The sequence below is a fragment of the Grammomys surdaster genome, unplaced genomic scaffold (genome assembly GCF_004785775.1).
Source record: "Grammomys surdaster isolate TR1022 unplaced genomic scaffold, NIH_TR_1.0 126187, whole genome shotgun sequence".
In the NCBI taxonomy this organism is placed as follows: Eukaryota; Metazoa; Chordata; class Mammalia; order Rodentia; family Muridae; genus Grammomys; species Grammomys surdaster.
This window is the reverse complement of record NW_021620993.1, coordinates 4,756,716-4,825,157: the sequence shown is the minus strand read 5'-3', so window position 1 is coordinate 4,825,157 and position 68,442 is coordinate 4,756,716. Positions and strand designations below refer to the sequence as shown.

The window sequence follows — 68,442 nt, the reverse complement described above, 5'->3', positions numbered from 1 at the left end:
CATACCTGGCGGACTTGCAGAGTCATCTGTAGAGGGCTTCGGTAGAGCTGAGACACTCTGTCTGGTACAGGGCCTATAGATGCCTGAGAAGCTACCTGTTCAGAGTAGGTCACTGGATCCAGGAGCCTGAGTGTCAGTCTGACTTGGGATAAAACAGTGTCTAGGCCCTTTCATTGTATATAGGCCAGCCTAGATCATGGTTAGAACAAGTTAGTGACTTGGACTTTTGCCTCAGATGGGATTTGTGAGGAAGAAGATGGGAAATGGGTCACCAGTAAAATGAACAGCCAGCTAGTTACAGGGACAGGCTTCTTCAGACCCAAAACAGCACTTTGAGCTAGAAGTCATGGCTCAAATGAAGAGAAATCCACCCAGGGACATGAGCCTGGGCTGCACAGCACTGCCCCCTGCTCTAGTGCCTGGCAATGCCTCAGATCCTACAGAGACTCGACAATGGGGACCTCCTTGGTAGCTCTGCCCTTAACCTCTGCTGTGAGGGAGCTGTTTGACAAACCCCATTGGGGCAGGTGGTGCCTGGAAGGGCCTCATGGTTTGCTGTCTCTGTCCTTACTGTATTACGTCTTCCCATCTAAGGGGTGAGATAGGGGTTCTGTGAGTGAAAGCATGTGAAGTTGTGGCTTGTGATTCACCCCAGTCATTCCCTTCTTCCAAGATGCCCCTCATGCCAATGGAGGCCTCTGCCGTCGGGAGTCCCAAGGCTCTGTATCTTCTGCGGGGAGCCTAGACCTGGTGAGTGGCCTCCTCCCCTCCTTCCAAGGGTCACAGGCTGCACCTACCAACTGGTAGATGAAGCTTGGCTCATTAAAAACCCAGCATTTGTTTCATAAACAAGGTGCCAGGATTGGACACTAGCCCTGGGTCCCCAGTGCAGGATTCCTAGGGCAGCGAGAAAAACTGTTTAGTAGATGGGGAAGGGTTCTGCGTAAGGACTAAAATTAGCCTTGAGATTATTTCTAAAATGCCTTTGTTCTGATTTAGTTCATATTTTTGAACTCCCACTAAAAGTACACAGTATGCTTTGAAGTAGGGCTTTGTCTTCAGCTTGATGCTCAGACCTCCTGTTGACTCTGACATTCCAGTGTTTGTGTCTGCCTGTGGGCTCCTAGGAGCTGGCCTCCTACTACTTAAGAGCTAGGCGTCGTCCTGCAGTCTCTTCAAGGCACCCTGCCTGCCCTACTCTTTGCTAATCTGCTGTGAGGGGAACTGGGTAGAACTGAAGACCTGCTACTCTGTCAACCATTGCCTGATAAGAATTCTAGGAAACGTTGTTGGTTGTCAGCACTGTGACATCTGAAACTGTCAACAGTTAACATTAGTGTAGATGGTTATTTCTTCTGTTTTCACATACCCTGTCAGGGCCACCATTGGTCAGTTACCTATTGCTGCCCAGTACCCCAGCTTAGTGTTGGCAAACATGAAGTACCTGTACTTGTGTGTCAGCAGGGTGGTGGTCCTGTGTCTTGGGGTGGGGGTGGGGTGTCTCACCTGGGTCTCCAGTTCTCTGGTCTCACAGCTCACAGAGAACTGTGGGTATATGGCACTGGGGCCAGCAGGACCATGCTTTTGTCGCCATCCAGTGGCCAGCCCAGGTTTTTCTCCATGGTGACTAGGAGGCCAGGTTGAGAACTGGCTCTGCCACTTCTACAACCACTTCATGAGAGGAGCCACAGTGATTCAGGAGGAGTCCTTGGGTCATTTCTGCATCTAATCACCACCTCCCAGCCAGTTTTCTGAAGTAACAAACAAAGAGGTTTTTCAGACAGTGGGGGAAGCAATAGCAGTTCTGAGAAGGCTGTAAAGCAGGTCTCACAGGTCTGTGCCCTCAGGACAAGCATCTAATGCTGTAACCAGAGGGTCAGGACAGCTTGCAGGCTCATCAGCACAACCTCAGGTTCCAGAGGTGAGGTAGATCCCAGCACGGTAGTATGCAGGGCAATCTCAATTGGCAGGACAGCAGCCATGCTTCTGTTGTGAGCCATATAGTTACCTTAGTTGAGTGAGATCATTACCCTCCCTAGCCTTGGCCTCCAAACCCTACCATCCCATCAACTCTGGGGTCAGGGGATGCCCTGTGATGGATTCTGCTGTGTGTGTGGATCTGCATGGGGGACAGGCAGATTATTGAGCACATGGGATTAGGCTGTCTGAATCTTCCTCAGGAGACTCTCTTACCTGCAGACACTGACACTTGTCTCCCTACCCTACAGTCAGAGGCCTGTAGGACCTCAGCACTCGAGAAAGATAAGGCTGCCAAACATTGCTGTGTCCACCTCCCAGACGGGACATCCTGTGTGGTTGCTGTCAAGTCCGGGTTTTCCATCAAAGAGATCTTGTCTGGATTGTGTGAACGGCATGGCATCAATGGGGCTGCTGTGGACCTCTTCCTGGTGGGCGGAGACAAGGTACTGTGCCAGGCAGGAGTGGGTGAGCCATCAGTGTCCTAGCTCTTGTCTGCTTCCTTCCCCCCCACCCCGTCCTTGTTAGTGCTCCACTCCTGACACCAGCACTACCACCTCCTACCCAGGAAGCAGAGCAGCTGCAAGTGGAGGCTCCCAGGGGGTCGGTGGGTGCGTGGCAGCGCACCCCAGTGTCTAGAGGTTGTCGGGCTAATTTTGAACTACTCTTTTGTTCTTGCAGCTGTGTGCTGTTACATGTCAAGCCCACATGCTCCCACGTTAACTCTGGTGTCTTTGTTCCTCAGCCTCTGGTGCTGCATCAGGACAGCAGCATCCTGGCCACTAGGGACCTACGCTTGGAAAAGCGTACTTTGTTTCGGTAAGAAAACAGCATACAGGTTTCTGGAGATTTCCAAAGCCTCCACAGTTTGAGCCTCAGGACTTCTTTTCCCTGCTAATCTGTTTTTTACCCAATGAGCATGTGTCCCATGTCAGGCCATAAAAGAGTGTCAGACTCTTGGTAATGGGACAGACACTACATATGGGCTGTGTAGCCCTAACATCATAGTGGGGAAAGAGGCAGGAGTCTCTACCCAGAGGATTCTAGGCAGAGGCCTGACTGCTCAGTCCTCCATCATTGAAGGTTGAGGACCACAGGCAGCCCTTGGCCCAGTTGTAAATCACAGAAAGGTGTCAGAGACTTCCTTCCACATTCAGGGACTGCTCCTTCCAAGGTGGAGCTGCGTCACTGGGTCCTGTTCTATTGAGGAAACTCTTGAGACGTGGTGAAGCCAGAACTGGCTCTTTTGTGATTATTTCCCTGCCCTACCTCTAGGCTGGATCTCGTTCCAATTAACCGGTCAGTGGGACTCAAGGCCAAGCCCACCAAGCCAGTCACGGAAGTGTTGCGGCCCGTGGTGGCCAAGTATGGCCTGGACCTGGGTAGCCTGCTGGTGAGGCTGGTAAGTGTCATTTGGAGTCTGAGCACCACCACCAGGGTTATACCCCACCTTACCCTTTCATACCTCAGTACCACATCTCAGTTCATGTCACTGTCCTCCCTCGATTAGGGACAGCATCTGCCTCTAGCGACTGTTTTCTCTGTCTCATTTATTTGCACATTATTCATTATGGGAAAGGTTGATGCTTGCTTCAGGTGAATCAGACCGAAGCAGTAAGCACCCTGGAGCGTCTCCATGATTACAGGTGTGACGAGAAAACAGCACAGCCAGCACTTGGTGTGTAATTTGCCAGGGCACAGGCACACCATCACTGTCAGACTCACAGACCGGCAGTTTCATGTGCACTTGCACACTGGACTTGGGATGAGGTTGAGGAAGAGGACAGCAGGCCCTCTCTGTTCCTTCCTGTCTCCATGGACCAGTAGCTAGGATGGGGCTCTGGCCTTGAGGCAGTGTGGACTCAGAAAGCATCTCCCAGGGCTTCCTCATCAACTATATCCAAGTTGTTTTGGAATTTTATTTGTTTGTTTATTTTTGAGGCAAGGTTTTTCTGGGTAGAAACAGAGAAACTGTAGGCTGTCCTAGCACTTGCTCTGTAGATCAGGCTGGCCTTGAACTCAGAGACACTCTGCCTCTGGAGTACTGAGCTTAAAGGTGTGGGCTACTACTGCCTACCTTGTTTTGGTATTTTTGAGACAGGGTTTCGGGTAGCCTAGGCTACCCTTGGATTACAGACATACATCACTATACTGGGCTGTGATTTTTAGTATTCTTAAATTTTTAATTTTCCCTGAAGTTGTCCTCAGAATTGTTTAAGAGCTTTGAAGTAAACAAGAGGAACCTACTTAATTAGTCACAGGCTCTAGCTTCTGGTGTAACTTGATACCACTTCCCTATTGTGGGCTTCAGTTTGGAGCTCAGAAATCTGCCTACAGAGACCAACCCAGCCTGGCATCCAGGGTATATGCTCTACTCTCCTTCTCCTTAAAGCTGGGGTAGTCACACGGGCAGGGCAGAGCATCTGAGCACTCTAGAGCAAAGGCCACTCACATCTTAGTGCTAAGATTGCTTCCTGCACCCCAGCTTTAGGGTTTCCCTCAGAGAAGTTTCGGGATCAGCATGGTGGCTTTAGGTTGGCCATCATGGAGTCTATGAGCAGTGTTCAAGCAGAAGCCAGATGAAGAAGTTATTGAGTGTTGACACATGCATACCGACCTTTTCTCTGGGGCTCAGGAGTTCCCAGTTTGCTCTTGGATGTTCTGCCTCCCCCTTGAGTGACCTTTGAAAGACCTGCCCCACCAGCTTCTAAGGGTTCCCACAGGTTAGCCAGGCTGGGTGACCTGACCCCGGGGCCAGCTAGATTGAGTCTCCATTAAGCCTGGGTTAGTCTTACTGTCAATGGCTAGATTAAAAGCAACTATTCCAGAAAGTTCCAATCTGGGTAAATGATTAAGTGCATCATCTCTGCCTCTAGAGCGGAGAGAAGGAGCCCCTGGACCTTGGTGCCCCTATATCAAGTCTGGATGGACAGCGGGTCATCCTAGAAGAGAGGGATCCTTCTAGAGGGAAAGGTAAGGTTACACCTCCAGCTGCCAGCACCTCAGCCTGCCACTCAGTTGTCCAGTAGTTGTCTTATAACCGCAGCATGGACATGGAGCTGGCAGCTTTGTGGGGGCTGGTAACCCCTCAGATGGCAGTCTACTCCTTATTTGCTCAGCCCAGCCTCCTACAGGGGAAGGGGCAGAAGGATTGGGGCAGGAGAAAGCCCTGGCTCCTCTTAGCTGTAGAAAGAGTAGCAGTGCCTGTCTGCCACTCCAGGATGTTTATGTGGCAGAAAGTGCCAGAAGGTGCTCTTGTCAAAGACCTGTTCTGGGTCTCCTGTCTTTAATCCTGTGCCCTGTTCTGAGATTTGTCTCTCCAGATGAAACAGGAAGTGAAGACAATGGCATGCATGGTACTATCCAGCAGTTACTGGTGGTTCAGCATCAGGCCACTGTGTTAGTCCACATATGTGGTGCTGAGTGGACCACACAACTCTCTCCCACCCAATACCCCAACAGCCACAGTCCTGACCTGGGTCAGTCCTTGTCAAAGCTTCACCTACTTCCATATGGAGGCCTCCATACCTCCAAACCCTCAGTGGCCCAGACTATTCAGGGCACTAGCACAGGAAACCCACTAGAGAGACACTTCCGTCTTATAGCCCATAGTACTTGACCAGGTGGGGAGAGAAGTTTCTAGAAGCTGCTGAGGAGGGGTGCTCTGGGTGGAGGTTCTTGGTATAAAGTGACTCCAGGTAACTTTAGGTTTCCCCCAGGGCTTGTGCCCAAATGACTCCTGAGGACTTTATGTTCGTGGAACCACTGGGGCCTAGGATGGCACACACACAGGTCTCCATCCTACTGCAGCTTAGCAGTTGTGCGTCTGTGACCTAGGCTACAGATACTCCAGTCCCTGTCTGTTTCACCTCCTTACAGAAAAGCCTTTCCCTTCCTTGGTCATCTTCCACTCTAGAAAATGCTGCACCTTGGCCCTGGTACTGGGCAGGCTGAGCGCTGTCTGCACAGCTTCCACAGGGCAGGCACCCAGCCCTGCCCCATGGGTTCTCAGCAGCTTCCTCCAGGGCTGGCAAGTAGGACCTGTTTGCTTGTGAGCTCTCAGGGAGGCTGCAGACTTCCATGGTGCTGTGGACTAAGAGTCTAGTGAGCCAGACAGTGGTCTTCAGCCTCAGTGCTACACCCTGATGGGGACAAAGGCAGGACTTAATGTCAGGTTCTAAAGGGATATGTGTAGAACATGGTATATGGTATGAGTTTTTCAATATCAGCTTCCCAATGTTCCAGAAAATGTATAGGCCTCCTTTAATACCCCTGCTGCCCTCTCCCAGATGCATCAGGTAGGCAGCAGAAAGCTTAGGCTCTGGTCTGTGTGTGCATGTTAGATAAGGGATGGGAGAGAGGGCCTTTGCTCTCACAGAACACACCACATTGTGTTTATTGTCCAGAGGGCACTGTGAGCTTCTGGTCATAAGCTTGTCTCATGTGTTTAGTGTCCACAGACAAACAGAAAGGTGCTCCTGTCAAACAAAGCTCAGCTGTGAACTCCAGCCCCAGAAACCACTCGGCTATGGTAATTCCCCTTATGCCTGCCCCATGATGTCACTGCTCCATTCCCATGGTGTCCACCTCTTGGGGATCTTTGTGTCTGTTGTCGCCCCTTTGGCTGACCAAGGCTCTGCTCAGGCTTGCACACCTTCCCTGTTGGCATTTCTCCTCATGTCCCTTTGGAGCTCAGTCTCCACCGTGCTGTGAGCTGCCAGCCTTTGGCTTCCTTTTGTCCTGGGCGGGTGGATGAGCCATAAATGTTGTTATGCTAATCCATTATTGGATTGATTTTCGAAGTTCGTCTAGACTCACTGTTGTTGTCTGGGCCTCCAGGGCCTTCACCATACTGATGAGTGATATGTTACTGTGTGCTGACATGCAGTAGAACTTGACTTTCCTTCTGATGCAGGGAGAGGAGAGAACACTAGGCAAGTCTAACTCTATTAAAATAAGAGGAGAAAATGGAAAAGGTGCTAGGGATCCCCGGCTTTCAAAGAGAGAAGAATCTATTGCAAAGATTGGGAAAAAAAAATATCAGAAAATTAATTTGGACGAAGCAGAGGGTATGTGTACTTTTTAAAACTTCTGTGTTTTCCAGTAAATGCACAGTATGGTCCTTAAACCTGCTCTGTCATATCATAGCCTAGCCCTTGTTGCACCATTGCTGCTGGCATAACTTCACCAAAACCCCCATTATGAGCTGAGAGCCACAGGGCCCACCAGACACCAGCAGCCCTGGCTATGGTTTCAGCCAGCTCCCTTCTCCCATACCCCAGACCCTGACATGAGCTGGGGCCCAGCTTGGGTAGGGGCAGGAGCCAGGTGTGAGGGAGGAGGGCAAAGTCCTAGACCTGAAAAGGCTGTGGATTTGCTGACCTATGCTGACCATGGAGGCTAGAGGAAGGCCTGACCTGTCCTGACTCACGATTTCTATAGGAAGTCCTGGGACTTGGAGGCTGTGAGGGTGGGATGTATCACTTACTCTCGAACCTTTTCAGAGCAGAGCATATAAGGTCTCCCTTGGGCTTTCTGATCACTAAGCAGATGTAACACATTCGCTTTGAGTGTGTGCATCTCTGAGAACCACTAAGGTTTGAAGATGTTGGACTCCTTATGGATCAGAGACAGACATAGAAGAGTTGAGAAGTTTCAGATCCCTGAAGTGTGAGTGGTGAACTTGAGTCACATTAAACACAGCCTGGTGGTAAGAAAAGGCTCTGGAGCAGGCATTTGGAAGCCAGGCAGGTGCCAATCCCACAGTGCCCATTCTGGCTTACGGTCTCAGGTGGTTCAGGTAGGTCAGGGAGGCACTTCATGCCTCCTTCCCCTTAGCCCCAAAGCACCATTTTCTGTGTAGAGGCAATGAACCTGGGAGCCATGTGGATCTCAGGCCCCTCTGTTCTACCCAGCTAAGACTTTGTCTCAGCCTTCCACAGCTAGCCATTTTCTGGAGGGTCTAAAGTGCAGCTGGGCCCTAGCTCTGTCATCCCTAATGAACCATCACTTACACCTCAGATTTGTCTGTGCTCAGGTGCATAGAGCTCCATGTATGAACAAATACATGCCAGAGTTCTAGCAGCAGCATCCTGAGTGCTAGCAAGCTTATCACCTACTAAGTAGAAGGGTGTTGACTAAGTAGAGGGGCAGTTGACCTCATACCCTTGTTGGCTGCTGGTGGCAGCTCAAGGCAGCAGAAGCCCCTGGTAAGAGCGAGTGGTCAGCAGAGGCATGCATGCAGCTGCAAGTCTCTCAAGTATGGTCATTGTGGGTTTTCTTCCAATAGAGTTTTTTGAGCTCATTTCCAAAGCTCAGAGCAACAGAGCCGATGACCAGCGTGGGCTGCTAAGGAAGGAAGACCTGGTGCTGCCTGAGTTTCTTCGCTTACCTTCTGGTTCCTCAGAACTTGCCCTGTCCAGCCCACCCCCAGTCAAGGGCTTTAGCAAGAGAGCTGTTAAAGGTCATGGCCAGGAGGGAGCAGCTCAGACCGAGGAGAGCTACAGTGACAGCCCAGCTACCAGCCCTGCCTCAGCCCAGAGCCCCTGCTCAGCCTACAGTCCAGGCTCCACCCACAGCCCTGGCTCTGCCCACAGCACCCCTGGGCCTCCTGGGACCACCCAACCTGGAGAGAAGCCTACGAAGCCCTCCTGCATCTCCACAGTACAAGAGGGCACTACACAGGCCTGGAGGAGGCTATCACCAGAAATGGAGGCTGGGGCCATCCAAACTGTGGAGGATGAGCAGGTGGCTGACCTGACCCTGATGGGGGAGGGGGACATCAGCAGCCCCAACAGCACGCTGCTACCACCACCCCCCACACCCCAAGACACACCAGGACCTACAAGACCAGGTACCTCCAGGTTCTGACTCTACACCATTGATCTGTCCTGCTTACTGCCCATGGCCTGCCCTACTCCATGTCTGATAAAGGGAACACAATGAGGCAGGCAGCCCCTGCTTTTTCTTCTGTGCAGTGAACTGTCTGGAGGGATGGCCTCCTTTGCCTTTTCTGAAAGGAAAGCAGGTGGCAGCCAAAGCTCAGTCTCCCAGGGAGGGTCACTGAGGCTCAGACAGATACACCACGTTGAGCCAGTCCTCTGAAGGTGCCATGGGAATGGTGACCCACCTTCCAGTGACACCTTGTAAAGGCTCAGGTCCTTGAGTGTGAATCTTAACTTTAAAACCTGCTTGATGCCACTTTAGTGTTTTAGCCTCAAGATGGAAAAAAAATAGTATTTGTTTTGAGCAAATCAGCAAGGGTCCCATGCTGACAAGGATCAGGGTCCCAGTGTCAGCCTCTCTCTCTCCAACCAGGATTTGCTGACTGCTCTCCACAGCCAAGCCCATGTACTTGCACTAGGCGGTGTTCACTGGCTGGCCTCAAGTATGTCCAGGCATTTCTCTTAGTGGAAGCATGAAGTCCAGTGTGTGTGTGGATGGGAACAGTGTGACCGGGTATTGGGATGCTACTCTAGTCCCACTCAGAAGACTCCTGATCCCACACGGGTGACAGGGCTCCCCCTGAGCTCAGTGTCCTCACAGTGACAGAGATGGGCCTTTCAGTGCATGTGTCTCTTGTTCCTGTCTAACAGCTTGCCTGTGACCTGCAGCAGGCAGTGTGGGTGCCCATCTGGGTCCTGCTTCCTGGGCCTGGTCTTTTCAGGCCTTATGCATGTTTCATGTACTCTCACACACATGGGCACTTGGGAGGTCACACGCCATGGGCTGGACTCCTCAGCCCCACCCAGTGGAAACACACCTGATGAGGAAGCACATGGTGCCATGAAGTGGCCCTGCGTGCATGCTTGGGCACCTCTGTCAGGCCACACCCTTCTCTCTGCTCCTTTGTAGCTGGCTGTTTACAGTTCTACCTGTGTTCTGACTCTGTTCTTCCAAGAGAAATAAACTCTAGAGCTCATCACTGAACTGGCTGAAAACTCCTTTCTTCTTCATTTGAGGGTGGGTTTTCTCTTTAGGATTAAAGTACAGATGTATTTCTTTCCACATCTTAACCATTTCAAAGAAATTAAGTAGATTTACCTAAAACAACCTTTTTAAAAAATATTTAAAATTTGTGTATGTGTGTTTTGTGTACATATTTGTATGTGTTCTACATATGTGTCTGGTGCTCCCAGAGCCCAGAGGAGGTTGTCAGATCCCCTGGAGCTGGAATTAGAAAGCTGGGAATTGCCATATGGGTGGGTGCTGGAACCAAACCCAAGTCCCCTGAAAGAGCAGCAACTCTTTCAGGTGGGCCACCTCTCCAGCCCCAGATATTTTGGCTTTCAAGAGACCATTCACTTTAGAAAGTCCTCTCACATGCCTGCCTGCCACACACAGCTTTGTGACAGGAACAGCAAGGGAGCAGGTTTAAAAGTGGGACTAGAATTGTCCCTGACAACTCTGCCTTGTGGCAAGATCTTCCTCCCGTCAGGCCTGTTGTCTCCACAGCTGCCTCTTCCTACCCTTACCTGGGCACTTCTGCCACAGAAGAGGTGAGTAGAACAGAGGTCCTGGGGTTGGCTCCTTGAGCCCCGCTCCCCTCTCAGGGAGGGCCGTGGAGCCTCTTTCTCACTGGCTGGCAGCTCAGATGTTGGTGCCATATCTGGAGTGTTAGTCACTGCTGTGGAAACCCAGGCTATATAGTTTCACCCACTGGGCACATGGACAGTAGCACCCAGTATGGTACCTGGCCATGTGGTCTTTGCTGATAAGTGCTGGATGTGTTAATGGGAGAGCAGGGATGGTACTAGACTTCAAGAAAGTGAGTCTCTGGTGCCCAAGAAGACAGGGATACAAGGTCTATGGGCTTTGTCCTAGAAAGGATGACAGTAGGAGAGGGACTGGGCATGGGGGTGGGGGTGCTTTGGCTGTAGCACATAAGTTGTGGCTCTTAGAAGCCCACCCCTAGCCTCGCTAGAGGGCTATGGGTGTTAGTAACTTTTCCCGTTTTCTAGGGGCAATAGTCCCAGCTGGCTCCACTGTTCAGCTTGCTTTCTAAATACCTCAGTTTGTATCTCTGTACCAGCAATCGCAGGGCTTCTCTATGTGGGAAAGTGCCTTGTTGAATCAGGCTGCCTATAGGAGCACCCTCATGCACCCATGTGAGGGTCCTTTCTGGCTCTCTAAGCAGGGCTGGGGGCCAGCTGACTGCCACTTGTACCTGTCAGGATTTGAAGGCCCCACATCCTCCCAGCTACTGTCACTAATTCTGTGAGAGAGTTTTTAGGGATATGTTAGCCACCTCAGCACCATGATCCAGTGTGAAAGGCATTGAAATGTAGTTACTGGCATCCTAAACACTTTGATGGGTGTGTATGTTTGTGTGTGTGTATGATTGTATGTGGATAAGTGCCCCTGTACAATTATTTCATGTATATTTGTGTCTTGATATAGGAAATTCCAAAATATCCAAGTTCCTTCATGATAGGGGAAATCAGATGAGTGTCTCTAGCCTGGGATAACTTCCTTCCCGGTCCTCCTGGTGGGATGTTCTTTTTGATTTTACTAAGGCATGACAAGGGGTGCAGGGACCTGGAGGCCAAGCAGGAAGTTCCTGCAGACACATCTGGAAGTTGTCTCTCTCAGCTGTGAGTTGTTTGGACAGTCATTCCTGTCCACTGTTCTAGTATTGTCTAGTTGCTAGCCTGCAGACTTGTTGGGGACTTGAAGAGGGTCTCTGGATGGGGTGGCAGTATGGGTCAGCAGCTTGGGTCCTGTGCTGTTCATCTTTCCACATCCTGAGAGGGTGTGGAGTTCTGCCCTGAAGACACTTTGTTTCAAAGAGGAAAGAAGCTTTGAAGAAGTGAGCTTGTGGTGATGGGGTCTGGTGTAAACCACAGAACAGTCTCCTGCTCTGACCATGGCAAGAGCTCTACCCTCAACTCAGCACTCTGAGTTGCACATAGCCAGCAGTAGTGTGGAGCCTAGGAAGGGTGGTCTGGTTCTCCCCAGGGACTGAGGTCTACAGCTGTCCTCTCCACCATGGCTGGATTTGGTGCCACTGCCCCACCTGCTCTCCTATGGTTCCTACCTCTGCCTTGCCTCATCTTCACCCTCTGACCATTTGACAGCACAGCCACTGGAAGCCAGGCTCGGGGTTTGGCTAAGGACATATCAGTAAATAGTCCCAGCTCTGGAAGGCCTGGTCCCTGAAGGGAGCTCCTAAGAATTACCAGCTTCAGGGCGACTGAAGGGCTGAGCCATAATCCCTTATGGAAGGGGCCTTCACATAAGCCATCCAGGATCTTGTGTCATGATGGCTATCTAGGGGCTGCCAGCTCAGTTCTCCCCTGCAGCTCTTCACCTTCCTACCTACCCATCCAGAGGAGGCTGAGGCTTGGGACAGAGTCTTGTGACAATTCGTCGCCCTGGAGGTAAAGATATCGTGACTGCTGCCCTGTGGTCAGAGTCAGTCTGTGTCAGGCTTATCTGCCCACCCCAGCCTGGTGCTTGCTTCCCCAGCCCTGCATGATGTCACACTTTCTGAGCTTGGAGTGAGAGTGTACAGCCTTGCCAGACTCAGATTCTATTCAGACTGTTCATATTCGTAGGAGGCATTTCCAGCTTGGCAAGTTCCATCCAATTCTATCCCCAACGTCCCTGGAGCACCACTCATGTCCTCAAGGAACTTGTACCTTGGAAGCCCAGCCCTCATGAGGCGTAGACACCCCTGAGCCCGACACTCTCGAGTTTGCTAAGTTACCAAGGAAGCCATCTGCCAGGGGTCATTCTATAGTACATCTGGTTCCTGGCCTTGTCCAATGGTTAGTATCAAGTAGATCTCAGGTTCCTGTTCCTGCCCCAAAATCCTGTACCTGCTGTACTACTCCAGACTCGAGGTCTGAGTTACAGTGGCCTCACCTTCTGGCTGTGCTCACTTCTGCCCCCTATCCTGATCTGCCCCACACCCATTCCATCTAGCATGGGTTCTTCCTAACCTTGCTGGCTTCCTGGATGTTGCTACCCCAGCATGCCAGCCTTGTTAGGTGCTATCCTCTGGACTCCCCCACTTCCTGTCCACTATTCTACCTTGTACCAGTGTCCACCCTAGCCACCAGCGAGCATGAGCCCAAAGCCCAGGAAATGTTTGTAAAGAAAGGCACTATACTCTAGCCCAGCTAGACCATGAGCTGGGGTCTTTGTGAAGGCATGTGATGACCAGAGGTCATGAGCTTTCCTATGAGGAGCCAGGGATTAGCAGGCCCCTATGGGAAGGAACCTGTGGAATGCCTAGGATGGGGCCCTGGCCTCTGGTCCTCTTTGCTATCTCCTTCCAGATTTCCCTGTGTTCATGGTTCACCTGTGCCTGGGTCTTGTGTCTAGGAGCATCTGGGGGGGCTTGGGAGGAGGCATTAGGACCTGATGGTGCACACAGTCCTGAGAGTATAGGGACATAGCTCAGGGAAGTATCCCTGTCCTATGGAGATAGAAAGGGAAGAGGGACAGGTGATTAGGGCTGAATCCTGAGAGTGGCCTTACCTTAGGGGTTGAGCCCTCAACCTTACTTAGCTGTGTGCTTTGGACCCTTAAGGATGGGGGTGCCCAAAGCAACAGCTGGGCAGAGAATGTCCACAAGGAAACAAAGAGGCTTGGGAATAACAAATGCCACCAGTGCCGAATGGAAATCTTCAGACTCCCAGAGAGGAGCCTAGGTAGTTCCCAGTCTCTGGGGCTCTGGAAAAGACCTTGTCAGGGGACTGAGTGGCCCAACAGGACCAGTTAGCCAGGGGCCAATGTGAAGAAGTGGCCCAGAGGGCTGGAAATGAGATGCTGACATGGCCTTGCCTGGGTGTTTGAGAGTAATCAGAGCCTGAGGGAATTGGTACCCAGAAGGTGTGGTGTGGGCTTTGCTGACCCAGACTGGCCCTGCCCAGTAGCTCCTGAAAACCAGCGGGGTTATGCATTGCTTCCAGCCTCAGGGCCTCTGTGGAGCCTTGGAGGGTAGGCTGGTCCTGACTTGCTTGATGTCTGAGTCATTGGCTGGGACTTGCCACATTCTTACAGCAAGTTTAGGCTGGGCAGGCAGGAAGTATAAGGGTGCCCCTCTTTATAAGGTATATTCCCTTGATCCCCAGAAAATCTGTCCTGTCCCCTTCTGGGCACACAAGGTTGCTAGAGGTTGGAGTCTCTTCCTGAGTGTGCATCCAGGGCTGGAGGGGACTGCAGAGCTCCTGTACCTATGTGAAGTCACTGGTTCTTTGAGGACCTGATGGCATCCTACATAAATGTCCCAGTGGTGTCCAGTGTTGGAGACTGATCTCTGTCTCCTAATATATTAACCATCTTGCTGCCATGGCATTTGGAGCCATGGAGGTCTGATGACAAGCAGGATAGGTCATGGTAAGACTGGATCCCAGCAGGCCCTAGCCAAATGTTTGTTGAGTGACCATAGAGCAGACTGGGAGAGAGTTCCAGTCTTAACTACACTGAGCACCCTGTTACTGATAGCAGCTGAGGTGGATGAGCCTCTCTGTGTGCCCCAAGACTTGTCAACTGATGGGCTGGGGACTCTCGGCACAGACATTGTACCTCTGTGTTCAATCCTGAACTCGCTACATAAGGTAGAAGCCACTTCTGGAAGCTTGGGCAAAGGGTAAGGTAGGATACAAAGAGTAAGGAGTTTGGGGGTGCACAGAGAAGCTGGGCCGTCACAGACCCTAATCTTTGTATCTATTAGAGCACTTGGCACTACAAAGGGAACAAAATCTTCACCTTAAGTGGTAAGCCCTCTCTTGTTATAGTTGGAAAACCGAGTCCAGGATAGTTAGTAGAATATTACTCCCATGTTCTGAGTGTTTGAAATGGAATTTTGGAAAGAGACTGTCACTCCAGTCTATCCACTGTGGGCCTTGACAGGAGAGGCCCTGCTCTACCTGTGAGCTTTCAGGAGTAGAAGGGGATAGGGATTCATCTCTGCAGAACATGTATCTCATTCCCCTGATCTCAGTCTGTAGAAGGAAAGTGGGGTGTTCAGGGGCTCCCCCCAAGAGTCTTAACCCTAGTGACACTGCCCCTGGCTAGGTACGAAGGATAGTGTCATGCAGGAAACTGAGACCTGTCTCAAATGGAGCAACTCACAGACTATTACTGGGCTGTAGGGATACCCACACACAACCCGAAGTGAGTGGATAGATCTCCTTCAAGGCACAGGCACAGCCAGCCACATCCATCAAGGCAGTCCTGAAGTGAAGATTTCTAAATCCATGTTGAGATCTAGAAACTTCCAAGGCAGTTTTGGGCATCTGGGGCAATAGCGGAGATGTTCAGACCAGAGAGATGGAGAGGAGAGCACAGAAGGGCCCCAGCAAGGGAGAGATGATGATGCAGGAATAGACTGGTGACAGAGGAACAGGTGGCTATAAAGTTGGTGACATGGAGTCCAGGGGCACACAGATCCATAGGAGTTATGTGGCTGAAAGTTACTCTAACAATGGGGAAAGAAAGAGAGGGGATAGGGGAGCTGGGCTGGGAGGCCAGATATGGGAGGATCCTAGTGTCTCCAAGGCTTGAAGGGTGCAGACAGCACCCAGGAGAAACAGGGTGAATATTGCCTGGAGGTGAAGGTGGGTGATCAGGACTAGGTGACTGGGAGTCTAAGCAGGTGGCCTAGCTATCATCCAGGAAGATGAGGAAGGCTAGCCAAACAGGGCTGGGGGAGGATGCCCAACACAGAGGGAACAACATGGACCAGTAGTGTCCATGTGGTAGGTGGGCAGAGGAGGCTGCAAGTCCCAACATCTGGTGAGATGCCCCCTATTGTGTGAGACCCCTGGGCAGTCTGACAGATGTACAGGTACAGGTGCAGGGGAGTTAGTCCTGACTTCCCTACAGTATCCAAGGGCTGCCCAGGCCTCTCCAATCCTCAGAGCCCTGGGTTCCTTACTCATCATGAGCCTCCCAGCTGGAACTGTGGCACTGCCTGTTGTCAGTGCCACCCACCATGAGGTAGCCAGTTAGGAGCATTGTCTGTGGAGGCCCCTGCTAGGCATGATGACTGGCCTGAAGGTTGAGTGCCCTCTGACCTCCCCAGCCCTCTTACCCAGGCCCATGGCCTATGACTGGAGATCACCATGTCTGGATCTCAGTCTCCTGCATGACACTATCCTGAGTACCCAGCCAGGGGCAGTGTCACTAGGGTTAAGACTCTTGGGGGAGCCCTTGGTGTCTGTGCAGGGTTGCTGGGGTGGGTTTCGGAAACTCAGGGCTGAGCCAAGCAGATGACAGCTTCTCTTCTCCCCATGACAGGGGTCAGGGCCCGAGGCAGTGGAGGCCTCCCAGTCAACAGGATCATCGACGTGGACCTCGTTGCGGGTGTGTCTCCTGGGTGGGGAGGCAGCATTCTGGGGGTGCAGCTGGGTCCCAGGAAGGTGAAAGCCAATGGACCCTTTTCACCAAATGGTCCTGGCCTGAGCACCGCCCCAGGTGAGCCCACTAAGCCCAAGGGCAGCACACACCATGCCACCTTTGTTTGAAACTATCCTGATGCTGCAACTCCTACTGCTCCGTGTTCATACGGATGTCTGAGGAGCTCATAGCTCTGAGGCAGCAGGGGCCCATTTTTCAGCAATGAGTCCACAGGGGCCTGGGAAGAGCCAAGAGCCACCTCGCCCACAATACTCTCAGGAGCCAAACTAGGAATTGAGGGGACAATCTCATCACAGGCTGGATTTAGATACCTCCACAGCAGCCCACCTTGGTATTCAGACTTTGCCCAATAAAATGTTTCTGAAGACCTGCCATGTATTGTACTGAGTGCTGATGTCGCATGCTACCCCCTTGGAGCCTCAACCCTGGAGATAGCCCTATGAAGAAAGACTTCCAGGGAGGAAATGGTACCTGGTCATGACGTCAAGGATGGATGCAAGAAGATAGTTTGGTACTTAGTAGCTAAAGGTCAGAATGGCCTCCCATCCTCAGATGTATGGTCTTCCATGACCGTCTCTGGGATACTGAGGCCAGCCACACCCCCACATTGTCCATTCACATTGTCCCTTGCCGATGATCTGGGGTTCTTGGACATCTGTGTTCTTCTGTCTTGTCTGAGGTTGCCCATTGGTGAGGACAGAGCTTGGTTGACAGTTATGATGGGGTCACTGTGGTCTCATTCCTGCCCACCGTTCCCTCTGTGCACAGTGGAGCCTTCCTGCCACTGGCCCTGATCCCCTCCCTAGTCTCGTTCAGGTGATGCAGGGGGTTTCTAGAGAGGGGGCATCTGATCTAAAACCTGGCTGTAGATAAGATCTACAGATGGGCACGAGCCAAGTGTGTCTGCAGTGAGACCGGAGTGAATCTTGGTATAAAATGGGAAGTCCTGATGTGGCAGGACACCAGTGAGAAGCAGAAGGGGAAGGGGCTAAGGGTGGTGCTGGGCTGAGCCTGCCAGACACATTGTCATGAGCCCAGGATGCCTCAGTAGAGGCCCCAACAACTGCCGAGTGGCTAATCACTCCCTGGAATTGGAGTTGGACTGGCTGGAAGGGTTCTCAGTATCTGAAGCACCTCATCATGAACATCTCAGCAGAAGCATTCCCCAATACCCGCAGCGTGCTAGCACTCAGCATCTGCCTGGCACCCACTGTGTGCCAGCACCACCATGCTCAGGCACCAGTGTCCCAACACCTCTGCCCAGAACCACCACACCCTCAGTACCCGTCATGCCCCACCATGCTTCTAGCACCTACTTTGGCAAGCTTGGGTGCTGCTTGGCATCTACTCAGGATTTGGAGAGGAGATTCCCAAGACTGCTAGAGCCATGGGTACGAGATGGCCGCTCCAGTTTGCCAAGGGTCCCCGGCACCTGGCTGGAACCACAAGGATGCTCGCTCTCTGTATACCCAGCCCAACTCGAGGCATGCAGGCTATGCCCACAGGTAACCAGACTGGGAAAGCTTACTGGGGGGAGATACCCAGGCTATCTGGTAAGGATACAATTCTGGGGATCCTTTTTGGACAGGTAAACCAGCAAAGAGCGTTACTGTTCTAACCGTTGAGTCAGTAGCTGGCTGGAAAGAACTGGACGCAGGTCCAGGTCCTTGCATGCAGTAGATCCTGTAAATAGCTCACATACAGGAGTGGCCAGCAGTATGGCCAGGTAACCGTGCCTGGGAGGCCTGGCTTTGACCTGCCCAAGTCACACTAGAAGACTTCCTGGAAGGGGCTGAGGCTTGAGGGCCCAGGAGCAGTATAGCCTTTGCCAGAGAACAACAGTTGCCCCAGCAGAGCAGGCAGAGCTGGGACAGCAGGGCGGAGCCCTGAGCATGGAGGATCCTGACAGGATGCACCGAGGGAGGCAGGGTTAATCATTTTCATGTAGCCTTGACCCCACCTGCCCTGGCCACATTCCCTGGCTACTCTGCTCCTGCTACACCTCACGCCAGCTCAGGAGGAGCCATGGGGCAACGGGCCTGGCTCTCTAGCCTCTGTTCCTTACCCAGGCCATGGCCCTTCCTGCTGCTCCTGCTCCTGCTGGTGGTGTCTCGGGGGGCCCAGCCCCAAGCTGGCAGGGTGAGCACTGCCCCTCTCCCTTGCATGTGGTCAAGGGTCCCTTGTGTACACTCAGGGTTCCTGGGAAGAGGCCAGAGAGAGGGCCCCAGAGAAGGAGTGAGGAGTGAGCCAGGGGCCCAGTGTGGTGGCCTAGTGGAGTAAAAGTTGTCATTCACACAGAGAGATGGGGTGCTGGGCTAGGCTGGTCTGTAGTGCTTGGGCCTGAACTTGTTTGGACCCTCCTATCGCCCACTATGTAGCCCAGGCCCCGTGAATGTGGGGACCCTGGGGCTTCTGTTGCATTCTAATGTTTCAGAAGGGGTGTAGGAGACCTCTGAGTGCTTCAGCTGTTCCTGTCCACCCCAGAACTGAGTCCGGGGTTTAATCTTAAGACCAGGGTGACTTTGGGTGTGGGGGGCAACTGTGACTCTTAGCTAGCACGTTAAGCACTCAGATTTGGAAGGAAAGGCCAGAGGAGGCCGTGGAGACATCCATTGTCTCTTGGACCTGCTCTAGGAGATTCAGGTCTGTGGTATATCTGACTAGTGGAGTCCAAGTGTGAAGGATTAGCCCACGCTGACACCATTGTGGTCCTTTGGGCTCCTAGAACCACACAGAGCCCCCAGGACCTAATGTTACAGCCACCTCCATGACCCTCACGATCCCTGTGACCTCTGGGAACTTCAACACCTCAACAGAAACTGCTACAGAGGCAGAGACTGAGGGGCCCCAAAGTGAGAGGTACCTTCCTCCCTCCAGCAGCAGCCCACCTGGGGGCCAAGGTAGGTCAGACACTGCAACAGGAAGACAACTAATGAGGTGTGGGGCCTGGGTGATGGAGTACCCAGTGGGACACCAGACCCCTGACACTTTCACCCCTCCACAGTGCTCACCGAGTCTGGGCAGCCATGCAGGTTCCCCTTCCGCTATGGTGGCCGCATGCTGCATTCCTGTACCTCCGAGGGAAGTGCCTACAGGAAGTGGTGAGTCCCAGCGTCAGGTAGGGGGGCTGAGGAACCCACACAGGTTCTCACTGTTGACTCTGATAAGTCCTGAAGCTAGCAGGTCTCAGTACCCAGCAGGTGCATCTAGTAAACAGGTGCTCCAGGGTGCCCAGGCAGAGATGGGTGGGGCTCTGGGCAGGAATTCAATTTTACCCTTTGACTCGCCCCCTCCAGGTGTGCTACAACACACAACTATGACCGGGACCGGGCCTGGGGCTACTGTGCAGAGGCCACCCTGCCTGTGGAAGGCCCAGGTGGGTATGTGGCGAGGCCAGCCTGAACTCTCAGGAATGGCTTTGACAGGGTGCTTGGGTTGGGAGAATAGGGGTCCGTGTACAGAGTGAGAATACTAGTGACCTGGGCAGGGGAGTCTGCATGGAGTTGGGGTGGTCTGTGAGTTTGATCCTCCTGAACTCAGCAATATCTAGGGACAAAATTGCTGTCAGCATAGGGTGCTTCACCCAGACAGGACCTAGCCTCCCTAGACCCTGGATGGCTTTGATGGTCATTGGTGATACCAGAGCTCCCTCTTGTGGTAGGATCTATCTATGTAGCCGTACATGGTCTCTTGAACAGGCCCTGAGTCCAAAAGAAGCAAGCCAGGAAACCTGTGGGTGTGCTGTCCCAGGGTACCTGAGAGGGAAGCCTGTTGCCCGACAGAACATGTATAGATGTGTAGGGTGTGGAGTGCAGAACCATGGGATATCTTCTCCAATCCTGGCCGGGGGGAGAGTCACTGAGAGGTGGGAATTTGCTCACTCAGCAACCCAGAGAGGGCAGTGTGAGCGTTCATACCAAGGGGGTATGGAGGGATTCCAAAGACTCTTGCCACTAGCTGTCATATCCCGTTCTGTGTGTACCCAGCTGTCCTAGATCCTTGTGCCTCTGGGCCCTGCCTCAATGGGGGCACATGTTCTAGTACCCACGACCATGTGTCCTACCACTGCGCTTGCTCGCTGGCCTTCACAGGCAAGGACTGTGGCACAGGTGAGGGGACCTCGGGGACTCAGGAGTAGAGCCCTTCTGGGAGGCTGGGAGAGCAGCTGCTGAGTCCAGCCTGGGGTGGGTGGTGCCTGCCTGGGGGAGGGGACCTGCCTGGATGCTGTGGCAGCACTGTGTGACTCGCAGAGAAATGCTTTGATGAAACACGCTACGAGTATTTTGAGGTGGGCGACCACTGGGCCCGTGTGAGCGAGGGACATGTGGAGCAGTGCAGCTGCATCGAGGGCCAGGCCCGGTGTGAAGACACCCACCACACAGGTACGTAGGTCATGGCCAACTTCAGGAGGTCTAGCTTCTGTGGTGCATGGGGGCAGTGGGCCATGCCATTTAGGCAGGTGCTCCTTCCTCACTCAAGCATAAAGTTACCCAGGAACAGCGGCACAGGGAAAGATAGCTCTGTCCCCTCCATGAGTCCCTGGAGACCAGATTTAGCTTCTGGGCTCTCCCCTAGCTTGTCTGAGCAGCCCATGTCTGAATGGAGGCACCTGCCACCTGATTGTGGGCACAGGGACCAGCGTCTGCGCCTGCCCGTTGGGCTATGCTGGCCGGTTCTGCAACATTGGTGAGCCACTTTCTTTCCAGTTTTATGGGGCAACCCTGGGTAATGGTGTCAAGAGGCCTTGCTGTGGCCTGGCCTCATGGCAACCACTGTGCCTACAGTTCCCACCGAGCGCTGCTTCCTGGGGAATGGTACAGAGTACCGCGGCGTGGCCAGTACTGCCGCCTCGGGCCTGAGCTGCCTGGCCTGGAATTCTGACCTGCTGTACCAGGAGCTACATGTGGACTCAGTGGGTGCTGCTGCCCTGCTTGGCCTGGGCCCTCACGCTTACTGCCGGTCAGCATCCAATGACTACTATATTTCTTTCTGCATAGGCAAAGGATTGGACAGGGTTTGGCCCCCACCAGGGGCCAAACTGCCAAGATGGCTGTTAACCTCTGCCTTTTGGGATGATGGGTACAAGCGTCCCCACCGCTGTCTGCAGAAAAAGCACATAGCTCAGGTGTTGGTGTGGATAACCACCCTTCTGGGTGTTAAGATGGTCCTCCGAGAGTGATGGTGTGACTCCCCTGTCTGCCTCCAGGAACCCAGACAAGGACGAGAGGCCTTGGTGCTATGTGGTGAAGGACAACGCACTATCGTGGGAGTATTGCCGCCTGGCAGCCTGTGGTGCGGGCACCCTGATAGGTTGAGGGCAGAGGAGGGGTGGTGCTCCCTGAGGAGCCTCAGACATGTCAGTGGAGGGGGCTCAGTGGTGCCCTGTAGTTAAACTCTAGGGTGGTCAGCTCTGAGGGCTGTGCCCCAAGGCTCTCATGCTGGGAATATCTAGCCATTTTGGATGTGAAGTGAAGTCTCAGATTGTAGAAGAGACAGGGCTTACTCTGTACCAGGTGATCTGGCCTTGCCAAGGGCTGCAGTCTGTATTATACTGTCCCTATCTCTAGAGTAGGGGACAGAGGTAGAGTAGGTAACTGCTCAGAGCCTCAGGCCTGAGGAAGTGGGCTATGGGACCAGGTAGCACCCCTCTGGCTCTTCCCTGTCTCCAGGGAAATCCAGGGGTATGAACTGATGGCCTCCACTCCCAGAATCCCTGGCCAGAGTCCATTCCCGAACCTCAGAGGTCCTAGTGACCCTGTCTGAGTCAACCCCGGCTACACGTCCAACCTGTGGCAAGAGGCACAAGAAGAGGACGTTCTTGAGGCCACGCATCATTGGTGGCTCATCATCTTTGCCTGGCTCACATCCTTGGCTGGCCGCCATCTACATTGGGAATAGCTTCTGTGCTGGGAGCCTTGTCCACACCTGCTGGGTAGTGTCTGCAGCCCACTGCTTCTCCAACAGGTGAGCACACTGGCCGAATCTCCAGGGCAACCACCACCCCGCCAGCCCTCCATCCCTTCCCACATGCTCATGTGTCCATTCTGCCTGCATCCATCCCTCCTCAGGAGCCACCCACTTGTCATGTCTCTACCCTTACTCTATCCCATGGGCCCCTGGCTGTTACACACACTCCAGCATCCGCACACTTCCATCCTTCTGTCTGTCGACCATTTTTCCTGTTCCCCTAACACGCCTTTTGTTCCCACTGTGACCTAATGCTGTGCTGGGCAGAGATAGTCATGGAGCACCAGAGCAGGGCAGCTCCTGCAACTACCTTATATCCCTGTGTTGGGGGGGCGGTGAGAGGGCACCCTCCTGTCATCTGCATTGACCCGCCTCTCCCAGAGCCAAGCAGTGGGTTGGAGATAAGGTGCCAGAGTTGGAGACACGCCCTATGTACCACCCTGTGCCTGTGCCTAGGTATTTAAGGGGCACTTACCTGGGCAAGGAATCAGGAGGCTCAGTTACAACATGTAGTAGAACCTCTAGGATTACTGCACAGCCAGAGAAACTGAGGCCCAGCTCACTGAATGGGCTTCTAGGAGTGAGGGGCTGAGGTCCACTCCTGTCTCCACCCAGCAAGGCTCCAGCCTGAGACACCAAGACTGCCTGGACTGAATAGAAAACCCCCAGCAATCCCTCCTAGCCCCATGTCCGGGGTGGGTGGGTAAAGGAATTGCACCTGAGGACCCTACAGGACAGACAGGACAGGCTGGGGCAGGGCCTATAGGCAGATCAAATCTCCACCCCTGGGACACATTCTCAGAGCCGACTTTACCTGAAGGCTCTACTGGCTTACAAATGAAACCCATGAAGCTAGGTCTCCTGGGCCAGGGTCGCCGTGGCTCCGGCACCTTGTCTTGATTCTGCTGTCACATGGGTTGAAGTCCCCCCAGGGACAGCATCACAGTGGTACTGGGTCAGCACTTCTTCAACCGCACAACGGATGTGACGCAGACATTTGGCATTGAGAAGTATGTGCCCTACACCCTGTACTCAGTGTTCAACCCCAGCGATCATGACCTTGGTAAGCTCAGGGTCTCAGCAAGGTATTGGGGGGGGTTGTTGTGTACCCCAAGCCAGAGCCAAGACAATGGTAGAGCTGGGCAGACACAGAGGGGAAGGGAGGTCAGAGAAGCTAGAGGAGTCTTGTTGCCCTTCCTCTTTCGTCTCTAAGTCACCTCCCCTCTACCCATTTTATGGGACTTCCTGCAATGGATTTCTGTCTGTGTGGGCTTCACTGCCCAGGCTGACCCTTGACCTCTCTCCTGCCCAGTCTTGATTCGGCTGAAGAAGAAAGGGGAGCGCTGTGCTGTTCGTTCCCAGTTTGTTCAGCCCATCTGCCTGCCTGAGGCAGGTAGCTCCTTCCCTACTGGACACAAGTGCCAGATTGCAGGCTGGGGTCACATGGATGAGAGTGAGTGGTGACAGTCCCCACCAGTGGGCAGGGGAAGGGTGCAGGTGACAAACCTGCCCGTCCTGAAAGTGCAGTATTCCACAGATGTGAGCGGCTATTCCAGCTCCCTGCGGGAGGCACTGGTCCCCCTTGTCGCTGACCACAAGTGTAGCAGCCCTGAGGTGTATGGTGCCGACATCAGCCCCAACATGCTCTGCGCCGGCTACTTCGACTGCAAGTCTGATGCCTGCCAGGTAGGCTGCTGCCAGGCCCCTACTGGGATAACATAGATTACTGGAATTTTCTGGCCTCTAAGGAGTTCAGGGCTAGCAGGAGTCTAAGGCAGAAAGTCCACCCACTGTGGAGTACTTGGCACTTCCTGGAGGGCATCCTTGATGTAAGAAGAGAACTGTCTAAATAGATGGGAAAGTCAAAGACAGCCCAGCATCACACAGAGTCCAGATGAAGCCCCTCTGTCAGGCAATAGTTAGGGCCGTCCACATGCCATCAGACCTCAAAGGCTACAGAGCTCTGTCCAGACTTCTCAGCAATCCATCAGTTTGTCAAGGGCTTCATAGGCCAGGCCTTGGTCATGGTTACGTATCAACTTGCTTCACCATGGAGGGGCTGTTTTATGCTCTTTAAACAGGCAAGGAAACAGTCTTAGAGAGGACAGATCCCTTTTCTGAGGTGGTACAGGTGAGACAGGGTAAAGTGGACAGGACTTGACTCTGGGACAATCAGGACTTTCTGGGAAAGAGGGCGCTTGTTCAAGAGATATAGAGAAGGTATGCCAGGCACGAGGAGGCGCTTCAGGCGAGCCTAGCGTGCCAGGACTAAGCATGTCCATGTGCTCCTCATGGAGTAGGACCTGAGCTGTGGTTGTGGGGGTCAGGAAGAGAGGCTACACTTCTCAGAAATACCTGTCATCTACCCTCAGGCAGTCGGCCTTGAAAATCCCGTGTTTTCAGGGAGCACCAGAGACTCTTGCTAGCTTACTACTTCAGGACGTGTGCAGGGTTGGAAGCTTAGGTGCTCCTGAGTTGGGACCCTGGTTGTTAGTGCACAGGAGGCTGAGTCTAGTCTCTGTTCCAGGGGGACTCAGGTGGGCCCTTGGTCTGTGAGAAGAACGGTGTGGCTTACCTGTATGGCATCATCAGCTGGGGTGATGGCTGTGGGCGGCTCAACAAGCCGGGAGTCTACACCCGTGTGTCCAATTATGTGGACTGGATCAACGACCGCATTCGACCACCAAAACGACCTGCAGCTGCCTCCTGAACCCCCAGTCCCCAAGGAGGGGATACCCATAATTCCCTTTCTACTACCAACAATAAAAGTGTTTCCAAGGACCTGGCTTCACAGTGGTGATGCCTCTAGTCGGGCAGCTCTTTGTGTCCCAGCTCTGACCTGGACCTTCAGTGTAGATGGTATGGCTTCAGGGGTGGGGCCTGAAGCCAGTGTAGCTCCTGGGTGTGGTTAGCAGCCTCCCACTTCACAAAATGGCTCCAGGGGGCCAGGTGGGATGTCAAAGTCAGAATCCTCTAGGCCCTACCCCAGACAGATACATGTCCAGGGTCCAGGCACCCTAAGCTACTAGGACAAGAAATTGAAGTCAAGTCCAGTTCCTCAGGCCGTGGACAAGGACCTGCACCAAACAGAGCTAAAGAAGATAGCTTCAAGATGGCAGCCTTCTAAAAGTTCCCATCAGCTGTGACAGCTCTGAAGGAAACCTGAGGAGCAGGGCCCATATCTGGGGTGTAGTAACTGACTACTGTTGGTCCTAAGCACAAAGGAGCCAGGCTTGCCTGGGTCCGGACAGGATATGAAGCTAGCTTGTTCTGGAATGGACAAAATGGTGTGGTGGGGGAGCAGGGGACAGACTCCTAAAGCCTGTGGGCTGTGGGAGGAGCTGGGTGTGTCTCCAGGGTCTCTGAAGTCTCTGGCCTGAAAATTCATCGCCAGTTGAGGAAGCGCATAGAGGTGCCATAAAGCAAGTTGACAGGTAAGGGTTAGGATAGGGCAGAAGGCAGCCATCCCTATGGGTGCCCAAAGCTAGCACACTCAGACTGGGAGACAGAGACCAAGGAAAGCCCACGATTCCTGACCCTGTGGCCTGACTGGAGCCAGCTGATGGCATCTTGTTCAGTGTCTCTAGCTGGGACCCCGTTTCCCCATGCTTGTCCTCCTCGGTTGACCTGAGGTGCTCCTTGCTCTGCCCTCTGCAGCTTTGCCTACTGTGGTCTGTTCTTCACATGGATCTTGCCATGCCTCATCTAGAGTCTGTTCATCTCTGGGTGATGCTTTTGCCCCGGCCCACTCAGAAGTCATCAAGAGCTCAGCTTGTGGCCTCATTACCCACCCATGAACGCTTCTACTCCTACCTGAAGTACCAGGAGGTTCTCTGTGGATGACCCTCATCCCCTCATCCTACTCTGTGACATCCATCTGAGGGGACTGATCCAGCAGGGTCTGCTCCCAATGCATTCTTCTTGGTCAGAAGGACACTGGCCCTGCCCACAGCTCTCAGTCCTGGAGAGTTTAGAATTGCAGCCAGTTCAGGTGGCCAGCTGCTTGCTGACATTGGTCTACTGACATTGGTCTACTGGTCCAGTTAGTTCCATGGAAGCAAGTCCCCGGTTGTGTGACACCCCCCCCCCCAAATAGGGACCTTTAAGTCAACTAAGAGCCAGTGGAGCTGGTGGGCTGATTTGGGTTTTTCTGGGTGACAATTAGGATGGGCCATAGCCCAGTGTGACTGGAGTCAGCATAGAAAGAGAAGGTTAGCATACAGGTATGCACAGATGGGTGAGTCTGTTTGGACCCAGGGAGAAAATGAGGCAATAAACCAAGGAGAGTGGCCCCAGGTCCACACTCCCTCCCATAACCCCCCGGGACTACTGAGCCATCCCTGATTCCTCTCATCTTGACTACATGTTGGTTGGTCCTACCAAGGGATCAGCCCACCGGGATGTGACAGCCAGATGCTGCTGCTTCCGTTGCTTTACTGCTTTGGGTTTATTTGTGTAGTGTATAATCTACCCACCACCTTTCCTATGTTCTTTAAATGACTGCTCTATAGACTCAGATAATAAACTCTAGAGGATTCCTCTTTTCTTCAAAATTCTTTGAGATTCTAGACATGATTGCGGTGCTCTGTATAATCTTACTTGGTCTGAACTTTTCTTTAGGGCAATGTCTCCTGAGCCACGTGTCTCCTGAGCCATGGCTTTTAAATCTCAAGAATGGATGGCTGTTGACTCCAGGGTGGGAGGACCATATGCACCTCATCACCTAGCAGGCTCACTTCCGTGCTCCCATGACAATACTACAAACAGAAAAGTGTGGGTGAGCGTTCCTTGGCCTTTCTTTAATCAAAGTAAGACTTTAGAGATTTAGAGGGTAGAGACTTTCACCTCTTAATGTGAGGGGGTACATGACCACATTTTAAGGGCGGGTAGGTGCAGGGAAGGAATTTTTTGCAGGTGTCTTAGGCCATTTTGTGTTGCAGTAACTGAACTCCTGAGACTGGATAATTTATGAAGACGTTCATTTGGCTCGCAGCCCTGGGGGCTGGAGTTCCAAAAGTGTGGCTCTGGCATCTGCCAAGTGTCTGCTGAGGCCTTGTGCTGTGGTGTAATGTGGCGCAGGATGTCACAGCTTGAGACAGAGCTTCTCCTCCTCTTGTAAAGCCACCAATTCCATCAAGGGCCCCACTCCCATGATCACACAAATCCCTCACCTCCAAATACTATTAACTTAGGAATCTGAGTATTAAGTTTCCAAAGGGTGATCACAGGGGGCACATTCAAACCCCAGCACGGACACTTTCTTCCTCTGCTGCCTGTGCCATTGGTTGCTGTTTCTGTCACTCAATGGCAATCATTAGCCATCTGAACTAATTAGCTTATAGAGATAGGTTCTCGGGCTCACGGCTTCAGAGCTTTCAGCCATGATTGTCTTCATTTGCTTTGAGCCAGCAGCAGACCTATGCAGCAGAGCGGTGCTCTCACTTAAAGGCTAAGACACAAAAGAGAAAGAGGAAGATCCTGATGTGCCCTGCCATGCCCTGAAGACCCTTCTCAGGCCCCTCCTCTTAAAGGTCCCACTACCTCCAATAGCATTAGGGGCCGGGACCTAGCTTTGGTATGTGAGATTTGGGAGCCACTTCGGGTCTAAAGGACAGCAGTTGCTTGGACAGAACAGCCCAGAAAAGAGCAGGCATTTAAGCAGGCATCTTCTGTTACTGCCATGTCTGGTTTCTTTGCAGTACACTAAATAAACCTATTTCCTTAAAATAAAAAAATTACTTTTTGGCAGTTTAAGAGGCCGGAGATCCATGATCAAGAGGCTGTCAAATTCAGCCCCCCAGGTCCTCCCAGCATGAAGACAGCTGCCTTTTTGATGGACCCTTCTGTGGCTTTTCCTGTGTGCAGAAGAGAGAGCAATCTTTGGGATCTCTTTGTCATTTTATAAGGACACCTGTCCTATCAGATTAGGGCCCTCATGTATGACCTCATTTACCGTAAATACTCTTTTAGAGACTCCATGTCTTCATGGTTACATGGGGGTGAGACCATCAGCAAATGCCTGGGGAGCTGGGGGTGGGAGATCCAGTCCATAATAACCGTCCTCTCATCATGTGACTAGTGACAAATGTTTGCATGATAGTATAGTTTGTGTAATGGCTGGGCTCAGAAGTGGTAGTTGGCTCTACTCACTCAACACTTCTTAGAGTCATCTGTACTGTTTCCCTCATTGGTGGGATAACAGGGGTGTGAATCGGTAGACATGGGGCTTGGTGCCTGCGGCAGCCCTCTAAGGTGTATCTGTCCAGCATTTCCATTTACCTTGAGATGCCAAGGCACGCAGGCCCCCTAGTTCCACCCTCCCCTGTGTGTACAGACTGATCATTTGAAAGCCTCTGGCATCAAAGCCAGGCGGCAGCAGGAAGCAGAGGTTATGTGATGGTGTACATGCTCTTGCCTGGTAGGTGGCAAGTACAGCATCTCACAGAGGTCTGTGGCTGCAGAGCCACTGATGGGACAGCAGCATCCTGAGGTCATGGGTGTGGTGACAGCAGTCTGGCTGGCCTCAGTGTGGAGCCAACAACACTGTGGCAGTGAGCTCAGACAGTGGTGCAGCTGTGACCACAGCTGGAAGATTCCTTTGGTGTCCAGTGTCCAGTGGTGCCAGGCAGGGATGCAGGGCTAAGTGTCATCCTGTTTCACATGTGACTGGGTCTTCCTGCCATCCCACTCCTTCCAGCTGTCACCTTGATTCTTCAAAAGGCTTAACATCCTCCTGGTCAGCTGCTTCAGTGGTCAGAAAGAGTTTCATCATGTAGAGCCCCAGCAACTCTGGTTGTAACAAATGGGGAAACTGAGGCACAAAGCGGGCCAAGGTCACAAGAATTCTTGTGACAAGGCCAGACTACGTACTCCATTGGCTGACTTTTGGCAGACTTGGTGACCACAGTTCTGTACTCTAGGTCATGTGGAGTGGGAGAATAAAGCTGTCTATCCCCATGGCGCCCGCATTTCCGGGGCCAGTGCGGGAGCAGGTGCAGCTGCCAGGCGTGGCTGGAGTTTGGGCCAAAGCCAGCTCTTGGAATGCAGCAGGACGAGGCCCCTCCCTGAAGGGAAGAGCAAGTGCCAGGCGCCTGGGCTGGCGGATGTGCTCATGGCTATAACCCCCAACTGACTCCACACCGGCTGTCCTGAGCCAGTCCCCAGGGGCCTTCAATGTGTGGGTAGTATGAATGGGGCTCTGTGGCCAGCAACTGTTCAGTAGAAGGCACTGGTGTGCCGCACTGGTGATGCAGGGTAGAGGGTGAGAAGCATACAGAGGTCCTTCCTAGACCTGGTACCCTTTCCCCAGCAAGAAACCAGGAAAACATTAAAATCAGCCCTATGGGCCACCTAAAGTTTGCCCTCCAGATTCCTTAGAGGGGCTGTGGCAAGGGCTCTCAGGTTGAGTCCTGCTCTGGGGTCAGTCTGTGTGGGTCAATTCTGGCCATGAGTCCCGACACCTCACTTTCTCTGTATGGGATGGATAGAAAGCAGCCTGAAGACTAGCACGCCCTGCATGAACAGAATACAGTTTGACAGGCAGCCCCTTTCTACCTGGATCAGAGCTCCTTGGGATTCGGGATCGGGATGGGCAAGTGCATAGGACTTCATCGCTTGTCTGAGTTTATTTTGCTAGATGCAGTTAGTTGCCAATTGTGGGTGTTCTCTGTTTCCTGGGATGCTAAGTCATGTGTCTGGGGAGTCTGCGACAGAGACCTAACATAGCACTTAAGCTCCACGGTAACCTTTGGTGGCTGTAGAAAACTCAACACAGGCCTTAAGCATTCTTAACCTGAGCAACAGGCTGAGATAGAGAAATCCAGAGGCTCAGAGGGCATTTGGCTGGGCAGGGGTATACTAGGCAAGGCTGTTACCAGGCAGCATAGCCTCCTAGGCCCTCCATGCTATAAGGCCAGTGCAAGCTGGTCTTCAGAAGTAGGAGAGACCAGCTAGGGAGACCTGGGGCAATGAGGTGCCCTGGTCCTGGCAGCCACAGAGATCTGTTCAGCCAGATACTCGTTGAATGGGAAGGACTGTGACCTGAAGAGTGGATATGGCCACCTCCCCTATCTGCCTGGAGAGTGGCCACCTCTGGTGATGGGGAAGGCCTAGGGACTAGGGAATGTACTGGGCCTGGCTGTTCTAGGTTCGTCTGTTGTCAGGGATGCCTCGTGGCTCCATGAGATGGGGGAAGGGCAGGTGCAAAGGATAAAGCCATTGATGCCAAACTAAAACGAACTGAGCAGGCAAACGGCCAGAAAGCATTCTGTGGGGTTGTCTTGGGACAATTTCCTTCCCTTTGGGAAACTGCCCCTGTACCAGTTTCTCCCCCCTCCCTGCTCCCAGGCTGAGTTTCGTTCCCCAGAGGCTGCTTCAAGTGGTCTTAAGCAGTGGTCCTGAGACCTGGCAGGGACAGTGAAGGCTGGCAGCCAGCTGAGTGCAGAGGCTGCCCAAGGCCACTGCCACCTACTGGCTTGCACTTTGCTAGGTTCTTAAAGACCGAGGCCGGGGTGCCCCGCCCAGCCTCCCCCGCATCCAGGTCCCCGTATCACTGTGCCCCGCCCGCCGCGCCGGGGCCCGCCCTCCTGGCGCGGCCCAAGGCCCTCCCGGAGCTATTTTGAAAGTGACCCTGGGCTCAGGCGCCCGGGACGCGTGGAGAGGGCGCAGCGGGCGGCGGGAACCATGACAGAAGATGACCGAGGCAGCGCTGGTGGAGGGCCAGGTCAAGCTGCGGGACGGCAAGAAGGTTGGGGCGCCGCGGGGGCGCGGGGCGGGGGCGCGCTCGGGTGGGGGCGGGGGCGCGGGGCGGGCGCGCGCGTCCGGCTTCTCACTCTGTCCTGTCTCCGCAGTGGAAGAGTAGGTGGCTGGTGCTGCGCAAGCCATCACCGGTGGCAGGTGAGCTGCCGGGCCACGGGCGGGGCGGCGGGGCGGTGGGTGGCGGGTCTCGGCGAGCCATCGGGACCCTGCCGGTCCTGCAACGCGTGGCTGAGGTGCCAGCTCGCCCGAAATAGCCGTGGGGGAGCCGCTGAAACCCGGCCCCGCGGCGGTAACCGGAGAGTCGCAGCCTCTCCGGCGCCCGGACCCTGGGACCTGGCCACCCGCAACACAGCCCTAACCTGTCCCCGAGTTTGTTGTTGGGGGGTTCCAGCTCCTGTGTGGGTCAACCCCTTTCCTGGACTAGCAGAAGTCCAGAGGGTCTGCAGCTCTCCCCATGGAGGAACCGGCAGAATGTGCCAAGGCGACATAGGTGTCCTGGTGAAAATGTACCAGGAATTTCCAAGCCGCATCCCAGGCAGTGCCACCCCTCCCCAATCCCACACTCTCAGGTAGGGAAAAGGTGGGCTGCCAGGTAGGAAGAGCCCTACTTCTGTGTCCCAGGACCTTTACTTTGTTTGGGGGAGACACACTTCTGGGAAAAGAAAGTGGTTCCAGGGTCTGCTTCCTTCAGTATGAGGAGAGCCAGCAAGGAGCCAGGGCAGCTCTGCAGCTCCGGCCTGGGACTGCAGCTGTTTCAGGAGACAGGTGCCTTGGAGCTGGCCCAGGCACCCAGGGGTCTGTAGGGGAAGTTGGGTGGGGTCGTGTGTGTGGCAGTATCACATGCGTACAGGCAGCCAGAGTGACTTCCAGGATGCTGGTGCCTGTCAGCTCCCAGGAGGGGTGACACTAGCTGCCTTCGTGGACTTTTGCCTGGATCTCAGCTTCCTCCATGTCTTCACTCAATCCTTCAAGCCCAGACTTTCTGTGGCTCAAAGCCTGGGGGGTCCTCGTCCTTGGCATTCCAGGGTATCAGAGAGAGGATGATTGGAAACCGGGGAGGGGAAGGGACCCTGGACCCTGCCAGGCTTGGGGGCCAGATGGAACAGTAGAGAAGTAAAGTCCACAGTGAATTTAAGTGCCTTTTTAGCTGTGGTCCATGTGCGCCAGTCTGGCTGGTGAGGGGGTCATAGGGAAGACTACGGGGTGAGGTCCATCCCGGACAGAATCCTCAAGTGTGCTCACCAACTCTGTTGGGATCAGAGAGCTTCCTGTGTGCTAGGTCCTCAGGGGTGGGCTGGGGCTCTGAAGTTAAACTGGAATAAGTTAGGGGTAGGAGGTGACTGAGTCAAGAGTGGAGGGTGTGGCCCTGCCTCTCTGGGCCTGTCCATCCTGAGCCTGAGCTACAGAGCCCATAGCCCCCACCCCCACTGTGACTTTCTCCTCCCACCTGCCCATCTTATCCTACTGGAGACTGTCTCTTCCCTACCCCACTCTCTCCCTCTGTCTAGACGGAGGTTGACACCTGTGTCCTTGAGGACCTGTGGTCTGGACTCTGGTGATCCAGTACAGAAAGGCGAGAACAACTCTGTGTTCTTGTCCTGAGAAACCAAGGGGTCCTCAGCTTTAAAATCGTGACTTCCTTTGTGGAGGCTCATGGGAGGTAGTTGAGAGGGGCCAGGAGCACAGAGTTCTTTGTCAGCATGCCCTCTGTCATGTGTGTACTGCCAACACTGGCAACTGTCCTGTAGGAAGGATTTAGCTGGCAGAAAAGGAGAAAATTTTTGATCAGAGGTGTGTTCTACAGTGCTAGATTTCTGGTATGCAGTGTGAGCTGGTGGAAGGAAAGGGTTAAACAAAAAGGTAAAGCAGTGCCCCCCAGCACAGCTGCCGAGCCATAGTTCCCCGCTTCCCACCAGGCCTGTCTCAGTGTGGGATTTTAGAGTGGGACTGCATGCCTGGTGAAGGATATACATCTGGGTCCCCTCTCTGGGGACTTCAGGAGAGGGGGTGCTCTGGTTCTGTCCTGGCCAGTGACTCACTGAGACCAGAACTTTGGGTCTCACCCCATTTTTTGTGGTGTGGTCTCTTGATGAGCTCTCCAGACAGCCCATGGAGGGTCCTCGGCAGTGGTTATAGACGACTGGGCAGTATTCTGAGGGTACCAATGTGCTGCTTCCTGTGTGGGCTGTTTCAGGGACTCTATCCAGCTTGGGAAATCCACTAGGAGGGGCCCATGTTCTGAATCTGGCAGAGAAGCCAAGTCCAAACATAGGGGTGAGGGGAGTTTTAGATCCTGTCTCTCCCCAGAGCCTTGCCCTTTATTCCAGAAGGTGAGGGGTCCCTAGCTCAGCACCGTCCTTAGGCATGACTGTCTCAGAGAGGTGCAATGAATACCCCACCCACTGCTCATGAGGACAGCAGAGATCTCAAGCCCATACACGGGGACAGGAGCCTTGAAGCTGAAGTCCCATGCCAGCCAGGGCTCAGGAAACCCTAACCTCAAAGTTGGTAGCTCTGATAATGGCAGGTGTATTTCAGTAAGACTGAGACCCCATGGTTGGTGACCCAATATTTCCTGAGTTGGCACCTCTGACTTTGGGTTTTCTAGATCTCTGCCTCTTCCCAGTGGGAGGGTGTAACACCTCAGCCCAAGGCTGAGGGCAGGGCAGGATGGCAGCTAGACCCCTCTCTTTGTGGAACATCACAGGGAACAGGAATACCTGGGTCTAGGCTTGATCCAGCTCCTGTGCTGTGACCCAGGCAGCCACATCTTCCTTGGGTATCTTTGTACTTAGCTGGATATTCTAGGTTGGTCTTTGCCTGGGTATTCCCACATCTGCCAGGAAGAGGACAGGGGTGGGCCTTGTCCTGCCTGGGCCTCAGCTCCAAGCCCCAGCCACACACTCTTGGGCACACCTATGTCTGTGTGTCTCCCTCTCCTGTTTGGAGCAGTAAACATGATATCTTTCCTAAGAAAACCTTTGGCCTGGGGCCTCCCACTCCATCTTGTCTCTGTGGGTCCTCAGGCTCAGGGTGATCTCAGACTGCTGCTTGCTTTTAGCCACATCACTTCTCAGGGTTAGTTACTGCTTTCAAGGTCACTGTGACCTCCAGGGCTAGACCTGCCCCACAGCTGCTTTGGTGGTTCTCTTCTACCTCCTCCCAGCTCTACCCTCCCTGTCCTCCCCCAGGCCCCGATCACTCTGTCTTCCCTGAGGTGTGTCCCTCCACCCAGAGGCTGCAGCTCTGCCTGTTCCTCCTGCCCTCTGTGTGGCCCTGGGCCCTGGCTAAAAGGCCTCAATGAGCTCATGACAACCCCATGGTTATTTTTACATCTTTAGATGCCTTCCAGCTGCCAGCCCGCATGGCTATGCAGTGTTAATGGGCTTCATAGCTACGTCCATCTAGAAAAGACCCCAGTCTCAGCTGCATCCCTGAAAGTCCTCCCCAGGCATCCTCTTCCTGTGCCCCCGTCCAGCCCAGGCCCACGGTATCCCTTAATGGGACAGGGCAGGAGTGTCTGAAGCCATGCTGTCCCTGGAAGTCGGTTCTCTATCCAGTAGCCAAGGCTGGGCCAGCCGTCTGTGCTCAGTACGAACTTCTGGGCACTAAGCCTTCCTGGCTCACTTACCTGTGGCTTGGTTCTCCTGTCCTCTGGCCCTTCTGGTGTTCATAGACACCGCTGGGCATTTGTTCTGACTGTTCCCCGTGGAACTGCTAAGCTTGGTCCCTGAGTGTTCATTTATTTGCTCATCCCCGAGAAGTCCCATTCCCCCTACCCCGCGCACACACTCGGGATGGCCTCGCCTATCCTCAGGTTGTCTCTGTTCTTGTTTTCCACATAGTACTATGCCAAAAGTTAGCTGTATGTCCCTGTGTCTCTACCATTGGTTCAGGTTCCTAGGAGACAGGACAGGGTGACAGAATTGGAATTAGCAGGATAAGGGTGGGACATCTGGATGTCTCGAGGGAGCCCTTTTCATCCACCCATCCAATTGCCTCTCTGCCCCAGACCCACAGAGCCATATGCCAGAGGTTGAAGACCCCAGCGGTGGCTGTGGCTCCTGTAGCCAGCTCAGGAGCCCCGCCCGCAGCGTTAAATGCCGTCCTGTACTATTTTTGTTGAAAATGAAGACACTGCTCTGAAGCCTGTGTTAGGTTCCTGTACCTTGGAAATCCGAGTACCACAAACTGCCTTCGAGCAGCAGAGCTCGTCCCTTTGCATGTCTAGGGCAGAAGTGTGAGGTCAACTATGGCAGGGCCACAGGCTCACTGCCTTTTCTTGCTCATAGTGTCTCTAAATATCCTTGACCTGTGGCCCTGCGGTTCTACCCCGGCCTGTGTCCATATGGCCTTTCTCATACTTGGTCTTGTATCTCATGTGAGAATGGTCAAGTGTCCCCAGGAAAACTGAAGGGTTTGTCTCCCAATCTGCAGTGTAAGTCTTTCTCCAGATGTCACCTTTACAGGTCCTTAAGGCTAAAAGTGGCTACCGTTCATCTCCTGTAGATACAAGAAGGGGTCACTGACTCTCACTGTCCTGAGGCACAGTTTTGTATCCCCAGAGGTCAGATAGATTGAGGGGTGGCAATCTCCAATAAGGTCTCAGGGTCAAATATGGGGTCTTCCTGTGGCTCTTTAAACCAAACATCAGGTTTAGCACCAGAAGTGAGCAAATTCTTCCCTAGGGTAGACATGGACCAAACCAAGTTCACTGCCTGCTTCTGAAGTGTCACTGGAAGCTCCACGGCCTTCCCATACTCCACTGTGGACTTCTCAGTTGAGTGGTTGTGATAAAAAGCTTCCATCCCTGCAAAGCTAAGGTATTTGCTGTTTGGTGTTCTAAGGAAAAGTTTATTGTCACCGTTCTTGATACTATCGTTGGGACTATTAACTTTCTGAATAAAAGGGTGACAATCTGCTGTCCCTGAAGCAGCAGGCTGTTCCTGGATGAGTATCAGGCTCTCTGCTATGCTAGTACATGTTGAGGTTGGGCCACCATTAGAGCTGAAGGAACCAGACAAGCGTGTAGATGCTGATCTTGAATAGCTGTGCTGAGTGATGCTGGACTTGCAGAGGTGGAATGGAATGTGAGGGAGATGGTCGGGGACCTGAGGGTGGCCTGCTAGTAAGCATGGGAGGAGGCTGGGCAGTTCTCCAGGATGGCAATGCTGAGGGCTGAAGGACAGGCAGGCTTATGGACCGGACTGGGGTGCCCGGTGTGTCTGTTGAGTGGGTAGCAATGTCAGCCTCAACAGGCAGCCTCAGGAGCAGGACATTGGCTCAGATGCTACAACTGTCGTGATGGGTTCTCAGGGGAGGAAGGGCCTGAAACTCTTGAATCCTGCCTGCCAGGGGCTTGAGAGGTAAAAGGAGCCGGGGTTATTTGGCCAGTGGGCCCAGTCATTGGTATAACCCGGCTACACCTCACTAAGATCGGCAGACAGCCATGTTGGCTGCAGCTGAAAGTGGTGTGGGAATGTGTGAGCACATGGTAAGTACGCACCACATGTGGGATCTTACGCCTTCCCACATTCAGTTCTCAGGGCCCTGGTACAGTGCCTGTGTTACAGAGGATATTGGAGCTGAGCACTGGAGGGAGGAGTGTCCTCGGCCCCTCCCATCTTGATGCTGGGGACCTGACATTAGGGCCTTGGCTAAGCTCACTTCCATGGTTCCTGTGGTTTCCTTTGTGGAGCCCCAGAGAGTGTCTGTGGGGTTCTTATTCATCAGTTGACATCTTTGGAGATGCTTCTGAGGGACACATTTTGTTTTTGTTACCTTGTTGTTTACTTACTTCTGGGCCCAGTTTCTTGCTTTGTGCTGGTGGATCTGTCATTCAGACTCTTCTCACCAGTGTCTGAGAGAAACTGAGCCAGAATTCCTGAGGCGGCAGGCGGCAGGCGGCAGGTGGATTCCTGCGAGGTGTTTCCCCCACTCCCTGACTGATGGTTATAAACAATGAACAGGCTCCCAAAATGGAAGCAAAGGCTCCCTACTCTGTTTTTGTACAAGGAAGGGTTTATTTGGGGCTTACTATTTCAGAGGGTAAGAGTCCATCACCATCATTCTGAGGAGCATGGCAGGCAAGTGGGCTGGTGCAGGAGCAGCTCCTGAGGGCTCACATTTGGTCCATCAACAGGAAGCAGAGAGCCTAGCTTCGTTGAGAGATAAGGTCTCATGTAGTCTGCAGCTACTTGCAATGTAGCCGAGGCTGGACTCCAGCTCCTGGCCCTCCTGCCTTCCCTCTCCCCCAACCCCCTGTTGGTTTTGTACATGACACACAGCTGGGCTTACTGGTGAACATGCTGCCTGGCTGCTTATCCACCCAGTTGGGACCCAGAAGAAGAGAGTATGTGGCCCCCAAAGCTCTGGCCCTCATGGAAAGCTTGCTGGCATCTACCTCCATGATCCTAGCTCTCTAACTCTTGGTTAGGGAAGGAAGGAAAGAAGGAAGGAAGGAAGGAAGGAAGGAAGGAAGGAAGGAAGGAAGGAAGGAAGGAAGGAAGACCACAGAGGCTTTGGGAGTCATGCTTGGGATTTGGGTCCTTGTGTAGGTCTGCTGAGGCTCTTTGCAGGAATGCCTAGCTTTGCTCTGACATCCTTGTGGGGCTTTCTCCAGTCTCCCCCCGGTGTAACCCAGTGCATCCATTCATTTAGTGCCACCCGCTATTTGGGGTTGCCTCGCATGAAAAGTGTTTAGGTGTTTGCAATGGGTATATGAACCTACAGCCTCCCCGCAGGTAGGCCCTTAGGTCCAGGTGCTGCTGATGTGAAGGCCTGGCTCCCGGGAGGACCTTCTGACTGAGGCTCATGACTGTGGAGGGCAGAGAGGTGTGAGCATGGCTTGCACTAGTCTACCCAGCTTCCCCAGGAAGATTGCCTCATGAGGAGTAGCACCCCTGGGGTGCAGTGGTGAGGGTGTTGACAACTCCAAGGCCATTGAGAAGTGCACTTGGGTAGAAGCCCAAGATACCTTTTCTCTAGAGGACCTGGGAGTGGAGAGTCAGTTCTGTCTGCTGCAGCCAGTTTAGACTCGATCACCACACTACACAGACTAGGCAGAAAGGGGCCAGGAGCACAGGGCTCAGAGTGGGCCCAGGGTCCTGATGGGATGAATACCTGGTGAGCTCCACACACCCAGAGCAAAAGTAGGCAGGGCTTGCTCTTGTCCTATGGGATGGGTAAGTCATGTGTTCAGCATCAGCCTTGACCCCCGGTCTCTGTCCAGCCGTGCTGACACCTCCTAGGAACAGTGGTAAGGGAATGAGCAGTGACCAGCGCAGGCAGCACCCTGATGACCTCTTGCCTGTCTGAACAGACTGCCTGCTGATGCTGGTTTACAAGGACAGGTGTGAACGCTCCAAGGGCCTGCGGGAGCGCAGCAGCCTCACCCTGGAGGACATCTGTGGCCTGGAGCCTGCCCTGCCCTATGAGGGCCTGGCTCACACTCTGGCCATCATCTGCCTGTCTCAGGCCGTCATGCTGGGCTTCGACAGCCATGAGGCCATGTGTGCCTGGGATACTCGTATCCGCTACGCATTGGGCGAGGGTGAGTGCCACGGGTGTGGGGTTTGAGGTGAGGCCCCAGGGTCTGTCACCAGTAAGGGCTGCAGAGATGAATGAGACCCCAGGGACTCTTGTAGAAAAGACGCAAATGGGCAGAGTAAAAGAGCCAGGCAGGCCCTTACGGGTGCTCGGGCCGGGGGCTAGGAATGAACTCGGTGCCATGGCCCTTTCAAGTCCCTAAAATGACTGTTAAAACTGGAAGCCTTAGCTAACCAAGCTGGCCCCAGGCCATTTAAGGAAGGGCACTTCCTAGCCCCACCCTTTGTGTGCCACCTGCTTTGGACCATCCCAGAGCCCATGCGGAAGGATCCATGAGAGACACGGGGATTGACCTGCAGGGGCTCAGGGTAGAAGGAGAGAACCAACTCCAGAAAATTCTCCCCTGACCTCCACAGGCACACGTGGCATATGTGCACTGCATTCCCATACCCCCCACTTCTCTCTCTCTCTCTCTCTCTCTCTCTCTCTCTCTCTCTCTCTCTCTCACACGCACGCACGCACGCACGCACGCACGCATGCACGCACAATGATGATGATATAATGATGTGATGATGATGATGATGATAGTGGTGATGATGGTGATGATGATAAATGAACAGATAAAACACATCGCCCACGCATGCTGAGACTCAGCCAGCTGCGGTGGCAGCTTGGCTTTCATCCATCCGAGAATAACGGAGGCTGGTGGACCTTTAGCCTCCGGTTGTGGTGTGGACAGGGCAGTGGAGGTACAGGGCAGGCAATGTTTGCTAGAAGCGCTCCTCCTTCTAGAGAGTTCTCTGGTGGTGGTTCATAGCCTGGCTGCTCCCCCATTCAGGCAGGACAGGGGTATTCCACTAAGGTGGTGGGCTTCCCAGGCCTCTCTATAGATGTCAAGAAAACTGATGTAGACCCAAGGGTGGGCTTGCCAAGGACAAATCCAAGGCTACAGCTTGGAAGGGACGAGGTGGTGTCATAACTGGGGTCTCTCTGGCTCTGGGGTCTGGATATGAGGTGGACAGGGAACTGGCAGGTGGGTTCTGCAGGCAGAGGCTGCTGTCGGTTCACAGGGAAGGATTTATGAAGTGGGGTGCTCTAAGAGATGGGGACCAAACTCCTGCCTGTGCTCCTAAAGGGCTTTCCAGGCTAAGGGCTGAACTGACCGTAGACAGGCCCATGGCAGCATCTAGCTGCCTCAGCCATGCTAGTCCCAGGCAGACTTGCCAATCATTGCCTCCTAGTCTAGACACAGGATGAAACGTACTCCACTCCTGAACTTTGCTTTCCCATCTCTGAAATGAGTCCTCCACATTGGCTGCCTTGATGGGAAGGGCCCAAAGGAGTGGCCTCAGTGCTGGGCAGTGGACAGTCCCTGCAGAGAACTTGCTTGTTTCTGACTAGGGAAGATACGGGAATATGGGTGGGACATAAGTGGGGCCCACCAGCATCCTAGCACTCCTTGGCATGTGTCATTCATTCTTGGTTGAGTTGCCGTGAGAGCCTGGCTCCCTGCCTGACCATCTCCTCTCACCTCAGTCACCCCTGGTAATGCCCTCTCTCACTGTCTGGTCTTCAGTGCACAGGTTCCATGTGACAGTAGCTCCTGGCACCAAACTGGAGAGTGGTCCAGCCACTCTCCACCTCTGCAATGACATCCTTGTCCTGGCCAGAGACATACCTCCAACCGTCACGGGACAGTGGAAGCTGTCTGATCTCCGGCGTTATGGAGCTGTGCCAAATGGATTCATCTTCGAAGGCGGGACCAGGTGTGGGTACTGTAAGTACGCTGTCCGTGGGGGACACTGGGGACACCTGAGCTGATTGGCCTACACATGTTGGCTTAGGGACCTGATGGGAGGCTGTGGGCTGTTTCCCCAAGCAACAGGGCTGCAGTTGCTTAAGCCGAGCACTGAACCTGAATGCTAGCTGTTTCTGGGGATGGGTGGGAGCTTGAGGGATGCCGGGAAACTCCAGAGAGAAGCTTTGTGTCACTGTGTGGCTTGTGTATGTGGAACTCAGAGTCTGAGTTCCTTCTGTTCAAGTTGAATGAAAAAAAATTACAAAAAAAAGGTACTTGAGTGGGGTCCTGTGATTGCCACAGCCAGAGAAGTTGACCCAAAATTTCCCTAGCCCAGTGGTTCTCAGCCTTCCTAATGATGCAACCCTTTAGTACAGTTCCTTGTGTTGGGGTGACCCCCACCATAAAATTAATTTTGTTGCTTCTTCATAACTGTAATTTTGCTACTGTTATGAATCATAATGGAAATATCTGATATGCAGGATATCTGATGTGTGACCCCCATGAAAGGGTCATTCAACCCCAGCGGGATTGCGACACTCAGGTTGAGAACCGCTGCTCTAGACATACCAGCTTCCTGACTGCTGTGCTGCCCGGGGCTGCCTGAATGCCAACAGTGAGGTGGCCACATGTGGGGAGGGTGGGTCTGGCCCTGGGAGGTGTAAGGTCCTACCCCGAGTCCCCAGGGTCATACCATGTAGGTCTTCACTCATAGTGACCAGGCTGAAGCAAATGTGGAGATGTGACAGCCATGATGGGCTGGTGTCTGGTGGTGAGGACGGGAACTCTGTGGGTGGTTGGTATTTGGAGGACAGCGAGGCCTTTCATACCAGGAATGAGACGTACCAGTGACCTCCCCCCTACGCTGCTCTCTAAGGGCTGCATACATGGTTGTGGAGTTCAGACCTGCAGTCACTGAAGGGACAGAGCCCCTTTTCTCCTTTGAGAGGCCAGCTCGTCTAAGGTGCCCATCCTCCTGGCAACCCAACATCGGGCTGAGGTGACTGTGAGTAGTTGCTGTATCAAGGCCAAGGAGCCCCTGTTGTCTAGAGGCCCAGGCCGTGAGTAGTAGGATCCCTAGGTTGGGCAGCGGAGACTCTTGCAACCTGCCTACCCATCCTCCCCTTGTCAGGGATGTACCCCTGGCCTATGCTGGGGTACAAGATATAAGAGGTGAGGCTTAGCCCCTTTATAGCATAGCCAGGTTCAGCGTAGCCTGATTGGATGTGTAGCCACGGGGCTCCTGGAGTGATGTCTCCCTCTCCCTAGGATGACATAGATATGTGTTGTGCTGGTCACTGGCTGCCTGGACCTCATGTTCTGCAAAGGGCTGAGTGGGAGTGGGTACCATGCCTTGGTCTTTGCTGGATACTAGGAGCACACAGTGGGCTCTGAGTGGGAGGCAGTCCTATAGGGACCTTTGAGGAGATGAGGTGTGATCTACAGAGGTGCTTAGGAAAGGGATACATTTGGAAGTGAGGCAAGGCAGCATTCCTCCCCAGATAGAGGCAGCGTGACATAACGGTGCTGTGGCAAGCACAGCTATTTCCCATGGTGCTCAGCCTTCTTCCTTGGCAGGTCTCAAGAGCATAGGATTCCAGGATGGCCTGTGACTTTGGTGGTGGGCTGGCCCGTTGATCCCCTCTGTCATTTGATAGTTGGGAACCTAGGCCAGTCATACGGTGGTTTCTCCATCCTGAGAGCCTCTCGATTTGGGAGTTCCTGGAATCACTTTGATCGAGCAGGGCAGAATCCTTGCTTCAAGGTCTGTGGGATTCCCAGGTTCAGGTTAGGGGCGGTGCCTGCTCTCCAAGTGAGGCTGGCCTCCCCGGGTGGGAGCTGGACCAGAGGACCCATTTCCATGGAGGCCTGCCTGTCACTTTGTCTGGGCACCAGTGTATTAGGGCCTGGCGCACATTCTCTTCTTTGGTCTCTTAGTGCCAGTGGGCTCCATTCTGCTTGTCACCATTCTGGGCATTGCCTGTTAGCTCTCCTGAGAAGGCAATCACCTGACCTGGGCTGTTGTGTTTTCCCCGAGGCTTCTGAGTAAGGTCCTGAATTAGCTCGTCAACTGCAGGAGGCTGCCTGGAACCACTGTGCCCGGAGCCGGCTAGTCTGAGTCCTGCTTCATAGCCCTGGCACTGGCACTGGCACTGCTGGCAATTCTCTCTCCAGCTCAAATCCTACTTGGCTCAAATCCTACAGTGTCTGTCCTACAGTCACTGGTTGCTGGAAGAGGCTGTGTGGTGACCATGGTTAGGTCTGCATCGGGGTCAGGGAGCCCCTGTTGTCTAGATACTGAGTAGTGGAATTCCTAGGACAGACAACTGAGACTCCTGAAACCTGTCCACCCTTCTTCCCTTATCAGGAGTGTACCCCTGACATATGCTGGGGTGTGAGTTAGGTGCAAGATATAAGAGGTGAGGCTTAGCCCTTTTATAGCATAGCCAGGCTCGGTGTGGCCTGATTGGATGTGTAGCCACAGGGCTCTGGGAGTGATGTCTCCCTCTCTCTGGGAAGGCCAGTATAGAGAGACTGACTAGGCAAGCCCACCTGTGTCCCTGACAGTACCCCGAGGCTCTGTTCTCCATAGGGACACACTTGGCCCCACCCCAGCTGGTCATAGAAACTGCTGCAGCCAAGCTGTGACTCCCTGACTGGAGCCCAGGCATCTGCCCTACATGTGGGCAGACATAGGAAAGGAGCTGCAGCCCACTGTAGCTCAGAGGGCAGCAGGCGTCTGGAGTCACCACAACCGTAACAGGGTTGTTAAGGCAACAGAATTGACCCCGTCACAGTTTAGTCCCCAATGAGAGGGTCAGTATGACCTTCCTCTGGGGCTGCTGGGATTATTTCTTATTTCCTCACCAACTGAGCTACTGGTCTCCCAGCTGGTGTCTCCTCTGTCTCTGATGAGAACTGTCACCGGCTGTAGGGCCAACTGCATCTGACTGGAGAGTGTCGAGCTCACTAACCCAGCCCATCTGCAAAGATCCTTCCACATATACATATGGACAGCCCTTTTGGGAGCCGACATTTAGCCACGATGGTTATGAAATTTGAGTCACGATGGTTATGTCCTGCTTGGAGGACAGATGGCTAGTGGGCAGTATCAGAAGGCCTCGGAAAATCTCGAGTAAATAGAATTAACATCTTCCTTCCCCCAGAACAGACCCTCCAGAGCCACACCCTATGGCTCTGCCTAGCCTGCTCCCCAGACAGTATAGAAATGACTCCATCCCCAAGGTTGCTTTTCACCTACCCAAAATCTGTTGGTTTAGTTGAGGGTCAGGGGCCTGGTGGGACCACTTGCTTTGGGACAGGCTCAGTGGCAACCAGCAGAAAGGCAACCCAGGAGATGGTAGGCCAGGATGGAAGACCTAGTGTTTTTCTCCAGACAAGGACAGGAAGGTTTAGTTGTGCAGTGGCTGTAGCAGGGTGGCCAGTGGTTTCCAGGAGTGCTATCTGTATGGAGGTTGACTGTGGGAGAGGCAAGACGAGGACTCCTGGCTCTGTGGAGCTAACTCAGTGTCTTTCTCATGCCTTGTTCATGGGCTACAGGGATAGTGACACAGGCATCCCAGACAGGAGGCATACGGTACAAAGTCCTTTGACTCAGTAGTCGTGGAACGACATTCAAGAGATGTGGCCATTTGTGGGGACTTCTCTGTGGCCTCCAGGGAAGATCCTGCAGTCAGCAGCTGGTACTGAGTCAGGCCCCTGATTGTCACCATTCTCCAGGCCCGAGGTCCCATCTCTGCTGAGTTTGTGGGTTCTGCCGGCCCGGAGTGGAGCAGACTCCTCCCCGTTTTGTAGTCATATAGTGACGTCTGCATACAGGGTGAGTCCAGGCCCCCTCAGTGTGGAACCTGATGTCATACAAGGCCTAAGCTGGCCACAGTAGGATTCCTGAGAGCTGCTCTACCGGACACGGAGAGGGACACATCTAAGCGCTCACGTGTCCTAGCTCTTGGGGCCTCACCTCCTGGGGCTTAGGTGGCTTCTACCCTAGATCTACTTTGAAGAAGAGGAGACTGAGGCATGGGCTGCATGGCTGTCCATGGCCAGGTGGGGACAGTGGCAGAAATGACCCAGTTGATATATTGCTGTTTGTCTGTGCAGCTGTTCCTGAGGCAGGGTGGGGCTGGCCGCTTACCCCAGGCCTCCATCCGGCACGTGCCAGCCCTTCTTCCTCTTGAGGAACAAAAGGCTTTCTTGGGCAGAGTGGGCACCAAGCTGGGAGCCAGGGAGCAGGACCAGCTGCTAGGTAATTCAGACACTGCCAGCTGTCAACAGCTACCATCTGTGTCCTCTGGGGCTGATTTGCTGCAAGCTGTTTGTTCGAGACAGAAGAGAGAGGAAAGGCACAGTGTCCTCTGACCTTTGAGACAGGCCATGTGACCTCCTGGGGTACATGGCATCTTTGTGCCTCAGCTCAGGCCACTACATAAGAGAAATCAGGTTCCCAGACTGAAACCTCACTGTCTGGTATGGCAGTGGTACTGTGTGACTGACCACAGTTCTTCAGAACACTTGTGATGGAGCCCAGTGCCTTGGCTTCCCATCTCTACAGGAGAGCAAATGTCACCTCTCACCATGCTACTCCCTCCTGAGGTGGTCTGTGTACCTACAGTGTGCCTGAGGTTAGGCTTGGGGTTCCCCCCTTCCTGAGGTCTAGAAAGGACCCCCATGCCTAACTTGAGCCTGGTTGCTCACTCTCTACCTGAGGACCAGGACCTCAGCCTGGTCTTCAAGAAACAAAAGAGTCAGGGCCTATGAGGAGAACTGTACGGTGTAGGCTGCAGGCATGATCAGGAGCCCTGAGGCCCAAAGCAGGTGCAAGAGAGCAGAAGCAGGCAGAGGAATGAGTGGCCTCATCTGGGCCTGCAGAGAGGGTTCTATGAGTTGATAAAGGTGCTCTCACGGGTGCCCGGTGACAAGCTGACAGGGTCTTTGGCTAATGTCTCCGTACTCCACTCAGGAAGTGCTGGTCCTTGTTGGGCCAAGCCTGAGACATTTGGAAGTGTGTGTATATCTAAAGGTCATTGTCATAGTGACTTGAAGGACACACTGTGCTAGAGCAAAAGCCAGTAGATCCTAGGATCTTCTGGGTCCTTGTAGTAAACACTCTGACTCCAGCATCTGTTCTGCCGCTTACAGTTCTGGGTCAGAGTTCTGAGGTGGCTCATCTCTGTCCCACGAGGCACATACTAGGTCACCCAAACAGTGAAAGCCAGGCTGGGTCCTATGGTTGCTGTGGAGGCCACAGTCGCTCTTTGAGCAGCATAGTTGGGCCTTTCTTCATGGTGGGCAGTTCCGAGAGGGCACAGAGGGGTGGCTCCAGGCTCCCTCAGTGACCTCATCCCGGAACTGGAAGTGCAGAATGTCACTTCTGCCACATTATCCTATTCTGAGGAGGTTCAGGCTGGTGAGAGGATGCTGAGGAAAGGGGACCTAACCTCATGGGTGGGCAGTCGCATGAACAGGGGACCTGGGCTTTACCCTTTCTTGGAACACACTCAAGCTAGCAAACAACAAAGAGAAGATCCTTGTAGGTGTCTTTTTATTCTTACCTAAGGAACCTGGCATCAGATCCTAGGAGGTCACTGGGGTCACTGTCACACTGTGTTTGGTCTGGAGTCTAGTGCAGCAGACAGCTAAAGGGATATAAGACAGGGTAAGCATCACAAGGGCCATACCTCAGGGTGGACATCTGGCTTCCTGGGATGGGGGTAAAGATCAGAGTTTGGAACTAACAAAAGGTGATATCACAGCGTTTCTCAACCTGTGGGTCGTGACCCTTTTGGGGGAGTTACCTAACACCTTTGGAAAACACAGATATTTACCTTATGATTAATAACTAGAAAAATTACAGCTATGAAGTAGTAACAAACTAATTTTATGGTTGGGGGTCACCACAACATGAGAATCTGTATTAAAGGGTCACAGAATTAGGGAGGTTGAGAAATACTGTGGTACTGTTTTAAAGGTCATTGCTACATGCTAAAGAGTATGGACGACATCTCCCATGTGGAGGCATGCTAGGTGGGGCAGGCATGTTTAGGGAGCCCTTGGTGATTCTGACAGCCTTGGGCAGGTAGGTAGGACAGAGAGGACAGGGTAGGAGATAGAAATGTATCCTGGGGAGGCCTTATCCCTGGATTATGAGGTCCCTGGAAGAGGTATATCCTTCGGGGCTATAGACGGGGTGGCTAATAGGGATGCCATATGGGCATTTGGGCCCCAGGTTGGTAGCTGCTAGGTTCCTGGGCCTTGTCTGGCTGGTTGCATCCCCTGAGGGGAGCCTGATACCTCATAGATGAGGCCGTGGTGGGTGGAATGCAGGCCGGCTCCACTCCCTTCGGTAATGTGGTTTTTTATAGTCGGGGGACTGATTGTCCTGCGGCTTCTGCCAGCTGCCAGTAAGCTCAGGATTAGAGGATTGGCCTTCCATAAGAGCTGGGGCCAGACTGACGGAGCCCTGCAGTGGGTGGGGTGGTAGATGGGACAGGACCAAGCACAGGATGCTTTGTGTGAACCGGCCAGCAGATGATGGCCAGCACAGTTCTTGGCTTGTAGAGCCACCAGGGCCTTTCAGAGCCAGTGAGCTCCAGAGGTGGCCTCCTGGGTGGGCATCAGGGTAGCTGTCCACTTCCACTCCACACCTCACCTTTTCTCTTGGTCCACAGGACCCTGGTGTAGAACCAGTTCTGTGGTGCTGGGCAGTGTCCCCGTGGCCTCTCCCCTAGGCTTGAGTCTGTCTCTTGCTTGCTGTGAGTTCCATTTGCTTATCTCTAAAACCAAAAATGGTTTAAGACATCACTAAGCTTTAATAATTGCAGATGCTGTTACTGGGGTGGCCACACAGGGGCACAGCAGCCTGTGTGTCTTAGGACTAGCTGAGTCCCTGGCATCCACAGCCTCGTGTTCAGCAAAGATGGAGTGTGACCTGGATGCAGGACTTTTAGTGAGGGGACTTCTCAGCTCTTACCCAACCATACAGAGCTGTCCCTGCCTTCTGTTCCTGAGAGTCCTCCTGCATGGACCCTGCTTGCCTTTCTTTGGGCAATGGCAGAGGCCCGGAGCAGAGAGATTCTTGTGTGGTGACACACCGAGTGTCCAGGCCCGTGGCCTTAGCTCAGCAGGTGGGTGCAGCCAGCCTGGCTGGGCGCTCATTCACTCAGCCAGGGATGGACTTCATTCACCCTTGGTGGAGGCATGGCCCAGCAGGAGGGCCGGCCCGGTGCCTGGTGGCAGATGGCCTGGGGGTGCCCTTCGTGCTGACTCATCGCCCTGGGCTTCTCTGGGCACAGAGGCTCTGAGCACCTATGTGGTCGCTCTGCCCAAGTGACCCTGGGCTGATTGCATGCCATTCCTTCCTTCTGCTGAGTGGACAGGTGGGGCAGAGTCAGCTCTGGGACATATGTGCTACCTCAGGGGTTCATCTTTACCCTTTGACCTCCAGAAAAGGGAGAGGTCACTCAGTGTCGGGGATATTGCTCAGAATGACAGCTAATCATTTGTGGAGTGATCACCCCACACTGTGCCACAATGGGACACATATCCATGGGTGACTTGGCACAGCCCTGAGTGAGGATCAGAGTCAGTGATGACTAAACTGAGGTGACAGGCTGAGGGGCTGGAGACTCCAGGAGAACTCCCAGAAGCGCCTCCCTTGTCATTAGCATGGGCTGGGGGAAGAACCTCAGGAAGCCTGGAGGTCAGAGGGTGGCCTGGCCTGAGTGTCTCCCCACAGGAGGTACATGCAGCAGGTTGGTCAGCATCCTTTTAGGAGAAATAGTCTTGGCAAGTCAGGACAGGATGCCCTCACGAGGTGTGGGACCCCTGTGCTTGGGCCATGCAGCACTGTCTCAGAAGGACACCCGGCTGGCATTTTGGCACAAGTTTTCCTGCCAGTCTCTAGGCATCACTAGAGAGACAGCAGCCAACTTGGCACCCTGGGCACACATTGTTGCAGGTGGAGAAGATTGCTGCTTTGGCTCAGTTCCAGACAGGCTAGGATGGTACGGATCTGGTACCCAAAGCTGGTTCTGTGTGGAGGCATTGATGGGCTCGCTAAGCAGCAGAAGAGATACAAGGGCCCTGGGGCTCTGGGGCTCTGGGGCTCTGGGGCTCTGGGGCTCTGGGGCCCTGGGGCCCTGGGGCCCTGGGGCTCTGGGGCTCTGGGGCTCTGGGGCTCTGGGGCCCTGGGGCCCTGGGGCTCTGGGGCTCCAGGGGCCCTGGGTGTGTGGCTTCATGAAGTTGTATTAAGTCACTTGATTTGGGCTGGGGATTTCACAGATTTCATGTACCAGATCTTCAGACCTACTCTGGGTGTCTCTCCAACTCCTGCTGGAGCTGGCTGACCAGCCCCCATGTCTCTCTGTCCTTCCTCTGCAGGGGCTGGAGTCTTCTTCTTGTCCTCAGCTGAGGGAGAGCAGATCAGCTTCCTGTTTGACTGCATTGTCCGAGGCATCTCCCCGACCAAAGGCCCATTTGGGCTTCGGCCAGTTCTCCCAGGTATGTGTGGGAATGTGCAGGGAAGGTACACTTGCTGGTCCAGAGACGGGTAGCCTGCTTCATCAGCCTAGTGAGGTGGTGTGCCTTTTCCTATCCACGACTGAGAATCCTACCATCCACTGGGCTGGGACCTGAACACTCTAAGCCCTGGGATTCCTAAGGGGGTTAGCTGGCAGGTCTCAGGCCTGGCTCTCCTGTAATTGCCCTTCTTCCATGGACATGGGTCACTGGGAGACTAGGGCCTGCCGCCTTTTAGTTGAGCCGAGTGAGCCACAGCTGCAGGGGCTGGGCAGTAAGGGGGCCAAGACCCTGGAGACAGAGCAGAGAGAGACTGGTCCTGGGTCACCAGTATGTGGGCAGCTGATCTGTCTCTGCAGCTAGGTGTCAGCACCAGGGCGTCTGAGCCTGGCACTTGGTCTAGGAGCTACTCTGTGAGGTTATCTGGTGTGTGTGTGTGGTTCAAGGTATATTTGGTGTGGCCTCTATTGAACATGCCTCTAAGCCTACCCCTAATCCCTGTGTGGCCAAGGGCATCTTAGCCAGGTAGAATGCTAGAAATAAGGGCTCGTGGCCTTGACACTGAGGGACCCAGAACATATTCTGGCAGGCCCTGAGTTGGGGGTCTCATGTGGATGATTCTCAATAAGGACAGTGTCCAGGTGTGGGCACACATTGATCGCCAAAAGCTCCCATCTGCTGTGTCCTTACATGGTCATCCTGCCAGGGCAGGGGATACAGTTTCAAATGCTGAGACAGGTCCATGGGCACCAGGCTCTCTATATCTGCCCACCCCTAGAGCAGCTAGTGAGATAGCTGCTAGAAAGTCTGAGGCCTTCCCTGTGGTCAGAGTGCTCCTGCTGCCCAGGAGTCTAGGCAATGTGGCGTCACCCCCTGCTGGTAGCTTTTTACATTGCAGCTGTCCATATGCAATGTGAAGGGGCTATGCTAGGGGGCCACCAGAATGTCAGGGTATCCGGGGACCATGCTTTTCTCCCAAAGCCACACATTTTAGAAGTTTCTTGGAGCATATTCACTCCACAGCTAACCCTGGTGTGTATGCTACTGTTGAGGCACCTGGGAGCAGGACCTGGGTTTTTGGGGTACCCACTCTCCTGCTTGTTTTATAAATGGTTCTGGGTGAAGGGAATATTGGACACAGCACTGGGCAGAGGAAGGCACAGATGGCTCATCTTGGAAATGAGTTGTTCCCTAATACAGGTAGGGGGTAGGCTGTGCCCAGATAGGGCCATTGGTGACTGTTGGGGCATTCCAGACCTGCTCCACAGCTGGCCCTGTCAAATCAGCTGGGACTGCTCAAAAAACTGCCTCTGCCAGGGCCTGAGTCTGCAGGAGTTGTGCCTAGATGTCTTGCCTCAGTACTGGGGCCTTGGGTCACCCAGGCATGCTAACTGTGTGGATTATGGTTAGTGTCCAGCTATGGCAGTTGTGGAGCCCTACAAGGTTGTGGAGCCCCACCATGCAGGGAGGGGTTGTGAGAGGACAGGGCCTCTGGGGATGGTGTGAAATTAAAGTCCCACAGCTGTGAGAGGCTCCTAAGATGCACACTTTTGAGCAGGGCCCCACTCTAGGTTTGCTGGTGTGCTATTGTGTGGAGTCTCTGTGATCAGACCCACCAAGGCCTCAGTCTTCAACATAAGGACCCAGCACCTAGACAGGGCAGCTGGGAAGGGAAAGAGCAAGGAAACTCCTGCTCTGAGGACAACATTCTGATGTTTTAGCAGCCCTTTCTAACTGGAGGAAGGGGGAGGGACTACTGCAAGAGGCTTGGCATTCAGAGCTCAGGAAGCCCATGGCAGCATATGTCAGTCATAGAAGCCACCCTCTGGGCTCTCTGGGGCCACCTGTGCTCCAAGGTATTTTTGAAGGAAAGAGGGATGCTACTGTGAGCTTAAGGGGGTGGCAGAGTCTACCATACAGGGTAGATTGTCTATGTGGCAGTGGCTGTGCAGGGGACATACACAGGGCCAGAGGGGCAGGTCCCCATTGCTTGCAGCCTGGCTGCCTCTCAGCCAAATGTTGGCATTGTCAAGGGCCCTGGATAAGCAGTGTGGATGCGGGCAAGGAGGACTTTACATGAGCACCCCAGCAGAGACACAGCGTGCATGAGGAGGACAGGGAACAATCTTCTTGCTGTCACTTATGGTGGTCTAACTCAGGGATGACAGATGGAGAGGGGCCCGGGAGCCACAGGCAGTGACAGAAATATGGAAGCATTTCATTCAGACCAAAGTGGGGGGAGGAATAGTGTGTTGAGCCAGGGCCAAGCAAACCTCTCCTGGATCAGGGGAGCTGTGGGATTGAGGAGGTACTGTTACCAGTGAGGGGAGGCTTGCTCTGCTGAGGGTGGGGAAGAGTGGTCTGGTTGTCTTAGTGGGGACTGTTGCAGTGACAGGGACCCAGGCTGGGCAGATACAGGTCTCTCCTCAGGGACAAGAATCCAGGATGGAGGTTATCCACAGATAAACACCTGTGCTGGACAGATAGGGAACCCACTGCAGGGAGAGAGACTCAGGCCAGGCAGTTCAAGAGCATGTCCACAGGAACAGGAACATGGGCTAGGCAGATGCAGAGACCAGGGCTTGGCATCTAGGAAGCTAGAGATGCTGATTTAGGTATCCTGTAGTTGATGCTTAGCCGCTGGGCAAAGGCATGGGACAGGGCTGGGCCTGCTAGGGGCTAGCTCAGAATGCCTTGCCTGAAGATTCTGTACTCCCCAGGTGTTCTGGTGGTGCAGAGGTGGAATGTAGAGGTGATGCAGGGGTGGTGTGCAGGGGGGTGTGCAGGGGTAGCGTGCAGGGTAGTGTGCAGGGGTGGTGTGCAGGGGTGGTATGGAGGGGTGGTGTGCAGGGGTGGTGTGCAGGGGTGAGGTGCAGGGTGGTGTGCAGGGGTGGTGTGCAGGGGTGGTGTGTAGGGGTGGTGTGCAGGGGTGGTGTGCAGGGATGGTGTGCAGGGGTGAGGTGCAGGGGTGAGGTGCAGGGTGGTGTGCAGGGGTGGTGTGCAGGGTGGTGTGTAGGGGTAGCGTGCGGGGTGGTGTGCAGGGGTGAGGTGCAGGGTGAGGTGCAGGGGTGAGGTGCAGGGGTGAGGTGCAGGGTGAGGTGCAGGGTGAGGTGCAGGGGTGGTGTGCAGGGGTGATGTGCAGGGGTGGCATGCAGGGGTGGTGTGCAGGGGTGACGTGCAGGGGTGAGGTGCAGGGGTGAGGTACAGGGTGAGGTGCAGGGGTAATTGTTGCGTCACCAATCCTTTTCTCTGCACAGACCCGAGTTCTGGGGGACCCTCAGCCTCAGAAGAACGTGTAGCCCAGGAAGCACTGGAAGCCCTGCAGCTAGAGAAGAGGCTCAGCCTGCTGTCACACTCTGGCCGGCCAGGCAGTGGAGGTAGAGTCAGTGGTTAGTCTTGTCCTGGCTGCAGGGACCTCTCTCTAAGTACTGTCCTCCCCACTCCACTCTGGGCTGTGCAGCAATCTGTCTGCATGGACTGTTGGGGTCCCCTTGTGTCCACACTCATGACCCTTCTGACCTGTGCATGTAGCTATCATCCATCAGTCGTGACTTTTCCCTCTTGTTCACTCCTTCTTCATCCACCCATCCATCATCTACCTATTATCCATCATCCATGTATCCATTATCCATCCACCAACCATGCTTCTATCTGTCCATCCATCATCCATCCATCTATCATCCATCCATGTATCCATCCATCATCCATGCATGCATGCATCTCTCCATCCTCCATCCATCCATGTATCATCTATCCATTCATCCATGCATACATCTCTCCATCCTCCATCCATCCATCCTCCACCCATCGTTCCTCCTGCTCATGCATTCATTCTGTCTCCACCCACTTAGCCACTCATTACTCTCGTCCTCACTCATTCTTTCTTCTCCCTCCTGTTCATTCATTTAGCCTCTTTTCATTCATTCATACACTAACCATGTGGCCTAGGCAAGCCCCAAGCCTTCTGTGATTTAGTTTTACCGTTTTTCTGACAAACTGCTCAGAGGCTAACAGAGCTGGCTTCCCAGGAGCAGAGGCCCTTCTACAGCTACTGTCAATGGGAACACGGATGGAAGCCCAGCCAGGGGCAGCTGTGGCTGAGGGATGGAGGCTGGCTTGGCAGAGGGAGTGTACCAGGTCTTCCTAGGCCAGAGAAGTACTGTCTGGTGCCTGTCCCCATTCCTAGGGGTGCACAGCGGGGCAGTGGCCCTCTCGCCTCCCAACCCCTCTCTCTAGAAGTAGGGGTTCTCAAGCCTGCAATACGCTTTCTTATCTCCTTGGAAGGTTTTTGTCTGGTGTCTTGCTCAGGAAGCCCTGCAAGCTAGGCCGGGCAAACTGAGAGGAAAAACAAAGGTAGCATTTTATTTTCCATGCACACAGGGTGAAACAAGGTAGTCCTGGCAGGGTGGGAGGGTGGTGGACAGGATCTGATCCCAGGCAGGTTCTTGTCCTCAAATCCCATAGTTCCCATGACGAGAGGAGGCAGTGATGGGGTCAGAGGAAAGGGCAGGCTGGATGGGGCAGTCTGGCATGTGACCATACTGGGATGATGAAGGGGGGTGGGTTGCCCCAGGCCTTGGCTGGGCTAGAAGGTGGCCAGGAAGGTAGTCACAGTAGTTGGACTAGGAGGGGCGGGGGGAGCTCAGGAGCTAGGTCATAGATCCACAGCACGAAGAGGCTGTGAGGGGACTGTAGATGAGAGGGTGGAGTCCAGGTGGAGAGGCTCAGACTGGGACCAAGGAAGTGACTGTCGGGGGTTGGGGGGAGATAGAGGCTCTAAAAAGGCTGGCATTGAAAGTGGAAGGGGCTGGATGAGGAAGAGTCCTGCAGACTCTGGCCTGCTGCTCCAGCTTCCAGGTATAGGGATGAGGGAGAAGTGGACTGCCATAGCATGCTAACTAGAGACCATTCCTCACCTGCTTGGACCCCACAGCAGCCTCAGTTTCTGCTTTGTCTCAGGGGATGACCGAAGTCTATCCAGTTCCTCTTCCGAGGCCAGCCACTCAGACATCAGTGCCAGCAGCCGACTCACTGCGTGGCCAGAGCAGTCCTCATCCTCAGCCAGCACGTCACAAGAAGGACCAGGGCTGGTGGCTGCCCAGGGCCCAGGAGAAGCCATGCTGGGAGCCTCAAGGCCACCCCTCAAGCCACTGCGGCCTCGGCAGTTACAGGAGGTTGGCCGCCAGAGCTCCTCTGACAGTGGCATAGCCACAGGCAGCCACTCCTCCTACTCTGGCAGCTTCTCATCCTATGCTGGCAGCAACCTGGACGTGTGGCGGGCCGGAGAGGAATTCGGTTCTCTACTCAGCCTGCCTCCTGGAGCCAGCGCACCTGAGCCCAGACTGTGTGCTTGCCCACCTGGGGCGGCCGAGTACCAGGTGCCCACTTCATTGCGACACCACTATGACACACCTCGAAGCCTGCTCCAAGCCCCCAGAGATCCAAGCTCAGCTTCTCAGGGCAGCTCTGACCACAGTTCAACCACAGACTTGGGTGGTCAGGCACCTACAGGGAGTTCCTCCAGTTGGCTGGGAACTCAACGACGGGGACAGGCAACGGAAGGCCCAGGCAGTGAAGCTGTGCTGCCCACTCCATCCCCTGGCGAGTCCTGGGAAGCAGGCAGCCCCCATACAGGGCCATCTCCAGCTTTCTTTTTGTCATGTTCAATCTGTGGCGGACTCAAGGTAAAGCCCCCTCCCTGAGATAGCAGGCTAGCCGCTGCTGCCAAGAGCTGGATACGGCCTTCAGACAGGGGAGGAGGGCCCTAGCCTCTTTGCAGAGGAGGTGCTCTGTGCTGTTTTAATAAGCCACCAGAACTGTAGCAAGGACCTCAGGGGCAGGGTGACAAACAGGGCTGTCCTCCCCTAGATGGGCGCCATGGCTGCCAGTGCTGGAGGCAGGTCAGGTTGAGGTCAGGAGAGCCCCTGATCCAGCCTTTCCAGGATGTTCTCACCCCCTGGACCAGGCAGAAGTCTATCATGCCCATAGGGATCCTGCTATCTATTGCACTGCTGGGGGCAGAAGATCTCCATGGCTGGGGTCAGTTCTCAGTGACAAGGCTTGGCTTGGTCCACTGCCCTCCTCCTGGATAAGTGACCCTCTGTCATTGGTCATTTCTGCAGTATACAGACACAATTCCTATTCAAAATCAAACCTCCCATGGCTCCTCCAGACTCCCTAGTCTGTGAGCTGGCAGCTCTGTGTATGCAGCCTACAGATCGGGCACAGTCTGTATGTGATCGACTTTGCACATCACCCTGCGGCTCCCACAGGTGGGATCGGTGTCCCGTCCCACGGGGAGGAAACTGACGCTCAGGAGGCTCCATGACTTGCAGGGTCTCTGACATTGACCCTCACCCTCTGCACTGCAGATCAGTCTGCTCCTGGGCCCCCGGAGGGCTCTGAGAAGTGGGCTGCCTGACAGGAGTGTACATCACCCCCAGAGGCTGAGTTTGCCCAGGGTCCTGAGATCAGTTTGCTGGAGGGTCTCTTGCAGAACCTCCTAGTAGTGTTCCCCTGTGTGCCTTCTTGCTGGGACCAGGAAGCTGGTGGCCAGGACCAGGTGGAAGAAATAAGGAGGGCTCTGACCCTGCCCACAGGTCACCCTGGCTCTGTGCTTGGGTGTCTACAGGCACAGAGCAGAGGTCCTCCACTTCCCCGTGTCAGAGGGTTGGTGTGGCTGTGCCCGCCTCTTAGGCGTCCCTCCATTGGCACCTACAGTTCCGATCTGGCAGGCCAACTCACCTGTAAATGCCTCAATCTGTACCTGCATTGCGGCCAACCATGTTGCTCTATTGCGTTTTTAAAATCTGTTTGTAATACATTCTCAGACTGGAAATAAAGTTATCTTTTCTTACTGCCTTGCCTTGTTCCATTTGGCCCACCTCCCCACCAGGCCTGGGACTGAGGAAACTCCAGGGCCTTGGCCCTCAGCCTGAGGTCTGAGTGTTGGGGATGTGAGAAAGAGGACCAGCGGCTTTGGATAGACCCTGGGGCTGAAGACATGGTGTGGAGGGGGGGAGGGGCGTATAGCCATATAGTGTTTTATCTTCCCATGCTGGGCTTGCTCTGAGCTCAGTCTCACCCAACCCCTAACCCAGCCCAACCCATTTCATTTTCCCTGTTCAGAGAGTGCTCCAGGGAGCAGCCTGCCTCTTCCCATTCTTGCTGGTAGCCCTGCTAAAAGTTGGGAGCCTGGCTCCCCCAAACTTCTGTGTAGGGAAGAGCGGGATTTGGCGCTTGGCCACATTCACTACCCACTGACTGGGTGGCTCTGCAAGTCACCATACCTCTGGGAGCCTCAGTTTCCTCCTCGGTCGACGGGAAATCGTCTCACCTCATGGGCTGGCCTGAGGGTCTGATGGGATCCCTATATAAGCATCCCGCTCACGTGTGTTCGCTAGAGGGAGTCAAGTATTCTTGCCAAAGGTCTGAGATTGCAGATCCTGGGACCAGGGAGCCAGCGGCTGGTCAGCCAGAGGGGCAGGCACGGCCCTGGCCTGAGCCCTTTGTTCTCTGTACTTAGCTGTCTGTACTTCCAAAGGTCCTTCCTGCAGCAGGAAGAGGAGCACCCAGGTGGGCAGTGCTGGAAAGGTCAAATCCATGCTGTTGCAGCTTGGATATCCACCTGCTACCTGAGAAAAGCTGGCCTAGGCCCTGAACCTGGGTGGGGATTGGCCTGGGGGCAAGAAATCCTCACTTCAGGAAGAAAGGAAGTACCATGACACACTGAGAGAAGGTGGAAAGTCCCCAGGGAAAGGCCATTCCAGACTCTTCTCCTGTCCAGTCCATCCCTCAAGACATATAAATAAGCCCCAGCAGTTTGCAAACACATAGGTGGCGAGGGCTCCGTCTACAACCGTGCCGTCACCAGCCATGACCCTTCTAAAGTCAGGGGTCTGGAGACAGTAGGGCCTGGCCTCAGACCTCCCTCTGGACACAGCACACCGGGGGGTCTAAGCTGAATGTTTTTCTTGTCCCATTGTGGTCTGCCCATGCCCAGGGTCTAGTGTTGATCCTGTAGCCATGGCTCTCCCTGAGCAGATGCCCTGTGTGGGGACTGTTGAGGATTTGGCCTTTTGCTTAGTGACAAAGTACACCCTCAGATGTCTGTATGTGTTGTCTCTAGGGTGTCCAACTCTCATCCTGGGGACTCTTACACTTTCTTGAGTCCCCAAGGCTGCACTAGACTGTTATAAACGGTGATGCAGTTTGATCTTCGTGCTCTGCCCAGAGACATCCCTACCTGTACCCTGGGCATGTCACCATCACTCTCAAAGCTTGTCTGAACAGTGCTAGCTGTGAGTTCCTCCTTCCCTCTCATCATGAGGTTCCACTACCAAGTTGCTCCTTCAGAATCACTGGGATTGGGTGACTCTGTGGTTACCTGCTCTGACTGGTCCTTTCATAGCAGGTGCTTGGGATGTTTGGAACCCTGGGCTGTCAACCTCTCCTTTCTCCCCGCTGATGTGGGGAGGTCTGTGCATGAGAGGGTGACTATGCTCAACTGTGGTCCTCCCCATCCTCCTGGGCAGCTACTCTAAGTTCTTTCCTCTCATGATCTGTTTACTCTCCAGTCAGGCTCTGCCTGAATCAGAGGCCTGGGACTCATTCCAGGGTTGGGGGGGGCTGTTTGTCTCACCTGTGGGCTCCCAGGAGGGCTCTGTAAGGCATGGGACAGCAGACCAGGGACAGAGAGTGAACTCTGTGATCACCGTGGGCTATGTGGTCATGCTGTTCTACAATCATTTGCTATTCACGTGAGGGGTAGTAGGGTCTAACTGGGGGGACCCTCATTTGTAAACTTCCTCAAAAGAACCCTGGCCTCAGCTGTCTCTTGGACTGTCAGGTCTATGAGGTTTAAGGACAAAGGGCTCTGGAGGATGAGGCTGTGTCCCTCTGGGTTACAGGTGGTCCAGATCCTCAGACCTATGTGATTTTTGGAATTACCATTCCATTTCGTGGGGCTCGGGTAGGGTGAAGGGTACGTGGGATGTACACACTGACCCGTGTTGTCTTTGGTCTAGGTCATGGCTACTTCATCCCCTGGACTCACTGTGATGCATCCAGGTAGGTACCTGGCTTTGGACCCCAGCACTCAGTGCAGCAATGGAGGGTTTGGAGTCAAGGGGATATCCCTGTTGGATGGGAAAGGGTGTGAGCAGTGGAGTGACAGTGGCGTCTGGGGAGTCTGGAAGAGGTGAGCAGGGGGAGGTGTTGAGCTGAGGACAGATGAATGGTCTGAGACATGACTGGGTGGACAGGAGTGGACAGTGGATAGCCAGATCATGGTCTGTAGCTCAGGAGTGACTTCAAGGGTTAGGTCCAAGCCCTAATTGTGTACCAGACAGCAAGGTACACAGGACAAGGAAACTGGCCTAGGGGTTTCAGCTTTTCAGGACGGGTTTGTGGAAGAGGTGGGAATGTCAGAGGACTCAACCAGGATGGGAGAGCCCTTGGAAGAAGCCTGACTGTCAGCAGAGGAAAGCTGGAGAGGGTGGCCCTGACAAGGGCAACCTGGGAGGATTGGGAGAAGATATAGGTCCTGGGTGGCTGGCCCTGGGCCAGGTGACTGGATGCCAGAGATGTCCCTCACCTTGTCTCCTTATCAGTGGGTACCACAGATCCCTGGGTCTCTTTTTCAGAGCTGAGTGGTAGCTTTAGAAGGCCCTGTAGGTAAGATAGAGCCCAGTCAGACCCAAGAAGGCAGTGTGGTAGGAAGCAGTGGGTGGGGCCACAGGCAGGCAGAGTCTACACACTGGCCAACAGAAGAGTCCCAGTCCCATCCGTGGCTGGGGTTTTATGTCTCGGTTGCTCAGCCTGAATTCTGGGTCCATGTGGTACCTTTGCTCCAAGGTCCTCCCCGATGTCACAGAGTAGTAGGGTTGCCCCTCACTGTTCAGGCATCTACCTCTGCTCACCACTTCACTAAGGCTGGCAATACCTTACTTTGATATGGTGGATACTTCACCCCAGGATCAAAGGGGCAGAGATGGAGGAGGCATCACTTGAAGACAGGGTCACCTCCTTCTGAGGGCAAGGGTAGGGTCACATGGGAGGTGGGACCTTGACTCTGATGAGGGACATGTGAATTTGCTCTGGACCAGACTTGGGCCAGAGACATGCCAGATTATAACATGTGATCAGCCTGCAGCTGCAGGAAGGGAAACAGTCAAGCAATAATATCTCATTGTCTGTTGCTTTCTACTTAAGTTATTTGAGTCCTAAAATGATGCTGGCCAAAGCTAAAACTGAATTAAAGTACCAGGAAGGACATGAGGCAGAGGAGACCCACACCTTCCTGAGCAGCTGGTCATGCCTCCTTGGGAAGATGGCGAGTTTAGCTAGAGAGGAGGCACCTCATGGAGTCTAAACAGCAGCTCTCTGGCCTAGGACTTTGGATGTCAGTTGGTTCTGAACCTTCCATCTATCTCCCTGAGTCTAGGCTTCAGGTTTCTCCTGCTTCTCCTTGTTCTTCTTCAACTCACTTGTCCAGACAATCTTGAAAAAAAAAATGGATCCAATCCAAAGTACCCAGACTTGGGAAACATATTCAAGCCCACCGAGACATGGAGCCTAGCCCGAACTCTCCCTCTTCTGCCTTCAAAGGCTCCATGCTGAGGTCTGGCCTCTCCAATCTCACTCTGAGACACTGGGGCTCCTCCATCCAGACCACCACCAGAGCTTCCCTGTCATGCCCTCTCCTCCTTCCTTAGCTATGCCCCTTTTCCCGCTTGCCCACCCAGTCCTGGGAAGGCCTGCTGGGGGCATTTCCTTGCTGCTTGACTGGCAGTGCAGGCTGGTACTAGCTCTCCCTCCACCCTGCTGGCTGAACCTCCTTGGGGAGGTTTTCTTTTGTTGTGGATTCTCTGTGGTACAAATGCACCAGATTCTCAGAAACCCTTCTCCTCAGATCAGAGATTTCCTGGGGATTGGAAATGCTGAGCCTGCCTTTGCTTGCCAAGGGCTAAGACAGGACGTTCTGTGAGCAGGCAAAGTCAGCCCTCTGATTTGAGGCCAGTAAATGGACATCCCACGTGGCCCTGAGCAGTAGATGAACCTCACCATAGCTTGGACAGGACAGGACTTTCAGATCTCCAAGGACATGCACTGTGTAGTAGGGGTCTGCCCTGGAGTCCCCAAGGCTGGGGAATGGGGACAGAACTGATCACTTGATTCAGTTCGTAGTCAGTGTGCACCCCCACAACCCTGGGGTCTCATCTGCCTGTACTGGCTGATGGATTTGTGACTTGGGAACTTGGGGCCTCTCTGCCTTGGTCTCTCTGTGAAGAGCAAACTGTTGCCACCTACCACCATAGCCATGTTGGCATCAAGGATGGGGAGGAAGTCGTGACTGAAATCATGGTGGTCATGGCAGGGTGGTCAGGATCCCTGAGACAGAGAGGCAGTCAAACCTCTCTCTGAATATGGGATGCAGAGACAAGCTTTACCTGAGGGACTCTCAATGTCCCCAGTCTGAACCCCAGTCCTAAATTGGATTCTGCAGTCTTGGCACGTGCTATAGGGCAGGGATGTCACCAGCCCCTCAGTGTCTAGCCTGCTAGTTCCTGGAATAGAGGACAAAGGGGTGACTACTCTTGCCTAGTGCTCTGAAATGGCGCTTTGTGCTCCATCTATATGGTTGTCCCCCACCCATAAGGACAAAATTATGAGTGCCACCAGAGAAAGATCCTGGCTTTGCCAACTGTGTGGAGGGTCCCTGGGCCTGCAGGGACTGGGGCCCATCCAAACTGTTCACTTAGCAGCGAGTCTACCATGAGCCCCACCTGCTGGGCATGGAGGGTCCCTTGCTCCTTGGACTATGCACACACTGCCCATCAGCTGCTAGGATATGGACAGGGGTAGCGGTGAATTCTTAAAAGAGAATTCAAACTGCTGAGGTATCCTGGATGGATGGGGTGTTCATTTTGCTGGGGATACAGGCTCTGCTCCACCTACAGAGGGGTCCTAGTGGGAATTACCCAGTGGGGTCCTAGTGGGAATTACCCAATCTATTGGGAGTTACTCCAGTAGCAGCCTGCAGCAGGACAGAGAAGAGGGTCAGGCAGAGACAGCAAGGGATATGCTGGCCCTGGAGAGTCAGGAGAGGAGACATTGCACTCAAGAGGGTCCCTGGGAGGATGTAAGATGAGATTTGAAGGGACAGAACAGGCCTTGTGGGGTCCATGGGGGTGGGTGCCTGGACCAGGTAGGGGGCAGTGTTTGAGTCCTAGGATCCCAGCTCTGGCCCCAATGGGTATGGGAGAACTGGGGAGCGTCACCAAGGTAAGGTAGAAGTGGGGAATGGCATTGGCCCATGAGGGGTGGGAAAGCACTGTTGAGTGGCCTTTAGGGGTACCTTATACCTCCCAGCTATATCTCAGGGATTCAGAGACCGTCTCTCCACAGGATCTCCAGGGCCCACGGCTGCTGACAGCCCCAGGCCTGAACGACCATACAGCGAGATGCCCACGTATGTGAATATCCCCATCAGCCCCACCTCCAGACTGCAGCTGCACTACATGGACCTGGAGCTCTCAGGGGCCAGTGGGGGTGTGCGAGGTGGGTTACAACCGCGGGCCTCACAGGGTAGTTGTGATCTTAGCTTTGGTTCTGAGCCCCAGGTGCATCAACTCTGGCTAGAGAGCTCTTCTTCAGAGCCTGTAAGTGACCTTCCCAAACAGCTAAGACCTTGAGCTTCTGCCCCCTGCTCAGCCCTCAGAGCAGTGGCCCAAGCTCTGACAGGATTGCTGGGGTGGGAATGGAAATAGATCCGAGTGCCCACTAGCTCTATCACCTGAGGCACCTGCAGAGAAGAGGGACCTGCAGGCTGGAGCAGGGGCAGCTGGGCTGGGGGATGTTCACGCTGGATCCACTCACTGTGGGCTGCTTTCAGGGGCCAGCACCTCCCGCTATGCCCAGATTGACATCACAGCTACAGAGACAGCACATCGTGTTGGGGTCCAGCATGCACAGACTCGGGAAGAGCGATTGGCAGAATTGGAGCAACGGAAGAAGGGGCCCTGAGGCTGCAGCTCAGGCTGGGGCTGGCTGGGCACCTGGCCAGCTGGACTATCCAACATGACCAGGCAGCCTGTTCCCTTTTGTGGATGATGGCCTTTGGGGCTAGAGATCGTGGCCTATCTGCATACTCTGGTGGTCAGAACTGAAGCTGAGTCTTGGCCTCCTGCTGTAGTGGAGGCTGTGGTTGGTCTTTGTGCTTTGGAATGAGTGGTCGTAGGTTCTGGGCCCATACCATATAAGTTCATTCCAATGTGGCAAAGGCGTGTAGCAGCCTCCTCTTTGGCAGCAGGGCCTCTTGCCTCACTGGTGGCCAAGACTTGACCTGAACAAGTTCTTCTAGGCCACGGGGCCACCAAGAGACTCATCTCCAGGTATTGGTAGCCCCAGTGTTTGCCATAACAGTACTGCTAAGCCGCCTGGTGGAAATGGAAAGTCTCCCAGGCCTGGAATGCAAGCTGTACTACCCATCCCGGATGAGATGACCATGATGACCATGACGCTTGTATAAGCAGAGCACTCTGCACTGGTTCTGTACTCAGAGGGACCTGTGACTGGCCACTGCTGCACGACTGACTGGCTCTGCTGCTGGGACACTGCAGCCTCCCTTACCTTCTCCTACAATGTGTCTCTTGAGCAAAGCTCTGTACCTTGGGATGAAGGCCATGGTGGGGACAGGACTGTTCCCACTTGTCATCTTGTTGGGACCTACTCCAGCAGTTGGGTAAATGGTTTTAAATCCCCACTGCTATATTTTTAACAATTTATATTATTTTCCAAAGCTGTGAGATCTTTCACGTGTGATTTATGCCCTAGATTGGATGGAAACAACTTGCTACTGAGCCAAAGGTTCAGGGATGGACACGTATGGTGGTGCCAGGTTGGCATGTACAGATGCCCCTATCGTTTGATATTTCAAAGGCCAAGTTTCTAGGGTGGTAGGTCTTCTGCCCTATGGGGAGAAGCTTTGGCAGGGACTCCTCCCAGAAACCAATCACATCATTTTCTCTTCTGCTTTTCTGCCTCCAAGGACTTCATTAGGAGTCCAGATGTCTGTGGTTGCCTGCTTGGGGGTGAGAAGAATCCTGTTCCTTCGAGGGCCCCCTGGTGTTGGCAGGTAGCTCATGCCAGAGTCTACTGGCTAGCCCAAGGGCATCACTGCCTGATGATACAGCTCCTCGTATATAACTGTCTTGTGAGGGGGAGTTAAAAGTTTAGGAACTAAGTGTGGGGGGTCCATCAGTGATATCAGCTCATGGGAGGCTGAGGCAGAATGACTGCCAGGGCTCTGAGGCCAGCCTGGTTGACTTGGTGTGTTTTGGAACGGTCAGGACTCTTACAGAACAAACAGAACTAGAGTTCAGATCTCCAGTGCTCACGAAAATGCAGGTGGGTGTGGTGGTCCTCCCGTCATCCCAGCACTTGGAAAACTTCCTCAGGGGGAAGCTGGCTCGCAAGATATGGCAGAATTGGTGAATTCCAGGTTCAATCAGAGACCGTCCCAAGTTGAGTACAATTAAGAAAAACATCCAGTATCAAGTTTGGGCCTCCACCTAAATGGACACACATGTGATTATGCAGTCTCCTTATATTTGCCCATACATATAAACACACACACACACACACACACACACACACACACACACACACACACACCACATATGCCAGCATTTTTATTTCATATAAATGACATTCTAAGTAGGCATTGACTATCTCTCAATATGCTGAGAAGCCGTACCTCCACCCTGCCCACTTGCCATCACTCATTGTGAGAAGCCACACTGCCATTGAGACGTAGTGTATCTGGTAGCGCATTGTGCATGTGGACCTAGCTGGGTTGTACATTACTGATGGGAGTGGAGGCTTGGGTGGCTTGTCTTGCTACATGATGCTGCCCCCTAGTGGGTGGAGGCCGAGCAGGTGCATGTCTTTGGTTTTTGTCAGATTTTCATTCCTCATTTGTTGTCAAAGCCAAGCATCTGGAGGACTGGGTAGATGTGTCTGCTGCCATCAGAGTGTGTGCTGGTGGAGCTCCTATTTTCATTTCCCTCATGATCAGAGGAACAGCAGATTCTCAGGCACTCCAACAGCTCCATGGCTCAGAATGGCCCTTCTGCATGTCCTGCTGGTATTTTTAGCTTTCTTGAATTGGGCTGTTTATTAAGACAACATAGATGGACACTTGCTAATGTTTGCCATCAGAAGTTTTTTGTTTGTTTGTTTTGTTTTATGTTTTCCAGAAACAAGATAGGATCTCCTGTGGCTCAGGCCAGCCTCAGTTTCACCATGTAGCCAAGGATGACCTTAACTTCTGATCTTCCTGCATCTATCTTCCAAGGACTACAGGCTTGTACCACCATACTCAGTTTATGTGGCTAGGAACCAAACCAGGGCTTCATGTGTGCTAAGCAAGCATACCACCTGCTCTGACACACACCCTGCACCTAGATCCAGGAGACTTGTTGCTAAAGATAGCAACCCTGCCCAGCCTCCAGTTTCAACTGTCTGAAGAGTTCTTGTTATTATGTCACTAGGTGAACATGTCCATCTTGTGGTCACCTGTCGGTCTAGGTTCAGCCTATCCATTCTTCACATGGGCCATGAGGATGGTCCGTGCTACCTGTTATGCACATGTCCTGTGCTTGCATGCAGCTCTGGTCATGTGACTGAGAATTCCAGGCCAGCAATGCCCAGCATCCCTACTCTTCCCTCCTTGCTAAACAAGGATGGGATTTCCTGTGACCCACCATTCATACATGGTCAACACTGTTCTCGTTGTGTGCTCTTGTCTCAGAATGTCCCAAATCAGGCTGTGACCATTTTTTTGTTGTTGTTGTTGGTGGTGAGTCTCTTCTCCAAGCTTCTCCAAGCTTCTGAACTATTCCAGTGAAGAGCTGTTAGCTGCTGTTCGTATCACAGCCCTCAGGCACCTCTCCTGGGCTGGGTCCATGTTTTCTTTCTTAACTTAAGCCTTCATCTTCCGCAGCATCAGCAACTGAAGAAACGGTGCATAACTGATGCTTTGGCATCCATCTCTAGAGATTAATCCTGCCTTGCATTCAGCTGTGCTAGCTCAGCACAGTGCCAAGATTCACACATTTAGATACTGTCCCGGCACGCAAGCACACCATACCTTATGCCTCTAATGTTTCTGCTTAGTCAGGTTGCTTACAGCTAGGACAGCTAGGGTGAACTTGCTGTGGCATTCTTGTCTTAGGACGTGTATACATACATGGTAGTGCCAGTGTAGATTGTCCGGTAGAGTGGTGTGGCTTCACCACTGCACACTCCACTGCATGTGTGGGTGCACACGTACATATTCATACACAGCTGGAGATTGCACTCAGCCATCTCAGGGGAGCGGTATTCAGCAGCATCTCACAGGAAGAATCTGCATTTCCCCGCCACCTGTACTAGCCAGCTGCCCCTTCTCATGCTGCTGGCCATGTGGATATCTTCACTGGTGAAGAGTCTATGTGATCCTTTCGCTCTTTAAAAAGAACTAGCTGGACAATTTTCTACACAGTTTAGGTCACCCATTTCTGATGTACTACAAATATTTCCTTTTTGGATGTAAGATCTCATGTGCTCAGGATAACTTGAACTTCTCCTGGCCCCACTTCCCCAGTGCTGAGATCACAGGTGTGTTCACTACATCCAGTTCATGAGGTGCTGGCGGCTGACCACAGGGCTCTGTGCAGGCTAAATGGGGACTTTGCCAACGGAGCCCTAGCCCCTCATTTTCTGCTGACTTTCTTAGTGGAACCTTTACTGAGCAGAGCCTCAATTCTGATGAAGTCCAACAAACTTTTTTGGTTTGCAAAACCACCCTGGGCTCATGGGACCTTACCTTTGGGTTGGAAAAATAGGACACAGGTCATCTTTCCAGAAAGAATGTTTTAAGACATTTTATTCATTGTTTGAACCCATGTGCCACGGCACACATAGCCAGAGGACAACTTGCATGAACCTGTTCTCCTTCACCATATGGTGACTGATGACCTGCCAGCCTGGGGACTTTCAGTCACCTTTGCTAGGTCACCATGGCAGAGCACTGTTACTCAGAACCTCATTGAGGTTTGTAGCTTGAGGTTCCCTTGCTATGGGAGTCACACTCAGGGAGATTTGCAGGGTCTGACCTCTGAGAGCTTAGTCAGGAGTGGCCTCCTGACTGAGGTCAGCTCCAGGAGGCAGCTCCCACACATCACACATGCTCCCTAACTCAGCTGTGGGCTCTGTATTACTTACACTGAGATGGTTTGCTGGGCTGTGTACTGCTACAAACACATTTTACTTCAACACGTCTACTTCTAAGCCCTAGAACGCAGTTCTGACCTCTGGCTCTAGGGACGAAAACATTAGTGAAGGTGTGTCCGATAGCCAAACATTCTCCCTGCAGTTGACTCTGAGCCTGGTGTCAGGGGCCCAGTGTCATCCCAGTCCCCTGGGCTGTGTAGCACAGGAGGCCTTGGTGGGTACCCGAGTTTCTGTGTTGGGCTGAACCAGAAAGGGAGAACTGAGACACTTCTCTGGGACTCAGACACTGCTGAGGGCTCTGGGAAGATATTTACTAGTGCTGGGAGGGACATCCCAGCTGGTCTGGATGGTGGCAGACACAGCGTGGGTGAGGGAACCACACTGCCTGCTGTTCCTTGCTGCTGATGTGCTTAACCCATGGGCTTCTTGCATGATGCCCTGGAGGCTTTGCCCGTGAGTGTTCACTTGTGTATAGGTATACATGAAAGTGTGTCCACGCATCAAAATGGGTGCCTTCTCCCATCATGCTCCACCTTTGCTTATTTGGCTGGGATAGCTAACCAGCTTGCCCTGGCTGTACTTTCCTGCCTCTCAAGTGCTGGGACTACAGGCAAGTCACACACCAAGGCTCTGCAGATCCGAACTACAGACCTCAAGCTTGCAGGACAAGCATTCTATTCACTGAACCTCTTTCCAGCTTTGATATTCTTATAAACACGGTTAACTGCATACTCCTGATAGGCAGATTTCAACTTCTGAGCTGAGATCCAGAAGCTAACAAACTCAATGGTCTGATTTTCCAGGACCACCTGCTGGGGTCAGATGAACTTTTGGCTACTCTGTGAGGGATCAGATCTGGATCAGCCAATCAGGGTCTTTTGGGAGGCAGAAAATGTTCCCCCTACGAGACCTGCAGGCTTTCACCTCTGCCATCTTTGTCCTGAAATTCCTTGATTTAAAACTGCCTGGGGTCAGACCCAGAGGGAGGGAGACTAGTCTTCCCCTTCCCTCTTTCATCTGTAACTTAATTTGTCACGGTGCCACCTTTGGTTCAATGGACCCATCCCAAGATACCAGGCAAGGACTAGATGGCTCAAAACCCTGCCATATATTTTAGGACTGTACATAACATTTCCAGTGGCAGACGTATGTAATGTCAATGTAAACTGTCTCGCTGCAGCACGGAGGCCAGTCATATCTCACTGGTAGCTACACCCAAGTCCCTCAACCAGGGTGATGGCAGCTACACTTGCTTGGAAGAAAAGAAGTCCTTGCCAGCCACTGCAGGATCAGACTGGTATTTCAAAGGATCCTTTCGCCACTCTGGCCAGCCACACCAGTCACCACAGGACTACATAAGCGATGACATGCTGACAGCTCCCTCCCGGTGTCTTCAAGAGCCTCTCTAGGCTGCTGCTGGTGGCTTCTGGCCCTCAGAGCTCATTGTGTCGAGCCCTGGAGACCCTACTGGACAGGTCCTGCAGATGCTTCTTCACCTGTGTAAGAGGGCATCTGTCAGTGGGGGACACCATGGCAAGCCTGCTGTCAAGAGATCACAGGAGACAGCTGAAAGCCAGTACCAAAACATTCTGGCTCATCTCCCACTACCCAGCCACCCAGAACATGTCCTAAGGACAAAGCTCAGTACAGACTCAAACACTGAAAGAGAGCTGGAAAACAAAACAGCCAGAAGCAGATCACCCCAAAAGACAATGACACTGTGGAGACCCTATGGTGGCCCATGAAGGTGGCGATGTCCTCAGTAGTGGATGCCTGCAGGGGGACACAGATAACTCCACTTCGGACCCCTTAATACCACAAGGGTACAAAGAGCCATACAAGCCTACCAGACCTGGACCTGGATTTGATCTGTGGCTTTAATGAATTCTCTCAAAGTGACAGCTGCTAGCACTACCCTTCATGAGACCTGTGGTTTGACGTCAGTAGCTAGCAGGTCTCAAAGCACACCATGTGGTCCTGGCACCCCTAGTTTATTGTTCAGACACAGGCCCCCTCATTGCAACAAGTCTCTTGGTGGCCAGGGACAGGCAAGAATATGCTTGAATTTTAGCCCTGTGAAAATCCCCAAATCCTATGGTCATCTCGCCAATGGCCTTTGAGCCCCAGGGATTTAGGCTCCTGCTGTTCTACGTACTATTCTACTTCTCAGTTTTGATTTTTGCATAGTTAACACTCTGTGCTCAACTTGA

General features: G+C 53.5%; 4 protein-coding genes across 5 annotated transcripts in view; 3 read left to right on the top strand and 1 right to left on the bottom strand.

Moving 5' to 3' along the window:
- Positions 1–16,719, top strand: part of Rgs12 (regulator of G protein signaling 12) — a 97,125-nt gene extending 80,406 nt beyond the window's left edge. Inside the window, exons 10-18 of the mRNA XM_028758196.1 lie at positions 674–750; positions 2,229–2,423; positions 2,723–2,796; positions 3,253–3,379; positions 4,854–4,950; positions 6,429–6,508; positions 6,893–7,046; positions 8,267–8,830; positions 16,228–16,719. Of these exons, the coding sequence (XP_028614029.1) occupies positions 674–750; positions 2,229–2,423; positions 2,723–2,796; positions 3,253–3,379; positions 4,854–4,950; positions 6,429–6,508; positions 6,893–7,046; positions 8,267–8,830; positions 16,228–16,454 (1,595 nt within the window). The 3' untranslated portion in view covers positions 16,455–16,719. The remainder of the gene's footprint in view (positions 1–673; positions 751–2,228; positions 2,424–2,722; positions 2,797–3,252; positions 3,380–4,853; positions 4,951–6,428; positions 6,509–6,892; positions 7,047–8,266; positions 8,831–16,227) is intronic.
- A 1,571-nt stretch (positions 16,720–18,290) lies between these two features.
- On the top strand, positions 18,291–25,101 carry Hgfac (HGF activator). The gene is made up of 14 exons (XM_028758171.1): positions 18,291–18,486; positions 19,073–19,247; positions 19,352–19,448; positions 19,644–19,723; positions 20,334–20,456; positions 20,598–20,729; positions 20,923–21,033; positions 21,132–21,306; positions 21,554–21,639; positions 22,056–22,311; positions 23,238–23,377; positions 23,627–23,767; positions 23,852–24,000; positions 24,842–25,101. Exons 1-14 carry the CDS (start codon positions 18,373–18,375, stop codon positions 25,022–25,024), a joined length of 1,962 nt encoding a protein of 653 aa, XP_028614004.1. The 5' UTR covers positions 18,291–18,372; the 3' UTR covers positions 25,025–25,101.
- Positions 25,102–31,003: 5,902 nt separating this feature from the next.
- Dok7 (docking protein 7) lies at positions 31,004–61,981 on the top strand. Of its 2 annotated transcripts, XM_028758255.1 has the most exons (10): positions 31,004–31,060; positions 31,164–31,209; positions 38,393–38,623; positions 40,196–40,396; positions 48,818–48,937; positions 52,213–52,332; positions 53,915–54,639; positions 57,982–58,024; positions 61,364–61,516; positions 61,851–61,981. In XM_028758255.1, the coding sequence occupies exons 1-10, from the start codon at positions 31,007–31,009 to the stop codon at positions 61,979–61,981; spliced, it is 1,824 nt and encodes a 607-aa protein (XP_028614088.1). In that variant the 5' UTR covers positions 31,004–31,006. The 2 variants fall into 2 exon arrangements, with proteins under 2 accessions (XP_028614088.1, XP_028614089.1); XM_028758256.1 differs by lacking the exons at positions 38,393–38,623; positions 40,196–40,396; positions 57,982–58,024; positions 61,364–61,516; positions 61,851–61,981 and having other exon boundaries at positions 31,007–31,060; positions 53,915–55,405.
- Positions 61,982–65,868: 3,887 nt separating this feature from the next.
- Lrpap1 (LDL receptor related protein associated protein 1) overlaps positions 65,869–68,442 on the bottom strand; it is a 14,090-nt gene continuing 11,516 nt past the window's right edge. The window contains exon 8 of the mRNA XM_028758140.1: positions 65,869–67,728. Coding sequence (XP_028613973.1) covers positions 67,666–67,728 — 63 coding nt within the window. The 3' untranslated portion in view covers positions 65,869–67,665. The remainder of the gene's footprint in view (positions 67,729–68,442) is intronic.

Coding starts and splice junctions, on each gene's coding strand:
- Dok7 (XM_028758255.1), top strand. CDS start 31,007: ATGACCGAGGCAGCGCTGGTGGAGGGCCAGGTCAAGCTGCGGGACGGC. Junction 48,938..52,212: donor GCTTCGGCCAGTTCTCCCAG/GTATGTGTGGGA, acceptor TTCTCTGCACAG/ACCCGAGTTCTGGGGGACCC. Junction 61,517..61,850: donor GGCCAGTGGGGGTGTGCGAG/GTGGGTTACAAC, acceptor GGCTGCTTTCAG/GGGCCAGCACCTCCCGCTAT.
- Hgfac (XM_028758171.1), top strand. CDS start 18,373: ATGGGGCAACGGGCCTGGCTCTCTAGCCTCTGTTCCTTACCCAGGCCA. Junction 18,487..19,072: donor CCCAGCCCCAAGCTGGCAGG/GTGAGCACTGCC, acceptor TTGGGCTCCTAG/AACCACACAGAGCCCCCAGG. Junction 19,449..19,643: donor GGAAGTGCCTACAGGAAGTG/GTGAGTCCCAGC, acceptor CGCCCCCTCCAG/GTGTGCTACAACACACAACT.